This window comes from Mus caroli, unplaced genomic scaffold (genome assembly GCF_978045245.1).
Source record: "Mus caroli unplaced genomic scaffold, Mus_caroli_1 scaffold_9, whole genome shotgun sequence".
NCBI lineage: Eukaryota > Metazoa > Chordata > Mammalia > Rodentia > Muridae > Mus > Mus caroli.
The window spans coordinates 70866031-70938119 of record NW_028227264.1 but is presented as its reverse complement, the minus strand read 5'-3'; the positions used below and the strand labels follow the sequence as shown (position 1 = coordinate 70938119).

At 40.5% G+C, this 72089-nt stretch overlaps 1 protein-coding gene across 1 annotated transcript; it reads right to left on the bottom strand.

The window, feature by feature from the left end:
• Nucleotides 1-20649: 20649 nt before the first annotated feature.
• Nucleotides 20650-40835, bottom strand: Zwint (ZW10 interacting kinetochore protein). Its single transcript, XM_085842875.1, has 8 exons — nt 40707-40835; nt 39613-39703; nt 39317-39440; nt 38985-39151; nt 38808-38864; nt 38500-38639; nt 38297-38419; nt 20650-21653 (listed from the first exon to the last, which is right to left on the bottom strand). The coding sequence occupies exons 1-7, from the start codon at nt 40763-40765 to the stop codon at nt 38299-38301; spliced, it is 759 nt and encodes a 252-aa protein (XP_085699001.1). The 5' UTR covers nt 40766-40835; the 3' UTR covers nt 20650-21653; nt 38297-38298.
• Between the last annotated feature and the right edge of the window lie 31254 nt (nt 40836-72089).

Here is a 72089-nt window from a genome sequence, read left to right as displayed (position 1 = left end):
TTGCTTTATGAACAGATCATGCATCTGAACCACTTGGCATTTAAAGATCTACACATCAACTTCTTTCAAACCTATCATTCTGATAGTGAGTAGGACACAATCACAAACTGTTCTTCATATTGATGCGCTTTCTATCAGAAATATAGTGAGGATCAGGAAACAGCCTATGAAATAGAATTGAAAACTAAGGAAATTTGAAAGACGTGTTGTAGAAAAACCAGGATGAGCCATATAAATTGTTAGCTTTTTCATTCTTCAGGATTGTTGGCTATTCAAGACAACTCAAGCATCAGGGAATGATTTCCATGCCATGATTCCCTTTGTGAATATTGTAAACTTCGTAAACCCTTAAGGCATCAAGGCATTAAAGTGCCCCCTGACGCACAAACTTAAGGAGCTCCAGTTGCCAGGCACTACCCCCAAACTTCCTTAGCAGCCTTAATGGCTGTTTTCTAACCACTCTAAAGACCTTCCCAACCCTGAGTCCAGAGAGTCACCAGGCACAGCTTTTCAAGAAAAAAAGATCGTGCCAATCCCCAAGCTGGCACCAACAATCAGGCCACACAATCCCTCCAATTCCAGACTACACTAGAAAGCTCCACTCACTCCCAAAAAACATATATAAACCCTGAATTCTATCCACTCATCTGCTGCTTGATGATGGAAGAAAGGCAACCATCCTTATGGATCTTTCCCTCCCAATAAATCTCTTGTGTGAGGTTTGTAGCACAGTTGTAGGGATGTGACACTGTGGTATTCCTTCGCTCCTGACTATCCCCAGCTGGAACAGAGCTGTTACACTGACATTAGGAAACTTTCAGTTCATCTGGAGCAGGACTTCTGTAGAGGAAGCCTTCCCTTCAGAGCTGCAACACGTACAAGGCCTCCCCTCTCTATCATCTGCCCTGAAATCAGAAAGGTGGGCTCTTTCCAAACCCATCTCACGGTTTTCCAAATCCATCTCACCCAATCACAGTTTGAGTGTGGTAGTCATTTCTAACTAACAGAGTGTGTGATTGAACATCTGTCAGTGACTCCAATGTTGAGGAAACAGAAAATACAGTATTAATTGGATGCTATGACAGTCTTTAGTTGGTAAGCACTACTATCTTCCTTGGGGGACAAACCTAGAATCAGTCTACCTTGTGAGCAAGCAATTTGGTAATCCAAAGAACTGTGATTTCTTTTTCAGCATGATCTTTCCACATTAAACACTCTGTTGATTATAACCTTCAATACTATAGCAGTCCCATAATACATGTTTCTATAGATGGGGAAAGTATGTTTAGAGAGAGCAAGTAATTCCTCCAAAGACAGCTGTGACAACTGGAAGATGCGAGTTGGTACAACCTGGATGTGGTCCTTCTGTGGTGCCACATGTATATCCCACACATACTCTTACATTCTGAAGAGTGCTATGGGATAGTAACAGGCTTTATTTACCTCTGAAGTCTGTAATAAAGTCAAAAGCCTTAGAGAATGCTTCCTTTTCCAGTAAAGCTAAGTTTCTTCCTGATGTTACTTACATGAGAAATATCTTCTAAGAAAACACATAAAATAGATAGACTTAAAATTAATTTCCTTTTAATATATAAGACTCCATCATTGGCAAGGGGTGAACTGGAATTGGAGGATGATCATTAGCCATTCTTAAGTTCTGAGATAATGACTTTCGAGTTGAAGGATGTTTTGTTTAATATAATGAATTTGTGTTTCTGAATGAAACAGGTCTAAAACAGTTTCTAATACAGATCTCATTTTCCCATTTTCGATTGCAATACAGCTTTTCAATTTGTAGTCCTAATAATTGCCATTCTTGTTCAATGATTGATAGGAACTTTCTGTCAAGATTTTCTCAAATAAATGAGAAAAATAATGTCTTATAACCAATGTTTCTCCAGCTTTGTCTCTTCTTAAATGCATTGATACACAAATTGTGTGTGTGTGCATGTGCATTCACATGTGTGCGTGTGCATAAATCAAGATCAAGAAAACTATCTACCTATTTCTCAATATTTATACCACCTGTCCTTCCATTCTCTGAGAACCATGGGAACTTCAATGATTTCTAAAAACTCAAGGACGAAAAACATCAAGAAGAGAACTCCTGCCTTTCCCAGACAGCCATTCTGTAAGAGTAGAGTCTTCTGTGTTTTCTAAATGTGACAAATATAGTTCAGTTATACAAATCACACAGCTTTTTCATAATTTCAGATACATTTTTATCACGAGATTTAATGAATACTGGTTTTATGTTTATTACAGTTAATTCTTTAATTCTGAGTTCTATTATTTAGACTAGAAAAGAATCTTCTGTGAACATGGATGGCCATGCAGGTAAGTGCAAATTACAAGGTGATTCATTTGGTAGATAACAGATTTCAAAATAGCTTAAAGTGCATTTTCAAAGTATGAGAGTAAAAAATCCTACTAGAATTTGACTATAAAACAAAACATTGAGATGAATACAGAGGGGCAGACTTATTGTTCCTCTATAGAGAGAATATCTTGTATATTTTATGAATTTATCACCTGCCAATAAAACAGCCTATGGCCTAACGCTTAGGAAGGATATGGAAGTTTGGACATCCATTAGGCAGATGGAATTCTGGAGCAGGACTAAGTGAAGGATTAGCCTGGGAAGGTGTGAGGAGATAGATACATGGTACCTGAGCATAGGTAACCAGCCATGTGGCAGAATATAGGTTAAAATAAATGGGTTATCTTTAGCAATGATCTAATCAGAGTAGAGCCTAGTTATATGGCCAAGACATTTGTAAATATATTTTGAGTCCGAGTCTTATTTCTGAGAGCATAGGGCTGTGACCAATACCAGGCCTAACCTCTACATTTCTCATTTTTAGAATATTACATATTATATATATTATTATTTGCTTAGAGAAAGAAAGAGTATATATGTAAATATCAGTATTTGAAAGTGAAATTCATGTTTTCAGGAAGAAACATTCAAGACACATATCTACCTTTCACTAGAGGAGACTGAAAGTCTCAGTTAGAATAGCTTCTCCTATTGCCAACCTATGTCACTTCGATGTTCTAGAAAGAGTTTCCAGGGTGATGATCACAAGGATGGGGAAGGAGTACTGGTGCCTGTAGAAAAGCATCAGCATCAGCAACAAGAACAAATACATATCATTCACTTAGATGGAGCAGACCTCTGATAAGAAGATTGTACACAGGCTGGAGAGATGGCTCAGTGGTTAAGAGCACTGACTGCTCTTCCAGAGGACCTGAGTTCAATTCCCAGCAACCACATAGTGGCTCACAACCATCTGTAATGGGCATCTGATGTCCTCTTCTGGTGTGTCTGAAGACAGCAACAGGGTACTCATATGCATAAAATGAATAAATAAATCTTAAAAAAAAGAAAAGAAGAAGATTGTACACGTTTGTTTTTTATTCCTCACTATATAACAAAGAGCTAAAGATTATTGTCTTATGAATGAGCTGCTTGTTCACCAGGGTTTAAAAGATGTGTCTTTCTAATTTAAAGTAAAACACACAACATGAGAAAACTGTGTCAATGATTCGAACAAAGGATCATGCAGCTTGTGGAATTTTTTTTTCTCTTGAACTGTATTTATCACTTCTCATACCCTAAAGCTACTAGCTAATATATCCACTTTGTAGGCATTCTAGAAAGTCACATGATTGTGTAATTGAAATGGGTGAAAGAAAGGAGAGTGAGCCCTCCAGTCAGCACCAGCACCAAACCACCTTGGGCGCAGAGTTGGCAGACACCCACAAGGACCCCTAGAGGACTCTCCACGCGATCTTAGGACCACCAGTGAGTAGAACAGAACTTCTGTCCCATTCCAATCTATCAGGACCTGAGACAGCATTAGGGAAGCAGGAAACCCGACCTGACCAGGGTCACAAGTCCCTGCCAGTCAGCGTCAGCACTGGGTCACCTGGGCGCAGAGTCGGCAGACACCCCTAAGGTCCCTAGAAGGCAGCTTCTAAAACAGACCCAGTTTCGGGCTCCAGCCATCCAGGCACCTTCCCTGCCAGAGTAGAGGTGTCCACCCTGCCCAGGAGGGCTTTGTCAGAGCACCTGAGGGAGCCATCTTGGTTCCTGGATCCCTCTGAGACTAGTCTGCACAGGTGAGAGTATGGACTACAGAAGCTAACAGCTTCTGTGACAGGTCCTGTTTCAGGCCTTCATCTTCTGCCAGGAGGCAGGTCCGAACACCAGATATCTGTGCACCTTCCCTGTAAGAGCAGAGCTTGTCTGCAGAGAGTGCTCTGACGACTGAAACTCAGAGGAGAAAGCTAGTCTCCCAGGTCTGCTGATAGAGGGTAACAGAATCACCAGAGGAACAATCAATAAATAGAGACAACTATAACAACTAACTCCAGAGATTACCAGATGGCGAAAGGCAAACATAAGAATCTTACTAACAGAAACCAAGACCACTCACCATCATCAGAATGCAACACTCCCAACTCACCCAGTCCTGGGTAGCACAACACACCCGAAAAGCTAGACCCGGGTTTAAAGGCATATCTCATGACGATGGTAGAGGACATCAGGAAGGACTTTAATAACTCACTTAAAGAAATACAGGAGAATCATGTAGAAGAATGTGAATCGATCCATTCCTATCTCCTTGTACTGAGGTCAAATCTAAGTGGATCAAGGAACTTCACATAAAACCAGAGACACTGAAACTTATAGAGGAGAAAGTGGGCAAAAGCATTGAAGATATGGGCACAGGGGGAAAATTCCTGAATAGAACAGCAATGGCTTGTGCTGTAAGATGGAGAATTGACAAATGGGACCTCATGAAACTGCAAAGCTTCTGCAAGGCAAAAGACACCATCAATAAGATAAAAAAAACCACCAACAGATTGGAAAAGGATCTTTACCTATCCTAAATCAGATAGGGGACTAATATCCAATATATACAAAGAGCTCAAGAAGCTGGACTCCAGATAATCAAATAACCCCATTAAAAAATGGGGCTCAGAACTGAACAAAGAATTCTCAACTGAGGAATACCGAATGGCAGAGAAGCACCTGAAAAAATGTTCAACATCCTTAATCATCAGGGAAATGCAAATCAAAACAACCCTGAGATTCCATCTCACACCAGTCAGAATGGCTAAGATCAAAGATTCAGGTGACAGTAGATGCTGGCAAGGATGTGGAGAAAGAGGAGCGCTCCTCCATTGTTGGTGGGATTGCAAGATTGTACAACCACTCTGGAAATCAGTCTGGCGGTTCCTTAGAAAATTGGACATAGTAATACCGGAGGATCCAGCAATACCTCTCCTGGGCATATATCCAGAAGATGCCCAACCGGTAAGAAGGACACATGCTCCACTATGTTCATAGAAGCCTTATTTATAATAGCCAGAAGCTGGAAAGAACCCAGATGCCCCTCAACAGAGGAATGGATACAGACAATGTGGTACATTTACACAATGGAGTACTACTCAGCTATTAAAAAGAATGAATTTATGAAATTCCTAGGCAAATGGATGGACCTGGAGAGCATCATCCTGAGTGAGGTAACACAATCACAAAGGAACTCACACAATATGTACTCACTGATAAGTGGATATTAGCCCAAAACTTAGGATACCCAAGATATAAGATACAATTTGCTAAACGCATGAAACTCAAGAAGAATGAAGACCAAAGTGTGGACACTGTGCCCCTTCTTAGAATTGGGAACAAAACACCCATGGAAGGAGTTACAGAGACAAAGTTTGGAGCTGTGACAAAAGGATGGACCATCTAGAGACTGCCATATCCAGGGACCCATCCCATAATCAGCTTCCAAACGCTGACACCATTGCATACACTAGCAAGATTTTGCTGAAAGGACCCAGATAGAGCTGTCTCTTGTGAGACTATGCTGGGGCCTAGGAAACACAGAAGTAGATGCTCACAGTCAGCTATTGAATGGATCACAGGGCCCCCAGTGGAGGAGCTAGAGAAAGTACCCAAGGAGCTAAAGGGATCTGCAACCCTATAGGTGGAACAACATTATGAACTAACCAGTACCCCAGAGCTCTTGACTCTAGCTGCATATGTATCAAAAGATGGCCTAGTCGGCCATCACTGGAAAGAGAGGCCCATTGGACATGCAAACTATATATGCCCCAGTACAGGGGAACGCCAGGGCCAAAAAAAAGGGAATGGGTGTGTAGGGAAGTGGAGGGGAGGGTATGGGGGACTTTTGGGATAGCATTGGAAATGTAATTGAGGAAAATACGTAATAAAAAAAAATACAGGAGAACACTGCTGAAGAGTTACAAGTCCTTAAAGAAAAAGAGGAAAACACATCCAGGTAATGGAAATAAACAAAACCATACTAGACCTAAAAAGGGAAGTAGACACAAAAAAGAAAACAAAAGCGAGGCAACGCTGGAGATAGAAACCCTAGAAAATAAATCTGGAACCATAGACGAGAGCATCAGTAACAGAATACAAAAGATGGAAGGGAGAATCTCAGGTGCAGAAGATTCCATAGAGAACATCAGCACAACTATCAAAGACAATGCAAAATGCAAAAACATCCTAACTCAAAACAACCAGGAAATCCAGGACACAATGAGAAGACCAAACCTACGGATAATAGGAGTAGATGAGAATGAAGATTTTCAACTTAAAGGGACAGCAAATATCTTCAAAAAATTATAGAAGAAAACTTCCCAAACCTAAAGAATGACATGCCCATGAACATACAAGAAGCCTACAGAACTCCAAATAGACTGGACCAGAAAAAAATTCCTCCTGAAACATAATAATCAGAACAACAAATGCATTAAATAAAGATAGACTATTAAAAGCAATAAGGTAAAAAGGTCAACTAACATATAAAGGCAGGCCTATCAGAATTACACCAGACTTTTCACCAGGGACAATGAAAGCCAGAAGATCCTGGACAAATGTTATACAGACACTAAGAGAACACAAATGCCAGCCCAGGCTACAATACCCAGTCAAACTTTCAATTACCATAGATGGAGAAACCAAAGTATTTCACGAATAAACCAAATTCACACATTATCTTTCCACAAATCAAGCCCTTCAAAGGATAATAACAGAAGAAAAAAAAAAAAACAATACAAGGACAGAAACCATGCCCTAGAAAAAGCAAAAAAGTAATCTTTCAATAAACATAAAAGAAAACAGCCACAGGAACAGAATGCCAACTCTAACAACAAAAAAAATAGGAAGCAACAATTACTTTTCCTTAATATCCATTAATATCAATGGACTCAATTCCCCAATAAAAAGACATAGACTAACAGGCTGGCTACACAAACAGGACCCAACATTTTGCTGCTTACAGGAAACCCATATCAGGGAAAAAGACAGACACTACCTCAGAATGAAAGGCTTTGAAAATAATTTTCCAAGCAAATTTTCTGAAGAAACAAGCTAGAGTAGGCATTCTAATTTTGAATAAATTCGAATTCCAACCCAAAGTTATCAAAAATGACAAGGAGGGACACTTCATACTCTTCAAAGGTAAAATCTTCCAAAAGTAACTCTCAATGCTGACTATCTATGCTCCAAATGCAAGGGCAGCCACATTCATTAAAGACACTTTAGTAAAGCTCAATGTACACATTGCAGCTCACACAATAATAGTGGGAGACTTCAACACACCACTTTCATCAATGGACAAATCGTGGAAACAGAAAAGAAACAGGGAAACAGTGAAACTAACAGAAGTTATGAAACAAATGGATCTAACAGATATTTACAGAACATTTTATCCTAAAACAAAAGGATATACCTTCTTCTCAGCACCTCATGGTACCTTCTCCAAAATTGACAATATAATTGATCACAAAACCGGCCTCAACAGATACAAAAATATGGAAATTGTCCCAAGCATCCTATCAGATCACCATGGACTAAGGCTGATCTTCAATAACAACATAAATAATAGAAAGCCAATATTCACATGCAAACTGAACAACACTCTTCTCAATGATACCTTGGTCAAGGAAGGAATAAAGAAAGAAATTAAAGACTTTTTAGATTTTAATGAAAATGAAGCGACAACATACCCCAACTTATGGGACGTAATGAAAGCATGTCTAAGAGGAAAACTCATAGCTCTGAGTGCCACCAATGAGAAACTAGAGAAAGCACACACTAGCAGCTTGACAACACACCTAAAAGCTCTAGAACAAAAGGAAGCAAATTCACCCAAGAGGAGTAGATGGCAGGAAATAATCAAACTCAGGGGTGAAATCAACCAAGTGGAAACAAGAAGAACTATTCAAAGAGTCAACCAATCAAGGAGCTAGTTCTTTGAGAAAATCAACAAGATAGATAAACCCTTAGCCAGACTCACAAGAGGGCACAGGGAAAGCATCCTAATTAACAAAATCAGAAATGAAAAGGGAGACATAACAACAGATCCTGAAGTAATCCAAAACACCATCAGATCTTTCTACAAAATGCTATACTCAACAAAACTGGAAAACCTGAATGAAATGGATAATTTCGTAGACAGATACCAGGTACACAAAGTTAAATCAGGATCAGGTTAATGATCTAAAGCATCCTATGTCCCCTAAAGAAATACAAGCAGTCATTAACAGTCTCCCAACCAAAAAAAGCCCAGGACCAGATGGGTTTAGTGCAGAGTTCTATCAGACCTTCAAAGAAGACCTAGTTCCAGTTCTTCACAAACTATTCCACAAAATAGAAGCAGAAGGCACTCTATCCAATTCATTCTATGAAGGCACAATTACTCTGATACCTAAACCACAGAAAGACCCAACACAGATGCAGAACTTCAGACCAATTTCCCTTATGAATATCGATGCAAATATACTCAATAAAATTCTTGCTAACCGAATCCAAGAACACATCAAAACAATCATCCATCCTGACCAAGTGGGTTTCATTCCAGGGATTCAGGGATGGTTTAATATATGGAAATCCATCAATGTAATCCACTATATAAACAAACTCAAAGACAAAAACCACATGATCATCTCTTTAGATGCGGAGAAAGTATTTGACAAAATCCAACACCCATTCATGATAAAAGTCTTGGAAAGATCAGGAATTCAAGGCCCATACCTAAACATGATAAAAGCAATCTACAGCAAACAAGTAGCCAACATCAAAGTTAATGGGGAGAAGCTGGAAGCAATCCCACTAAAATCAGGAACTAGACAAGCCTGCCCACTTTCTCCATACCAATTCAACATAGTACTTGAAGTCCTAGCCAGAGCAATTCAACAACAAAAGGAGATCAAGGAGATACAAATTGGAATGGAAGAGTCAAAATATAACTTTTTGCAGATGATATGATAGTACATATAAGTGACCCTAAAAATTCCACCAAAGAACTCCTTAACCTGATAAACAGCTTCTGTAAAGTAGCTGGATATAAAATTAACTCAACCAAGTCAATGGCCTTTCTCTGCACAAAAGATTAAACAGGCTGAGAAAGAAATTAGGGAAACAATGTCCTTCACAATAGTCACAAATAATATAAAATACCTTGGCGTGACTCTAACTAAAGAAGTGAAAGATCTGTATGATAAGAACTTCAAGTCTTGAAGAAAGAAATTAAAGAAGATCTCAGAAGATGGAAAGATCTCCCATGCTCATGGATGGGCAGGATCAATATAGTAAAAATGGCTATCTTGCCAAAAGCAATCTACAGATTCAATGCAATCCCCATCAAAATTCCAACTCAATTCTTCAACGAATTAGAAGGGGCAATCTGCAAATTCATCTGGAATAACAAAAAACCTAGGATAGCAAAAACTCTTCTCAAGGATAAAAGAACCTCTGGTGGAATCACCATGCCTGACCTAAAGCTGCACTACAGAGCAATTGTGATAAAAAGTGCATGGTACTGGTATAGTGACAGACAAGTAGACCAAGGGAATAGAGTTGAAGACCCAGAAATGAACCCACACACCTATGGTCACTTGATCTTTGACAAGCAAGCAAAATCCATCCAGTGGAAAAAAGACAGCATTTTCAACAAATGGTGCTGGCACAACTGGCTGTTATCATGTAGAAGGATGGGAATTTATCCATTGCTATCTCCTTGTACTAAGGTCAAATCTAAGTGGATCAAGGAACTCCACATAAAACCAAAGACTTTAAAACTTATAGAGGAGAAAGTGGGGAAAAGCCTCAAAGATATGTGCACAGGGGAAAAATTCCTGAATAGAACAGCAATGGCTAGTGCTGTAAGATTGAGAATCAACAAATGGGACCTCAAAATTGCAAAGCTTCTGTAAGGCAAAAGACACTGTCAATAAGACAAAAAGGCCACCAACAGATTGGGAAAGGAACTTTACCTATCCTAAATCAGATAGGGGACTAATATCCAATATATACAAAGAGCTCAAGAAGCTGGACTCCAGAAAATCAAATAACCCCATTAAAAATGGGGCTCAGAGCTAAACAAAGCATTCTCACCTGAGGAATACGGAATGGCTGAGAAGCACCTGAAAAAATGTTCAGCATCCTTAATCATCAGGGAAATGCAAATCAAAGCAACCCTGAGATTCCACCTCACACCTGTCAGAATGGCTAAGATCTAAAACTGAGGTGACAGCAGATGCTGGCGAGGATGTGGAGAAAGAGGAGCACTCCTCCAATGCAAGCTTGTACAACCACTCTGGAAACCAGTCTGGCTGTTCTTCAGAAAACTTGATATAGTATTAAAGGAGGATCCAGCAATACCTCTCCTGGGCATATATCCAGATGTTCCAAATGGTAAGAATGACACATGCTCCACTATGTTCATAGCAGTCTTATTTATAATAGCCAGAAGCTGGAAAAAAAACAGATGTCCCTCAAGAGGAATGGATACAGAAAATGTGGTACATTTGCACAATGGAGTACTTCTCAGCTATTAAAAAGAATGAATTTATGAAATTCCTAGGCAAATGGATGGACCTGGAGGGCATCATCCTGAGTGAGGTAACCCAGTAACAAAAGAACTCACATGATATGCACTCACTGATAAGTGGATATTAGCCCAGAGACTTAGAATACCCAATATACAAGATACAATCTGCAAAACTCATGAAACTTAAGAAGAACGAAGACCAAAATGTGGACACTTTGCCCCTTCTTAGATTTAGTGACAAAACACCCATGGAAGGAGTTACAGAGACAAAGTTTGGAGCTCAGAGGAAAGGATGAACCATCTAGAGAGTGCCATACCCAGGGATCCATCCCATAATCAGCTTCCAAACGCTGACACCATTGCATACACTAGCAAGATTTTGCTGAAAGGACCCAGATATAGCTGCCTCTTTTGAGGCTTTGTCAGGGCCTAGTAAACACAGAAGTGGATGCTCACAGTCAGCTATTGGATGGATCACAGGGCCCCCAATGGAGGAGCTAGAGAAAGTACCCAAGGAGCTCTAGGGAACTGCAACCCTATAGGTGGAACAACAGTATGAACTAACCACTACTCCTCCCCCCCCCCCCAGTTCCTGTTTGTAGCTGCATATGTATCAGAAGATGGCCTAGTCGGCCATCATTGGAAAGAGAGGTCCATTGGTCTTGCAAACTTTATATGCCTCAGTACAGCAGAACGCCAGGACCAAGAAGTGGGAGTAGTGAGGGGTGGGGGGGGGGCGTTTGGGATAGCATTGGAAATGTAAATGAAGAAAATACCTAAGTTAAAAAAAAATTAAATAAAAAAAAGAAAGGAGAGTGAGCAAGAGAGAGGAAGGAAAGAAGGAAAGAAGGAAGGAAGGGAGGGAGGGAGGGAGGGAGGGAGGGAGGGAGGGAGGGAGGGAGGGAGGGAGGGAGGGAGGGGGAGAGGGAGATGGGAAGGGAGGTGGGAGAGACAGAGAGACAGAGAGGGACAGACAGACAACAGACAGAGACAGAGAGAGACAGAGACAGAGAGATAAAGAAGCCAAAAGGAAAATAGTCCTTCCTTTGGACAGGTCATCTTCAATCAGCATAAGTAGCTTGGATTAGTTCTCCAGTCTGGTCTGAGCTTCATGCTACTACAGGGAACCTTTAAGCAACAGCTGTATTTCAGACTTCTATGTTTTGCTGCTTTGTAAAGATCCCCATCTAAATTTTAAAGTCTCATGTAGAACATACCAGCTCCCTCTATCTTTGGTCCTCACCACCCGTGCTATTTCTTCATATAAAGCACTTTCCAGGTCAGACACAAGGACATCTACCACCAAAATAAAATCTGGGGTTGCAGGTGTGGGAGTGGGGGTTTCCTGTGGCAAGAAAAAAGCAAGACAGAACAAAGTAAGACTAATTTATGTTGGCTTTATATTGTTCTAAATGTTTTCCTTTGAAACAACTTGTGCATTGCAATAGGGAGTCGGGAAAAATAACCAAAACTCTCAAAAAATCCATGAAGGTTGGGGGCCCTGACTCACACCTTGAAAGAGACAAAAGTCTAGTAAAGTTAATGATATCCCAGGGCACAGGTAATGCACTGTGTCAGAAAAGCAGACTAGTTAGGGAATAGAAATGTAAATTCTATTTTATTAGGCATGTACCCAGGACATATTGGGAGATAAGGGTAGAAACTAGGTGAATTTGGGTCATGATATATAATGCCTTTTTTGGAACCAGTAGGGAAATCTATAATTAATTATGAGGAAAGGAGTCAGGGAAATTACTTTGCATATTTTGAGGACTAATTAAATCTCTGGTTAAGAGCATAAATCTTTTTTCAGCACCCAAAAATTAGACTTCCCAATATCTAACCTCCCAAATGTACCTCCCAGTAAGAATATTGCAAATTATGTCTATCACACAAATTTAAAAAAAATAATCATGTGCCCCATTAGTCTCATTAATAAATTATAAGCATCCTTGGCAAGTGTATTCATTACCTTTGTCCCAAATCATCTGAATGTTTCCTGCAGTAAAGATGAACTATACTGAGTACACTCTGTGGTTTGCTAGCCCTCAGAACACTGGCACCCAGCGGAGCTCACCTAACTCTGAAAGTAACCCATCAGTTTGTGCCCCTCTCCCCTTGAAATTATACAAGGCTCATTCAGGTCTTGTAGTCATCTGGATCATTAGAGGTCACTAGAGGTCAGATTCCCTCTTTGGAATTTTATAAACATGTCTATATGATTTTCCTGTCTTTCCTTCTTGGTACAGGTAGTGCTCACTAACAATGTGAGCCCAGCACCACTGAGACTCAAATCTAGGCTTACTGTATTCTGATTCCTCCAGTCATACCACACTTACAGTGCACTTAAGACTCTTTTGTGCCTTCATGATGTTACTAAACAGTCCCAAGTGTTTCCTATGAGATGTATCCATTTGTCTGCTATTGAGGAAACAGCTCCTAGGCTGCTTATTTCTCTAACCCCTACAGATATTTTTTTCTTCCATATCTACCTTTGGGAGCTGATATACTATTTTATCAGCAAGTTGCCATTTCTGCTTTATAGAGGTGATCATGACTGTCTTCCCAAAATTACTGTCCTACATGATACAAGAATGAAAGCAGCAGGAAACATCTACACACAACCAGGTCAAATCAGCCACTTGATAACTTCAAATAAAGCCTAGCTATAAAACACCGAGAAGGTTTATGTACTTGTATGTAATTGCCCAAGTGCTGCCTCATCAACTTCCTTCATTAACGTGAGTGCTGCTAGCACCAAATTAAATATTTATAAACACAAATTTCCTGAGCACTTTTACTGTGTAAAACACATTCTTGGGCAGTTTAGAAGAAGAAATAAAAAATTTAGATATGACTACTGTGTTATAATTAAATATTATTTTCAAATGGTCAATATTCTGTTTATAACCTTTTCCCCCTCAGCTTCATAGTATCTCTAACGAAAGCCAGGTATTTGAGAACTCAGTTTAGGTTATTCCAGATGTGAAGTAGAAAAGGAAGTTCCCTAGCAGACTTTTTATTTCCATGCCTCTTATCCATTACCTCTCCAGCACTGTATTAAGGATTCTGCTAAGGAAATATGATGTGCAGAAAACTAACCAGGCCTGGGAGACACAATAAAAGTAGATGAAGTTATTCCTACCCTCGAGGTTCCTGTGCTTAATCGGACTTTTACTCTTTGGGTCTAGAAGAGAGCTCTTAGTTGAGTTAAATTATTACTTACTTCAATATGTGCTTTTTGACCTAATATCTTCATTTTATATAAAATAAAATGTTCCCTCAGAAGAGAGGGGGGAAAATGGAAGTTTAACTAATAGCTAAGTGAAACTACTTAGACATTAAGATAGTTAGTTGCCTGAAACCTAGATCTCGGTTGTCTTTCCATATGCTATATCTACTAAGTGTCAGCTTAGATGAAATCAGAGGCAGTGGATGTCCTTAAGCTCAACGTACCCAGATAGAAGTGTGGTGGATAGCCTGGGGCTAACTATATTTTATGTTAACTCCATTCTCCTGTGAGGGGTTATGAACAAGGAATGAGTCAGCACTCAGGTGATTTCCTGTAAACCTGCTTCCCACCTTAATTTGTAAAATAAAGGAGAGCTGATGATTGGGCAGAAAAAAAGAGAAGGTGGAGCAGAAGGTGGGAGAGAGAAGGAAAAAATGAAAGAGGGAGAGGACACAGAGGAGGAGGAAGGAGAAAAGCAGAGCAGAAGCACATGGCCTGGAGAAACCGCAAGTTCTAAGGGGTCTCATAGATGTGGAAGATGGTAGTGTAGTGGTAGACCTGCCCAATCCAGGCCCACAGAATATAATCATATTAACTGTGTTGTGTTTTCATTGCTAGGGCATATTTGGGAGGAGATTTATTGCAACATAGAAGACATTGGAGGTGAGGGAGACTAAGGCAGAAAACACACATACATTCATCCCATGACCCCTGTCACCTCCATTTTTGACAAAGTTGAAATGAAACAACTTCAGAAACATCAAAATCAACTTATGGTTTTAGAGTCTTTATTGCTGTTAGAAAACACCAGGACCAAAAGCAATTTGAAGTGCATAGGGTTTATTTCATCTTACAGATAGTAGTCCATCATCTAGACAAGCCTGGGCAGGACCTCAGCAGGACCCTGGAGGCAGGAACCGATGCATAGGCCATGGAGGGGTGATGCTTACTCACTTGCTCCTCGTGGCTGGTTCAGCTTTTCTTATAGCACCCAAGACCACGTGCTCATGGTATGACACCTACCACACTAAACCACTTACCCATGGGTGGCCCCTGCATATCAATCTTCGATTTAAAACAATGCGCTATAGGCTTGCTGACAAGCCAATCTATTCGGGAACTCATTCTCCACTGAAGTTATCTTTTCCAAAATGACTCTACCTTGTTGAAACTAACCATCAGACTTGGTCCCTTGTCAATTTGGCACACAAATAGATTGTCGCTGGTCCTCCAAGCTGCGACACGAACGACACGGACACCAAGGCGGGTTCATGCAGCAACTTCAGTTCCGTCTTTTTCCTTTACAGCTCTCTTCCCCATCAGCTTCTTCCTTACTCCATCCTTCTCTTCTTGCAGCAAGCTATATCCCTAACTCCCAGCAACAACTTCTCTTACCACTACTTCTACTCATGGCAAGGGCTAAAACAAAACCTATTACAACAGCTTCTCTTACTACTACTTCTTTTACTCTAGGCAAGGGCTAAAATTATACTCACCGACTAACCTCATCTAGCTCCACCCCACCTCATCCAATCAGAATTCACACACACACTCCAGGCAGGAACTCAGGTAGGTCACCTATAGGCTGACAGGTCCGGATCACAAGAAACGGTCCAGCCTGGCAGGCAGCCCAGGCAGGCAGCCTCACTGCACATGCTCAGGCAAGGCAGTAAACAAGTAGGTTTCACGGGGCCTGTGGCAACACCGTTTCCAGCAATAGATTACTACTAAACTATAATCTTTTCTTTCTTGTTGATCTTAAGATGTCGTATGAGTAAATATTACAAAAGAAAACACACTGTAAATGTGAAAGTCCCACAGTCTTTAAAAATGGAAACCATTTAAAATGTCAGCCTCTTTAAACTATCCAAAGCTCAGGCTATCCTAGTCTCTGAAAAAATCCCAAAGCTCTTTAAAAGTTCAAAGTTTCTTAACTTTGGGATCCTAGCAAAATCAAAATAGGTTGAATTCTTTCTTCTTTCAATAGAGAAGATCCAGGGAATAGTCACAATGAAATCAAAGAAGGAGGCTGGAGAGATGGCTCAGTGGTTAAGAGCGCTGACTGCTCGTCCGAAGGTCCTGAGTTCAAATCCCAGCAACCACATGGTGGCTCACAACCATCCATAATGAGATCTGACTCCCTCTTCTGGGGTCTCTGAAGACAGCTACAGTGTACTTACATATAATAAATAAATATTTTTTTAAAAAAAAGAAATCAAAGAAGATACAAAGCCCAACAGTAGGAAGCTCAGAGTCCGACTTCTGAGATTCATTCATGGTCTTTTGGGTTTCTCTAACTAGTTTGGGTCACTTCTCTGGCTCTATCCTCCACAGCACACATACAGCATTCCCTAGGCTCAGACCAGCTCCATTGCTTGGGTGTTGCACACCTTGGCAGTAGTTCCACCACACTGGTATCTTTATAATGCTCTGGTTTCCATTGCAGTTTCACCAACAGTTCTTCCTAGGCTCTCGCCAGGGACTGTAACCCGGCCACATGATACCAAGCCTCAGCCTCTCTCTCTATGATTCTTTCCATCCTAGGTCTTTTACTGTAACTTGGGATGCACATTCTCTAATGACTTCTCTTCAGGGACTTCAATTCAACCCTATAAGAATAGTGTCAAGCCTCAGCTTCTCTCAATGAAGCCTTCATGCCTCCCTTCATAAGCAGTACCAAGTGGATGACTCTTAGCCTACCACATTTGGCTGCCAGCACAAGGTACAGCCTTCTCAGTCTTTGGATCACAGCTTCCATGCACTGACTCTGAGAAAACACTTCCCAGAAGATTCTGCCTCAGTGACACTGGTCTCTTCTTAATCACAATGGGTTCCTCTAGTCTCAGTGGACCAGTATCTATTGTCCCAGCAAAGCAAAGGTTTTACTTCAGTGACACTGGGGTCTTCTTTTTTCTTTCTTTAAATTTATTTATTTATTTATTTATTTATTTATTTATTTATTTAATGTATGTGAGTACATTGTCACTGTCGCTGTCTTCAGACTCACCAGAAGAGGGCATCAGATCTCATTACAGATGCTCCTGAGGCATCCTTTGTGGTTGCTAGGAATTGAACTCAGGACCTCTGGAAGAACAGTATGTGCTCCTAACCACTGAGCCATCTCTCCAGACCAACACTGAGGTCTTCTTAGTCAGAGATGATTCTTCAGCTCCAATTGACCAGATGCCACATATTCTTTTTACTCTTTTTTTTATTAGTTATTTTATTAATTTACATTTCAAATACTAACCCCCTTCCCGATTTCCTCTGCAAACGCCCTATCTTATCCCCCCCTACACCTGCTTCTATGAGGGTGCTCCCCCACTTACCCACTCACTCCAGCCTCAGTGACCTAGCATTCCCCTATGCTGGGGCATTAAGCCTCCTCAAGACTAAGGGCCTCCCTTCTCATTAATACCAGATAAGGCCATTCTTTGCTACATATGCAGCTCGAGCCATGAGTCCCTCCATGTGTATTCTTTGGTTGGTAGTTCAGTCCCTGGGAGCTCGGGGGGGGGGGGGCGGGGGGCATGTTGATTTTGTTGTTCTTCTTATGGGGTTGCAAATCCCTTCAGCTCCTTCAGTCCTTCCCCCAATTCTTCCATTGGGGTTCCCGTGCTCAAGTCTGATGGTTGGTTTTGAGCAATACAGATTGGTCAGGCCCTGGAGAAGCCTCTCAGGGGTCAGTTATACATCAGGCTCCTGTCAGCAAGCTCTTTTTGGGATCAGCAATAGTCTCTGGGTTTGGTGTCTGTAGATAGGATGGATCCCTAGGTGGAGCAGTCTCTAGATGGCCTTTCCTTCACTCTCTGCTCTACTCTTTGTCCCTGCATTACCTTTAGACAGGAGCAATTCTAGGTTAATACTTTTGAGATGGGTGGGTGGCCCCATCCCTCATCTGGAGGACGTGCCTAACCACTGGGTATGGTCTCTACAGGTTCTCTCTCCCCTTTGTTGGGTATTTCAGCTAATGTCATCCCCATTGCGTCCTGGAAACCTCTTGCTTCTCTGACATCTGGGACTTTCTAGTGGCTACCCCCAGATCCCCATCCCCAATGCTACAATCCTCTGTTCAATTTCCTGACCTTCTGTATTTCTACAGTCTCCTCCCACAGAATCCTGCCCTCTTTCCCCTCCCCCTCCTCTTTCCCTCCCAAATCCTTCCCTCCCCCTACCTCCTGTAATTATTTAGTTCCCCCTTCTAAGTAGGACTGAAGCATCCACACTTTGGTCTTCCTTCTTCTTGAGCTTCATATGGTATTTGAGTTTTATCCTGGGTATTCTGAGCTTTTTGCTTAGTATCTGCTTATCAGTGAGTACATACCACATGTGTTCTTTTGGGTCTGGGTTATCTCACTCAGGATGATATTTTCTAGTTCCATCCATTTGTCAGTGAATTTCATGAAGTCATTATTTTTAATTGCCAAGTAAGTACGGGGACACCTGGGTTGTTTTCAGCTTCTGGCTATTATAAATAAAGCTGCTATGAACATAGTGGAGCGTGTGTCCTTGTTATATGTTGGAACATCTTTTGAGTATATGCCCAGAAGTGAAATATCACAAGAGTCTTTAAGGGACTCTAAGAAAACTTCCTTCTGAAAATGATGAGCTTCCATCATCTCACTACTCTCAATATTCTAATCTACCACAAAATAGCTCACTGAGCTCTGAGCACCCAATGGATTTTCCAGTCTAAATGTTTCAAAACACTTCCACAATCCTGCTCACAATATGTTCTTCTCTATCAGAACAACACTTCAATCTCTGGTACCTTTTTGTTGTTGTTGTTCTGGTGGGGTTTCTACTGCAGTAATAAAACACCATAACTAAAAGCAACTCGAGGAGGAAAGGGCTTATCTCACCTTACCGCTTGTAGTTCATCATCCTGGTGAGTCAAAGCTCAAAGCAGGAACTGAGAGAGGCCATGGAGGAGTGCAGCTTACTGGCTTGTTCCTTATCACTTGTTCAGCCTGATTTCTTAAAGCACTTAGATCATGGGGAGGGGCATGGACCATTATGAGCAGAGTTCTCTCATATCAATCTTCACTTAAAAACATACACACACACACACACACAAAACCCCCAAACCACAAGGGTTTGCCACAAGCCCAACTAGAAGGAGCATTTTGTTACCTGAAGTTCCCCTTCCAAAACAATTCTTACTTGTATCACCTTGACCTCAAGCTAGCCAGCACACCTGTGTGACAGAAAGGCTACTGATAATGTAGCAAAGACTGAAATATGTGAAATGCAGTCTCTTGTCCATAGGACCCGTGGTTTTCTAGCAGCCATGATGATATGCTTGAGACTCGTGAGTCTATGTGGCAGTTCCTTTAAGCTTAATGAAAAGAGACTTCTTGAACAAAGTGTCCTGTCGTGTCTAGAAGCCCATCGGGTGACACAGTGGTAACTGCAGGTAGAGTAGCTGTTAAGAGGGTTTTGTGTGGCTGAGTTAAGGCAGTGCCATCATCTGCTTCTGACCCCATTTGTGTCTCAAGCTGCCAAGGGAAGATTTGCATCTAACCACAGGAAGCATTGGCCCACCAGATTTCTTGGAGTTGTTATGCACACCCACCATAACCAGTTAGAAAGGACCTGAGTCCGTTCAGCCTTCGCTGCTGCAGTGTTTCAGAATAGATTATGACTTTATGTCTTTATACAAATATTGTCTATGTATCTCTAAACACATGTAGATCTGTGTTTCATTTTGAGTCATTCTACTGTGAATATAACTATTTTGTATTTAATCTTATAGGAAAGTTACCATAGTTTAAATCAAATAGAGACTACTGTGTATGAATGCTCACCTAAAAGTAGGCATCCAAAGGCTAAGGATAGAGCTAGGTGGTAGGGGAATTACCTAATATGTAGAAGACCCTGAGCTCAAGCTCCAGCAGCGGTATACTAATTATTAATCAACAGCACATATTCAGTTTCTCAATTTAGGAGTAATAACTTCATTGGCAGTTGTGGCTTTTACATAACTAATAATTTAATTTCAAATGTAACAACTTCTAATTTCTTTGAACGGAGACTACATTACTGTAGATCCTTGACATTTTCAAAGACTAGATCCTACTACTGTATTCTGCACTTTTTGCTAACCATTTGGGTAATAGCATGATAATATAGTAATATATGCTCTAAGACCTAATTCCATAAATAACAATTAGAGAAAACAGTATAGCGTGGTCTGTGTCTGTGAGCCCATCCAACCTTGTTCCCACCACTGCCTCTTCCTTTATGTATTAGTCTTGTTTGCAACTTGTGTTTTAGCAAAATGCTAAATCATCACACAATATTGATTTACAAACAATCAACTCCACAAATGTTTACACGAGAGGAAGTATTCTGGCTGTTTCTAGATTCTTCTACAACTTTTTCTTTTCCAGAGGGTTGGAGTTGCAAGGACATGCCTCACTGCTGAACTTGCACATCAGTAAACATGCTGCACACTGAGCCTTTTTGGGAGAGGCATTGGTTGATTCCAGTATTCTAAATACTTTAAAGAATACAAAATGCGACAAGGACACTGGATAATCTTATAGTTATATGTTTATTTATTATCTACACAGCATTTTTCTGTTCTATCAATGAGCAATTACCAAGTATTTACTTGGAGAGTTCCTAAAACTTTTACACAATACTGAAGAGAGTGAGGTCACAGTCACAAAGGCATGGATTCACATTCTGGATTCAATAGACTCAAGTTCGGAATGCAGTATTCAGTGACTACAACTGAAATGTTAAGTGCCATGTTTGAAATTGCCAGTCTAATTGAGGGGCAAAGTGATGAATCAGAGAGAGATTTGACAGCACGACTCAGGAGGACAGCACAGGAAAGAGAGGCTACTTAAGAGCAGTACAGGAGAGAGAACCAATGAATTTGGTGTAGTTGAGTTCAGTTGAGTCAGGGCAGTCAGTACAGTTCTGTTCCTGGAGTTCATCAGACTTTCCAAGCAGAGCAGTTCAGTGAGAAGCCAAGAGAGGCCCCTTTGAATCAGTCAACCTGAAGTCAGGTTATGAACCAGTACAGCTGAGTTGACCCAGCCAGCCAGAGTTTAATAACTACAAAGGGTGAACTTACGCAGCAGTAATCCTCTGAGGCAACAATTACATCAGGTGCATAAAGTTGCTTTCACATCTGGTAGGGAGAGAAGACAAAGAAAAAGAGAGGACAAGAGGAGAGACTACTGAAGATCAGCGAGAGAAAAGGGTGGTTGTGGCATGCGTGCCTGTGTGCGTGCGTGCATGCGTGTGACAGTTTCACTGGTACACTTTTACAGAGACAGGTTGCAGGGACAGTAAGTTAGACACAGGTGAAGACAGAACAAGCCAGAATATACTGTCAAAGTTAGCATGAGACAAAACACAACAGTTCACTGAAAAGCCAAGAGATGCCAGATTGAATCAGCTTGGAGAATTGGATTGTACAGAGGCAACAAAGTTCCAGGCTTTGGCCTAGAGATACAACAGTGAAGGAACCGCTCTGGTCTCAGCCCAAGCAGGGTATGAATACGGCTCTCTTCTTATCCTTTCATCTGAGGAAATAAAGGTGAAATTTACAATGAGCTCTGTGAACTATTATCCTCTAGCCAACATTTTCAATCTAGTATTTCAAATTGTAGCAATTTCAGAAGAATATCTTAAAACGTATTAGTAAAGGATTCTGATCATGCCATATTTTATCATTTATCATGTGTTTAGAAAATACCAGGAACAGCAACACAGCACCATCACCATTATTTTAGCCTAGTAATTTGCCAGTGGTAACCTTACATTGGAAGAGATCTCAATTTAAAAAAGAAAAGATTTGGGCTGTTTTAACTTTCTTCTGCATAGCAGTTTAATTCTAGTACTTATAGAGGCCCTATATGTACTTTGCAGTCAATATTAATCCAAAAGCCTCCTGCTGTATAGAATTCCATCACTGGCAACTTTCCACCCACCCTCCTTTGCCAAGGTTTGCAATTATAAACTTTATATTTTGTTGTCTTCTGCATTGCTTTTTTGAGATAGGGTCTTGCTCTGTACTCCAAATGGCTTGGAACTCAGAGATCCTCTTGCCTTGGCCTCCTGAACATAAAAAACACAGGGTCTAGGTGGGCATATTTCCTTGCTTACGCCCGCCCTCCCTCAAACCCCAGGCTGCCATCAGATTCTCAGTGATCACAGAACCCTACTGGGAAACAGAGATATTGAAATTTGCACTCGAGGAGGCTGCCCATCTAGAGCTTAATTACATAACATATAGAATTCCTGTGTGATATATTTAATCCTTCCTTGATTCATAAGCAGGTTCCTCAGTGAGTTTTGTAAGTACCAACAATTTTAAAGTGGACTGGACATTTGGTATAAATTGTTATCCAGAGGGAGACTACAAGTCACTTCAAATCTAGAAATGGTAAATTAGAAAATAATCAAATTATCAAATCAGAACTTAATTTATACTGGCATTGATTACCATTACAATATGGCTGATACATTAAAATCTTAACAAATACTGCTAACTAGGAACAGACATCATTGTACACAATAGGTACCAAGAGGGAAAAAAAATGGTAGCGCATTCATATATTTTTAATAAACTCCAGATTAAACATTCCCCATGGGAAGCTGTGCAGTGGCTCACACCTAAATCCCAGTTCCTCTGAGGTTCGGAGGGAGGAGGATTAGAACTTCTAAGTGCTTAGCTCGAGTCAATGTGTTAAGAGTCCTAGCCTGGGACTTTTGAGATGCTGTCTCAAGAACAATTTTACACTTCAAAATGATAGTCAACTAAATCAGAATGCATTTACTTATTTTACGTATGTTATTTATGTTTTTTCTGCAAAAGTTGTTTACTCTCAAAGCAGTGGATGCCTTTCGTTTTTTCTCACACCCGAGGAACTCCCCATACTGACTATAGATAGTATCATTGCAGTCATAACCTGGCCTTGGGAGAGCTACAGGTGTCTGTATTTCACTGCTACTTTTGTGACTACAGAACATTTACAATACATACTGGATGCTCCATGGTCTTGGAAGTCAAGTAAACCTGGCCAAGTGCCAGTTGAGACAGTCATTAAATGTGTATTTAGAAAAGGCACTGGGGCCGGGCGTGGTGGGGCACGCCTTTAATCCCGGCACTTGGGAGGCAGAGGCAGGCGGATTTCTGAGTTCGAGGCCAGCCTGGTCTACAAAGTGAGTTCTAGGACAGCCAGGGCTACACAGAGAAACCCTGTCTCAGAAAACCAAAAAAAAAAAAAAAAAAAAGAAAGAAAAGAAAAGAAAAGGCATTGGTCCGGATTAGAACCTGGGGTGCTTTCAAAACCCTAGGGCACGGTTGCTTCCACTAATAAGTTAACTGAAGTTTGTGTGGATAACCCAGCTCCCTCGTAGGCCCCAATCCCTGCCTAATGCATCACCACAATGAGTTGTCATCTTCTCTTCAATCTACTTTCACTCTCAGTTTGTGGCTAGCTGCATTCTACTTCCCATATACCTCACAAGCTGATATTACTATGGTGTAAACCACCTGCTAAGAACCATGATTGCCAATCCAATCACAGTACGAAAATGAAACCTCAGCCTTTGTAACTCATTAAACAATCTGTCTTATTTTTCCACAACATGAGAAACACTTGTAAACTCAATGGGTTGTTTTAATTGCTACATTTTACCACAATGTCAATCAGAGTGTAAAATTATGATTGCCCATAATTATGCATTATTACATGAATGAATGCTGGACAATCCCTACATCAAGTCCAGGCTCCTTATATCCCTAGTTTCCCCAAGCCCAAAGTAACTTAGCAACTGAATCTAGTTTTCCTTAGGCCTCGCTGTACTTACTTACAGCTTACTCTATTTTACTCATACTTATTTGCAGAACTTCCCACAACACTCGACAGTCATGTATCTCAATTAAGCCGGGCACCTGCATCTTCGCGAGCATGCTGCAATTCCAGCAGCATGGTGGATGATTCACAGGTTGTGCGGCATGCCTAGGGTGGCCTGACTGTAGGACAATACTCACACAATTCTAAACATTGTGTTAGTGCCTGTAACAAACTGATATTATTTTTTTTAATAATTTCTTTTTAATTTTTGAGATTTCTTTTTCCCTCCAATCCTCTACTGTCCTTACTCTTTTCCAAATTCATGGCCTTCCTTCTCTCTCTCTCTCTCTGTGTGTGTGTGTGTGAATGCAACCTACTTTGCCCCACATTTGTGTGTTCTCCCCTGGGGAAGACAATGTTTTTCCAACTCACAGAATTCCCCACTTTGTCGATGGTTGAGGAGCCCTGAGTTTCCCATGTCTGCGTTACTATGTCTCTTGGTATTATCTAGAAGCTACACCTTAATTTCAAGTTTAAATTATACACAAGCTTTGGGATATTCTGTCAACGAATGCTAAAACATTCACCTTCACTGAGAATAATGTTCTGTCCTCGTGTAGCTGACTGAATCCAAAACCCAGAGTTCCTAAAGTCACCCTGAAACACGTAGAGAAATGATACCCTCCATGTATCTTTGATGGTTCTTTGATCAGGATTACAGTAAAATATCTGAATTATTTGAGCCTTTTCCCCACAACTGCCTGGATTCTGGGAGACGCGGGACATCCTTTAATCAATTTCATGCTCCTCTCTGACAGGATGCTTGATTGGGGTCATTGATCATAAGCTGTCAGGTGTTCTTCCAAATCCAAGCTGTACTGACAAGGAAAAATTTGAAATTAAATGCAGAGTGGAGTTCCTTTGTTCCTCCTGGAGGCCATGTTTTCATCAGCGTATTTCAGGTGCACTAATTAGGTTATCAATCTAGGATTACAGGCCGAGACTGGGATGATAATACAATTTAAACCCAAAGGTATCCAAAGTGATGAAACCAACTGTCTAATGCATATTTTCACATGTCTTTTTCTCCCACAGCTAAGTTTCACATTACAAATTACAAAAACAGGGAATTATTTATCTATAGCACTAAGCAAGATCATAATAAAATTTCGCTACTTTATGAGCTAGTGTCAACATATAATCGTTTCAAGGCTATTTTGATCAATGTGCATCACCTACACTGAAGCTTGTATACAAGTCCACTCAAGTATTGAGATATAACGTACACTTGTATTTGATACCAATTTCATTATATTAACTTGCTATGGCATGATTTTGATATTAGTATCAATTTTCCTAATTGCAGGATGACACATGACAACAAAGGATTTGGGGCCTAAGAATGGAATCACAAGCTATATTGACAAAGTTGTTACACAGACAGTATCAATGTAACTATGACACAGTTAATGCAGTATTCTCTGGGAAATGTCAGGTGGTAAGTATAGTGGTTTGAATGAGAATGGCCCCACAGGCTTATATGTTTGAATGTTTGCTCCCTAGGGTTTTTCTGTTTTGTTTTGGGTTTTTTGTTTGTTTGTTTGTTTTGTTTTGTTTTGTTCTGGAACTGTTTGCAAAGTATTAGGAGGTGTGGCCTTGTTGAAGGAAGGGTGTCTCTCAGTGGTGGGCTTTGAGGTTTCAAACACCGTGCCAGGCACAGTCTCACTATGCCTGAGTGCAGGCTGTGGAACAGGATATGAAGCTCTCAGCTACTGCTTCCATGGCTGCCTGCTTCCTGCCATGATGATCATGAACTAATGACCCTATCAAACTGTTAGCAAGCCCCCTTTAAATACTTTCTTTTACAAGTTGCCTTGGTCATAGTGCTTACACACACAGCAATAAAATAGCAACTAAACAAGTAAGTTTCAGAATATTCTTTTATAACTCTTAGATAAGTATTTATACATCTTATACATGTAGCATACTTTTTTACTGTTTAATAGTTACAAATCTTTGTGACTTTGTTTGGAAATGAGGCTTTATAACAATAGTCAAGTTAAAATGAGAGCACAGAATAAGACCCAGTTAAGTATCACTGGTGTCCTCAGGCTCAAAATTAGACAAAGACATCAGCTGATGTTAACTAACCTATCCGAAGATTTACTATGAGCACTTTCAAACTAGAAATGTAGGGCACATATCTTCAGATAAATGGAAGTAAATAAATTGTACTTTTAAAACAGACTATTTGAGGAGAAGTTTGGGGGCTCAGATAATTAGCACAGAAATGTAATAAAGGCTTATGGTTTTTTCTAAATAAAACTAAAACCTGGCATACTTCAGCATCTATCTTCACTACTCCTCCCACCTATTTTATGATCACAGTGTGTCTTGGCTCAATTCCAACTTTTCACCATCTAGCCCTCACAATCCTTGGCAGCTAACTCTCACATGCTAACATTTTCCACCTTGTTCTTTCTTATCTCAAGCACTATTTGTATGATCTTTATCTTAAATCAGGCAGAATAAGGTAGATTGTGCTATAACAACATCAACAACAAAGAAAATTGAGGTATTTAATGAAAGATTCCTATTCCCATAAATGTTTCCAACAATCTAAGGTTTCCCAGAAAGTCCATATCCATGCAATGGGTCAACAATCCAGGCCACAAAGTCTTGTTGTAGGTTCTTCAGGCAAAGTACCGGTTTGCTGCATCTCACTACGTCCATCCTGAAGATCTCCTAACAGGCTTCACAACCAGCTTTCAATCTTAACTAAATTTCTTTCAGTCCCTTCTGCTTAGCTCTTGAAGACATCATTAAACCATCTCACTTGTCAAGCTATAAGTACATCATGCCACTTCTCATTCTCAGTAGAAAAGGTGCTTCAGGCCAAACCAGTGCTCTTCTTTGTCCCTTTCAAAATACAAACATGAGTAATATAACACGTGTCGAAGCTGATGATGTCAGCCTATCTCTAGTTGTTGCCATACGTTTGTGTTCTTAGCCATCTCAGCCCTAGATGGAGTGAAGCTGCATAATTCCCATCTGCTCAATGGTCCTTAGACACATGAATGCAGTGGTCAAGTGTGCCACTTGGACAAATCTCAATTGTACACCTAGTACAACTACCATAAGCTATTTCTTGGTTAAGGTCCAGCCCTGTCAATTCTTTATGTCAGCACAGAACTGGATCCTACCAGTTCAGAATAAAGAAACTTTGGAATTCCCCCAATATATAGTTCAAACACTTAACGTCCAATCAATGGTATAAGTAAAACAGCCTCAATCTATCCAATAACCACAAGATTTACCACGTTTCTACCAACAATACCTAACCCAGATCTTAGTCATCTTTCAACCTTGTTAATACAACCATAAATTCTAAATAACTGTATTTCACACCTATCATCCCTAGTCTAATCTGTATAGAGAAGTCAATGTGGTCCTTGTAAATGTATCAGTTTATAGACTCAAAGCTTCTCACTGACATGTCTCCCTCAGAGAGGCTCATATCCAGTGTCCTGTTAGCTGGGCTCAGTCCTCACGCTATGGCTTTTTGTTTTATCTTAGTGCAGAATTATTTTCCTTTACTTATGCATTTTCATAACCACCACTACCCCATGGCAACTGCCACTTCCCCTGGAATGTTCTTCCTTCCCTGCTGTCTTCTCACTCAACACTCTCTTTGCAGGACAGCTGTACAGTAGGTGGATTTAACTTTGCGGTTTACAAAGCTGCTTCGTCTCCTCCTTCACTGAGTGGCTTGGAAGCACTCATTTCTTTTTCAAGATGATCCATAAATTCGGTGCAAAAAGGCAAATTTCACCCATCAATGTTTTCACCCTTATAAAGGAAAATATTTGAAATTGTGACAGGAAATTCCCTCCCAGATTGCACAACAGAGGGGAGCCATTTCCAGTTCTGACATATTACATCTTAGACTTCAGATTTCAGAACTCTGGGGCAGTTCAAGGAAGTGCTTGTGGTCAAGCCAGCCTTTCTGAGCCAGGTATCCCAGGAGCTTTTTGTTTTACAGTATGTAGTGCATGTGCACATGTGTGCACGTGTGTGCGTGTGTGTGTGTACACTAACATTTGAGAAAAGATCTCACTCCATATCTAGGTTCATCTGGTACTTACTATATAGTGCTCAGGGAAAACATTAACTAATAGCGATTCTCATGCCTCGGCCTTCCAAGGATAACGATTATGAGTATGCACCACCACATCTATTAATTCAAAGAGACTTCACAGCACTTAAGAGTGGGCACTTGTTTCTCCTAACACAATCATGAGTGCTGGGAAAACTATGAGAAGAAAAAACAGGCCTGATTTCACAAAATAAGATCTGATGAGAGCTTTGGGAAAGCTGTACTCCTCTTAGTTAGCTTACTAAATGATTGCAAATACTCAGTTTTACAAACAGAATCCTTCACTGCAGTCAGCTGACACAGGAAGCTGCATCAGAGCTTTGCATCTAAATCCAGCATCATTACTTACCTAGTCATGCTAAAGAGATTACTCAATACCTGAGTGCCAGTTCAGCTATCTTTAATATAAACTACTATAAGTTTTGACTTATAATGCTAAAATGCTATACTGCAAAAATGCATGTAATGCCTTGGCACAGTATTTCATAGGAATTGGTATCTGAGAAAGCTACTATTCACATTAACTACACTAAAGATTCTCACTGTAACTTGTGCTAACTATATATATATATATATATATATATATATATACACACACATATATATACACACACATAAATGTATATATACATATGAATGTATATAAAGAGAATATATGTGTATACATGATACATACATTCTATATAATATACACATATAATATATAATATGCATATATCTTAAATAATACATATATGTTTAAAGAAAGTGAAGAATAAAATATAGAAGTATTTTTCAGAACCATAACCGAACCAAGAAGCCTGCCTGTGTCAAAGTCAATACAAAATTCCAAAAACAATTCCATCTGCTATGTGAAAGATGGGGTCCAAAGCTTGCTGCTTAAGAGTTCTTGCTGGGGCTGGTGAGATGGCTCAGTGGGTAAGAGCAGCCGACTGCTCTTCCGAAGGTCCAGAGTTCTAATCCCAGCAACCACATGGTGGCTCACAACCATCCGTAACGAGATCTGGCGCCCTCTTCTGGAGTGTCTGAAGACAGCTACAGTGTACTTACATGTAATAAATAAATCTTTAAAAAAAAAAAAAAAAAAGAGTTCTTGCTGCTTTTGTAAAGGAGCAGAGTTTGTTTCTAGCACCCACTCAAGTGGCTCACAAATGTCCTTTAACTCCATCTCCAGGAATGTCACACACTCTTCTGGTCTCTGCAGATACCTGTAACTCATGTGCCCAGACCCACATAAAGACAGATGCACATGCAAATGCACAAGTGTGTATACACACACACACACAAACCAAAAGATGTTTCTAAAAAAGATGGAATTCAGTGATCAAGGTTCTTAAACTCTTGCTTCATTATATCTTCCTAAATCAGATTAAGTCTTAAAATAACAGACCATCAATGGCTCTGACGGTGTGACTGCTCTCCAAGTGTCTCTGCCCAGTGTCCACCAAAAGATTACATTTGATATTTATTGACATACTAGGGTTATTTTTATTTTTAATAAAATAACCTTTAAACTATTTCTCTGCAAATCCTAGGATTTTCTGGTTCTAAGCAATAGAACTGCTGAGTACCAAGGACAAACATCCCTTTGAGGAGTCTAGCATGTCAGGGAGAGCAGCTGCCTGCACACTGAGGAATGCAGATGTGGGGAGATGGCCTCCATCTGGAGGTTCAGCAGGGCATCTCCCCGACAGAGCCCCAGCTACATGCTTGTCTGCTTGCATTTCCCACTAATGTCCTGTGGCAAACTTGAACACCAAGGTCAAGCAAAGACACAGGTATCACTACTCCCTCAAAGTCTTCTGTCAGCAACCAAGACAAGAGGATTTCTAGAAAAGGAAGAAAGGCAGCTTGACAGCAGCAGTTTGCAGCTCTCCCCGGCTACAGCAACATCTTACTTAGGAGACTATGGTATTTCCTGCTGTTAGCTTTTATTCCATCATAGTTTCTCTTTGGACACAAGGCACAGTGTCTTAAGAGGTGTGAGAGGCCAGTAAGACCCTGCCTAGATAAATTTTGTCCAATCAGACAAGGCTTTGCTGACTTTCAATTCGCCATACAATATTGATAGCGCTGTTTTCCCATCAGAAATTCAGAAAGTGCACACTTGTTAGCTCTTCTTACATCTATCCACATCTTACTGTCTATCACTCCTCCCAAAAGCACTACCGTGATTCAAACAATCACCTTTTGCCTCATAAAACTTTTTTTTATCCACGTAGCAGCTTTAAGTTCTTTTAAATCACATACACACAGTTGTCTCGTTAAAATTCCTTGCTAGCTTCTTAGCACAGAATAAAACCTAAACTGCCAAGCGCAGTCCAAAAAGCCTACCCTGACCCAGCTGTAAGCACTTCAGGCAGTATTTCATGTTCCTCATCTCCTTATTCTGCTCTCACCCTTAGCCTTCTAACTGGTCCCAAAGGTACAAAGTGCTCTCCTGTCTCAAGGCTACTGCTTTCATATCTCCTTCTTCCTTTCTGGATGCTATGTTGGCATCATTAACTGCAGTTCTACCATATTTTACCCAGTCTATTTTCAAATAACACTGCACCCGTGCTATGCACCTACCTAATACAAGTCATAAGAGTTGGCTGGCCTCTGCTTGTGCACACAAGTGTTCCTGAATCTGTGAGTGAGCTCGAGGGGAGAGAGAGAGAGACAGACAGACAGACAGACAGACACACACACACACACACACACACACACACACACAAACACAAACACACAATGATAATGCCTTTAGAAACAGATGCAGTACAGACTTCTCATACTAAGTTTTTCCTGCATTTCACTTAGAAAGTATTTCTATGGCAAATCAATTACCTGGAGATATGCAGAAACTACAGTTAAAAAAAAAATCTACGTTTCCAGTTTAATTATTAATCACACCTTTAGCAGATATTACACTTGGGATGTTCATGGGTAAATAAAATCTTCCAGATGATTGAGGTCAGGGTCACAAATGAGAAAACCTTTCTGTAAACATTACCCGGCATACTTCTCAATTTAGCAGGAGCTAAGGAGGAGGAAGAGAGATGACAGATGGAGCTGAAACAGAGAATCTTCACAAACCAAACCAAAGCCTAAGGGGCTAGAGAGACCACCAGCAGTCAAGGGCATTGGCTGCTCTGGTAGAAGACCCAGGTTTGGTTCTCAGCGCCCATTTGGGGGCCTCATTAAGTATCTCTAACTCCAGTTCCAAGAGATTCAATGATCTCTTCGGGATTCCTTATATAGAGGTGCATACAATGGAGCACATACATACATATAAGGGAACATAAACAAACACTCATATACACATACAATAAATAAATCTTTAAGGACAATTAAAACAGCCAATAATAAAAGCATTTAAAAATCCATGTGGTTTTGAAAAATCACAAAGTAGACAAAAGGAAACCATTTCAACCGTAAAACACTTTCCACTGGGGGCTAGACAGAAGGCTCAGCAGCTAAGGGCATTGGTTGTTCTTCCAAAGGACTCGGGTTCAATACCCAATACGCAATACCTACATGGCTGCTAAAAGTCCTCTATAAGTATAGTTAGGAGATTCAACACCCTCTTCTAGTTTCCTTGGGTATAACACACACATGGCACACAGGCATATATGCATGCAAAAACAAAAATCATATACATTTAAATAAATCTTTAAAAAAGAAATTTTCCACTGAGGTATGAAATCTTTGAGAGGAGAATACAAAAATGTATTCAGTCTTGATTCATGCTGCTCATTCTCTCCTGCTCCTCCAGGCTGTATGAGTCACAGAGGCCGAAGATACAGTTAAGTAAGTGTAGCAGGACAGGTTAGGGAGCCGAGCCTGCATGGATGTGCATAAGCGACTCACTAAGACAGACCAACTGAGGGAACAGTTTCCTCAGAGGCTAGAATATCTCAAAATCAGAAGCATCATGTCAACGATTTCCCTCCTTTACGAGCTTTGATACAAGCATGTATCAGGTCAGCAAAAGCATTCATTAGTACCGTCATATTCCCTGTGTGCGAGGGAGCGTGTAACCTTAGTACATCTTCCCAAGTATAACCCAACGGATTCAATACTGTGTTCAGTATTTCTGAAAACATGGTGGTATTTTATGACTTACGAGATATTTTAAGGCACAAACAGTTCAGTAATGATTTCCTCAAAACACATATGGAGGTTGAGTCTATTACTGTCAAGGTAGGAACAATGGCAAGGTCTAGGCAGGCATGGTGCAGAATGAGTTGAGAGTTCTACATGTTGTTCTGAAGGCAAACAGGAGTAGAATGGCTAATGGGCAAGAGGATGGTCTTAAAGCCCTACAGTAGCACACTTCCTCCAACAAGACCACACCTCCTAATAGTGCCACTCCCCAAGCCAGGTATATTCAAACCACCACACCCAATAAAAAAGAATATAGTAAATTTTGACAACAGACAAGACTGCAACAAAGTTAGACAAGATTCCTATAGTTTCCAAGTTTATGACTGAAATGAGTCTTTAAAAAAATAAGGCAGAATAGCCTAAGAGGAAAAAAAACCCAACAACTGACAGTTCACAAATACAATGCATATGAATACATGCAGAATATATAATTTTATATACATATGAAATTCTTTCATATTAGCCACTAAGCACCTAGAGAAAAAAATGAACCAGCTTTATAAACTAAACTTACAAAGTAATATTAAATAAAAAACATATTTAATGTGTTTCTAACTTATGGAAAAGTAATGCTTTGGACATATGAAACCTCACTGTTTATCCTTCCTCAAAAGATACACTATCAATAGTGATTGTTATGCATTATATATGAAATAGGTCATAAAAGGGCTCGTGTGCTAAAGGCCTAAGACCTAATTGCTGATGGAGAGGCGACTAGATCAGGAGGGCTGAATGGATTGGGAGGTGGATCCTATGTGGAGGAAATGGGTGACTAGGAGCAAGTCTTAAGAGGGTATATCTGTGTTTGCACATAAGCAGGCATACACAGATATGCATGCACCCTCCGTCTCTTGATTTCTAGGAGGTAAGACACTCCCTTGCATCACACTCTTCTGCAATGATAAACAGCATCAGCAATCCCAGAAATGCTCTCACATTCCCAAAAACAAGGAAACAACTGACTGGGATCTGAAGCTTCTGAAGCCATGAACACAGATTTGGGTTCCGTCAATTTGTTTATCTGAGGCACCATAGCAACAAAATCCTGACAATGATGCTTGGTAAGAATCACCTATGTACCACCCTTTCCTTGCTGTGACACATTTTTTCTAGTAACTGTCACTCTTTCAATCAAAACACCCATACCAATGGAGCTTAATTTAGGGAGTAAATTAGTTCCTAAATAGATCAGTGATTGTGAAAAAGGTAATAAAAAGAAAACCTCTAATGGTATCAAGTGTTGCCATAAGTACTTTGTATACATGTGGATGTGTGTGGATTTCAAAGGACAGCCTTTGGTGTCATTCCTCAGGTGGTGTCCACCTTGTTTTGAAGAGATAGGAGTGTCACACTGAACCTGCAGCTTGCTGATTCAGAGCACCAGGGACGTGCCTGGCTTGACCTCTCCAGCACTGGGATCACAAGGAGCTTTCGTCAGCAGTCTCGCTTGTTTGAAATAGTTGAGAGGCACTGCACTCTGATCTTCACACTTGCACATAAAGCATATTGCCAAATGGCCCATCTCCTTAACTCCACTGAATAAAATTTTTGACTAATTTCTCAAAATAACTAAAGTAGCCTATCTCGAGTACCACTCATGTCAGAGGCACTTGATATGTCCTCTTAGCTTTAAATTTAAGGAATCCAAGAATATTGTTGAACCTAAGTGTTAAAGTCATTAGACAGACTGACAAACCACACACACACACACACACACACTGTCTAAACAGTATGTAAACACAGCCCTTGGCTATGTTTGTATACAGATGGGGGTTCTTTTCCTCAGACATTCAATTACCTCCTACATCCATGATAGGTAGATTATTATTACTCAGACACAAGAAATGATTTTGCATCACTCAAACTGCTTCCAAACATTCATAAACCCTTGGTTACTATTACCATGAAGGATCTACTATAAAATATGTGATTCCATATTTTTCAGAGGCATCTTTTATTTTTTAAATTGGTAACTACCACCATCTAGGAATACAAGAGACATTCGACTGCTTTAGTCATTATCCATGAGTGTAATATGCTGGCAGTTCAGTTACACTGTATTCTTTTAAAGTAGGCTTTTCAACATAGCAACATTGCAAAGAAGAGGCTCCATCTTGTTACCACTCCAACACTGCTTTCATGTAGTATCTAATTGCCTGAAGTGGATTTCAGAGTTTCTGCTACTGGCATTACAGCCTCAAAAGCAATAGGATGGAAGCACATAGTTTGTTTTTTTCTAATGAACATTTTACCAAGAACCGAAATACTGGTGGTGTGACTTTCTGGAGTTAAAATGCAACCGAAGATTTTGTGTCAAAGAAACTTCTTCAGTGGGTTCTGTGTGTTCTGGATGAAGACTACTACTCTATATAGCAATGAGGGTACAAGCTCTTAGATTCACCACTTCCTCTGCTGTATTATAACCTCCCTGGTACAGGACTCCTGTCTTCCTACTACTTCTGCCTGTTCTCATTTGAATCTCCTGTATTCCATTTCACACTCTAATATTTCAAAGCTTATGCATAAAAAAAGACGCAAAAAAAAGGCTCAACAAGGAGACATTTTAATGCAAGTTACATTAATTCTGTAATTTAGGGATGAAATGCATTCATCTCAGAAATGGTAGAGGACTAACAGTGAAACAAGAATTCCCATTTTCAAAGATAGTAGGAATTTCTAATGCTATGATTGATAATTTAGTGTACTTTTGGGTACCTAAGTTTGGAAGAAAAAATTTATAAAATAACAATCCCTTGATAAAACATATGACCCTATACAGTAACGAAAAGGCATATATTTTTTACCTACAAAATATTGCCTATAATTTCAAATATTAAAATATATGCCAAAGGAAAGGAAATAACAAATAATGAAAAAAAAAAAAAAAAGAGCAGTGAAAAGGGCCAAACTCTGAGGTATTCTGTCATTTCTCTTATTACTTTCTGGAGCTATGAATTAGATGTAGAGCCTTACAGCATCATCTGTACCCATAGCCTAAAGCTAGAGCTTGGAAAGACAAACAAAACAAAAGCCTTCTGGGAAATACTAATGAGAAGAGAAAAAAATCATCCAGACAACAAAAATATCAACTAGGATAGCATACAGATATAAGGAATGCCAAAAATGCATACTTTAAATGTTTTACAAGTTACACACTGGTTTATACAAGATACCATGAGCCACTAGCCCAGTCCTTTCAACTGTGTATGAAGCAAAACATATTGCCAAAAACAAAGGTAGGGTTACTCAAACATAAACAAATGGGACCATGCAAAAAGGCAGTGTGTCAATGAGCTGAAGTTGCAAACTAGTAACCTAGCCAACAAAGACCACAAAACTGCTGTGAGCATCACTTGTTAGACAGAAAAACAAGTAAATGCACGATACTGGGCTCCAATATAATATCTTAAAATGGAACTTAAAATTCCAAAGTCAAGAAACAGATGAATGACTGAATCATGGATAGCAACATACAATTACGACAGTTAAGAAAACTAAAATTTAGGCTGGAGAGATGGATGGCTCAGAGGTTAAGAGCACTGACTGCTCTTCCAGAGGTCCTGAGTTCAATTCCCAGCAACCACAAGGTGGCTCACAACCATCTGTCATGGGATCCAATGCCCTCTTCTAGTGTGTCAGCCACAGTGTACTAATATACATAAAATAAATAAATATTTAAAAAAAGAAAACTAAAATTCCAAGTAGACGGAATACAACTTTAAAAAAAAATGTTTAAATAGGTAACTGATCAGATTGCTCCTTTAGAATAACCCAACAGTGTGGACGTTAAAGACAAGGCTGAGAATATTCTAGAATTGTTGATAAAAGCATATTCTCAACTATTTACAACATAATAAAACGACAGAATGGAAAAAAGGATTGTGAGCAGCCAGGGAGAGTAGGAACCTATGGGTGAGTTCTGGCAGTCTACTGTATAGCGCAGGCACCAGGACACGTTGGTTTACTGTATCTAAAACCTGCTGAGTGCATCTTTCGTACTCTCAGTGCAGGAGAGTATGTGAAGAAACACATTATTACGCTTAATTTAATCATTTCATAGCATATTCATATATCAAAATATGTTGTATACCTTAATACTATATCCTGTTTTTTCTATTTTACTTTCATAAAGCTAGAAAACAGAAAAGTATACTACAGAAAGAGCTGTGAAATGTATAGCTGACTTCTCAGAGGAAACAATGAGAGTCAGAAATGCACCTTGAGGATGAAACAAAAGTATTTTCATCCTATAAAGTCTTTTGTACTCTGGTGATTTGAATGGGAATGGGCCCCACTGGCTCACATATTTGAATGTCTGGTCTCTACTTGGTGGCACTGTTTTGGAAGGATTGGGTGTGGCCTTCTGGAGGTGTGACACTGGGTAGGGTATGAGGTTTCAAAGCCAGGCTAGTTGCCCCAGTCTCTCCTCTCTGTGCCTGCTGCATGTGGGCTAGATGTAAGCCCTCATTATTGCTCAGTGCCATGCCTGCCTGCCTGCTTGCTCTCATGCTCCCTGCCATAAATACTGTGCATGAACTCACCCTCCAAAACCTTACCAAGCCCTACCTTAAATGCTTTTTTGTTTTATAAGTTGCTTTGATCATGGAGTCTCTTCACACTAATAGAAAAGTAATAAAGACAAATTTCTAAAGGAAATTATGAAACATTTCCTAATGATGAAGTTACTTTATAGGAAAGCAATGCAATGTAAAATCCAGAGAGGGGAATTTCAAAATCCATATTCAGATATGGATATAGCATTGAATGGCTAAAATTTTAATATGTGAGAATATAAAGGATAGAAGTAGTAGAATGAACAACTGTATTAGCTAAAGGTAGGGTGCTGTATCCATGGTAATGCCTTCCAGGGTTCATTCTGTGCTTAAGAAAAGGATCAATATCCTTCACATATAACTTTAGGCTAATAATAGCTGAACTTACAGAGAAGACCTTCTAAGGAATGAAAAGGATGAAAGAAATACCAACCAAACAACACATTAAAGCGAAGGCACTAAGAATACCAAAAAATAGAAATTACAGTATAATGGCACAAACATCAAATCCTTTTCATTACAGACATGAGAATATGAAATCTTAAAGATTCCTTAAAGTATTACTGAACCCAATTTGTAAACCGTGGCCCTACACATGCATACAACTGACAGACATAGGACTGAGTAAGACTAAAACTCAAGGTTGAAATCAAGGCAAAGGTAAGCAAGGGAACTGCAGAGGTTATATTAATATTAAAAATGCTGTATTTCCAGTCAAAGGCATTTCTGTGGAGATAAAGTGGCCAACAGAACCATGAGTACATTAAGGGCCACAGCTGAAAACTTGAACCCACTTCTCTCAGACCTCAACAAAACAAGTACATTAAAGACATAAGTGGAAAAAAGGAACAATCACAATCCAATGGAAAACAAATAAAAAATGTTTAACAAAGACTACATTGAGGCTACAACTATTTTCCCTGTCTAATTAAAAATAGATAGTCCAGCAATCAAAGGCTCCCTTTGGCTTATCTAATTAAGATATCCAATCAAAATATACAACCACCACCCCCACCACCCCCACATCCTAACCCATTTTAACCCAAACCAACCCCTCACTTTTCTCTTCTTAAAAACTATACCTGTGAGGTCATTTGCTGCTGTTTTTCTGCCTGTGTCAGAAAGCAGACACTAATGTTCTTCCCTGCTTAATAAAGAATCTTGGTGACAACACGTGTTTGGGTGTGGTTTGTACCTAATCTGGGGTCTGAAAATCTTAACCATCCTGTTCTTTCCACCTTTTCACTTCCTCAGATCTAGAGTTCAGAGGGCGAGGATTTCCATCTTGGCAGTTCAAGCACACCACATTCTGAGTTGGCTTCTATCTGTTGCAGGATCTTGTGCACACAGCTATCACCCAGAGAGCTATCAATGGAGGGTGTCGGCAGGGAGTAAGATCAAGTTCCCGGCTCCTCTTTCAATCTTGTCAAGTCGACACTGCTATCTCCCATGTTTCCCTGTTCTTCCATGCTTGGGGACAAGGGAGGGTGGTTAGGAAACGGGCTTACCTTTAAGGAGATTTGGACTTGGCTGTAAGGGCTCGCCCTTTGACATCTTTCTCCTCAGCCTTGCCCTCAGAGATGACCAGCTTATTCTGCAGGGAACACAGCAGCTGGAGGTAGCTCTGGTTCCTAGAGGGACAGAGTTTGTGGGAAGTGACACGAGTCTTGGGTACACTGCCTGAGGCTTCAACCCAGGATTCCAACCTCACCTCTGCAGCTTCTCCTGTTCCTGTCCCGCTTGCTGCTTCAAGGTTTCCAGTTCCTGATGGGATCCGTCAAGCTTCTCCAGAGCCCTCTTCCGGCGCCTCTTGACCTCTGCAGAAATCTTTGTCAGATTCTGCAGACGCTTCTGAAGGGGTGAGAATGCAGGGCCGTGACTCACCTCATGCTCCTCTCAGCCCCTGCCATATCTCCCATCTCCCCTGCTTAGCCAGAGCTTGAGGCTCAGACTCACTGACAGGCAGAGATACCTTGTCACTTCAAGACAGAGAAGAGCCTAGAGAGAGTCAGAGCCCACCTGTTGCAGTACCCACTGCTTCTGAGCCAGCTGAAGTTTCTCCTCAAGGACCCGCTTCTGCAGGGAGAGAAAGGACATTCCTTCTTAGGGTTGATCTGTGGAGAGAGCATCGAGGTCCAACCCAGCTTACCCTCTCCTTCCTCCAGGCCTGCGTCCCCTCAAGTTCTCTAGGTATACCTTAGCCTCGAGTTGCTCAAAAGCCTTCTGAAGCTCTGTGTACTTCCTGTGAGCCTCTTTAACCTGGGGTAAGGCCTCAGACAGGGCACATTTTATGACATCCACGTGATCCATGTATGTGGCCTTCATGTCCTTCCACTGCTCCTTAGTTTCAGTTGCCTTTTGCCCTAAGGTGGGCCACAAAGAACAAGAACACGAGTGAGTCATGCCTGCGGCCAGCCTTCTACAGCTCTCGATCACAGCCTTCCCGTGAGCCAGACACAGGCATAGCTCACATCTTCCCCCTTCAACCATTCAGACCACACCCTGCCTACAAACGGAAGCCTACTCACGACTTGCATCTTCAGAAGCCAAAGCATCTGCGTTCTGGTCAGTATCCTCCTGAGCCAGAAAAGCCTGTAAGAAGTTCACTACTTGAAGCTGGCTACAAAGCAGTTTGTCTTTCTTCCGCGAGTTCTGTTTACAGTGGGGACAGAAGCAGGGATTAGTCTTGCCTTCTGGTACTAGAGGCCAGCCATTTTGTTCTTCCCCATTGCTGCCCACTATTTCAAGAGGCTATCCCAGGACCAGCCCCCCTCCCCCACCCCCAGTCTTCTGAAACGCTGGGTCCCACTTTGTACATACATACCCTCATAAACTCCTCCATGATTTTGGCAGGCAGCTCTGCTTCTTCCTGCAAGCCTACAGGTTCTAGAATGGCTGCTGCCTCAGCTAGAACCCTGTAAGGCATGAGTAAGATTGTGCTAGGGTACCACACGAGTGCGAAGGAACATATGCACTGGCATCTATGTCAGGAGGGTGCCAATGCTCAGAGGCTACCCAAGGGTCTTAAGGGACTTTAGGCTGAGATCAGAAACACCATGTACCTGGACAACATACAGTAGCAACTAAGAGCCATGAGGAAATCACCTGAAATACTGGAGGATAGGGACTGTGCAGACATGACTACGTGTTTAAATAGGGGGTGTCACAATGGGTAAAAACTGGAAGAATCAGTCTGAAAGCAGCAGGGCCATATATACAGAAACAGAGAAAAGCCAAAGCTCAGGCAAGCCTTGGAAGACATGCTAGTAATGGCTGTGCTCAGAATGTATGATGTGTAACCCACCCAGCCTTTCCAGATTGGCTGGAACAATCCACTAGAGGACAGAGATATAGATAAAAAATACTAAAGAAGAAGGTTATGACAGAAGGTCCTAGAATGGTAAAGGGTTGGTTACGACATCTGTAATGGAACTGGCTTTTTTAGAATACTACGCCACAGGGCTCAGGGTGGGTGAGGTAATGTCCCTCAAAGGCAGCATCCGACATAAGGTGACCTACGTCAGCCATCCAGACGTATCACTCCGCATACAGAAAGAAGTCCCTGCTTAGTCATACCCCTGCAGCAGAATGTCACAAAGACCCTAATAGGCATCACTCCAAAATAGAGACATTGCCACACAGTCAAATTCTGCACTCCTGAATTGAGGCGACATCAACGCTCAAAGGCCGCACTCATTGAGTAGGATGACAGTCTTTTCAAGCTGCATCATCTTTTCTAATTGAAACTGCTCCTGGGGCCTACACTCCAGAATCCCGGTGACATCCTCTCTCGGGGGCCGCACTCCTCAGCTAGGGTGACAAGATCCCTCAGAAGTCGCACTCCTGAACTAGGGCGCCACTGTCCCTCCGCCGCCACTGCCCGAGCCGCCGCCCCAGGCCCTCGCCTTCCACACTCACTCTTTCGTCGCAACAGCGTTGTTTTTCTCCGCAACAGCGTTTTTCTCCGCGTCCGCCATGGTTCTGTCGCCCACCACGCCTTTGGATTCTCCTGGACTGCCCGCCTAGGTCGAGATTGGTTTCTGGGTAAGTGGGCAGGACTCTAAATGACGTCACCTCTTTTCATTGGCCGGAGTCGATTCCGGTCCCGCCCCCCTACGCACGCGTAGGCGTTTTTCGGCTCTGGGGGCTGGCTGGAGGTTCTGAGCCTGCGCAGTAGGAAGCACTGGTAGCTGAAGGCCAGACAGTGAGAAAGCAAAATTTGGTGGATGTAGACACCGGAAAAAGGCTATTATCTGTTCCAGTAGTCACGCTTTCCCATTAAATGTACTGCTGCGGAAGAAAGGAAGTGGGCCTCTCCTCCACGACGCTGAAGAATACTGATCTTATAAGTAAATACTATATGAGTTCAAAACATTGTGCTTTTAAAGATCTTACTCAGAGATTCCAGCTGGTTCTCCTGTGTGGACAAGTCCCAGCTGAAAGTGAGGGTGGGCGTTGGTTGCCAGAATGCAGAAGGGGGAGAAAGAAGGCTGCACCTAGAGAACCCGGGGCCAGCAGCTTTCTGAAATACTCTGCTGAATCCTGAGCTGTATCTGAGGAAATTTCCCAAAGGGATTTCTAAAGATGCTTTGGAGATTAAAGCAGAGTCGATATTAGATACCATTTTCACAGATTGGTATTGAAGAATGCCTACTCTATGGTGAGCAGATACACCACTGAGAAGTGTCGCCTTGCGACTGGCAATAAATAACCCTACGTTGAGCACTGCTGTGGCACCATCTAACAGATTAAAGGAATGAGGCCTTAACAATCCCTTAAATGTGAGACCGACTAGACTGCAATCATGAAGATGAGGTTACAAAAAAAAAAATCACCAAGCAATAGGTTCGGCTTACAATTCCTGATCTTTGCTTAGTCATTCCCAGGCGTGACTAAAAGAAAATTCATTATTAGATGAATAAGTCACTGTTTAGAACAGAAGTGGATGTTAAGACAGCAGACAAGCAGAACATCTTTGTGTTCCAGAGAAGGAGTCAACAGAAACCAAGATGTGCTACAGATGTGGGCAAGAGGAACTCTCATGTTACTGCTGGGAATATAAACTCACATATGTGTTTTGAAAACAATGTTTCCTCAAAGGGTTAAACATAGAATTCCTGGATGATCCATAATTTTCCAAGTATAATTACAAAGGAAGTCAACATATAAACACAAAAATGCACACAATACACGAAATCTGTAAGAGCCAAAAGTAGAACAAACCTGTCATGACACAAGGAATGAGAAGAACTACTGTAAATGGAATACAAATTTATAATAACAAAAATGGGGTATTATTGTATGGGAATCTAGCAGTGAACCTTGAAAAACTGAAGCCAGGTAAACAAAATTGCAGATTTGATTCTTTCTTTCTTTTTCTTTAACTTTCTTTTCTTTTCTTTTTTTTTTTTTTTTCTTGTGTTTTTCGAGACAGGGTTTCTCTGTGTAGCCCTGGCTGTCCTGGAACTCACTCCGTGGACCAGGCTGGCCTCAAACTCAGAAATCTGCCTGCCTCTGCCTCCTGAGTGCTGGGATTAAAGGCGTGCTCCACCACGCCCAGCCTGATTATTTCTTTTATGTAAAATATACAAATAAGGCAAATCAATGAAAGCAAAGAGTGAATTAATACTTGACCCATAGATAGGAGAGGGAAGAGAAAGTAAGGTAAGGAGAAATCATTGAGAGGAACTGTAAAGGAATAGTTTCTTTTAAAGGGTTTAATAGAAATGTTCTAAAATTAGATTACGGTGAATGTTGAACAAGATATATAAAAGGTGATTTTTATGCTAGAAACAAATGTCCATAAAGCTGTTATTTACAGATGTGAAACTAGACAAAGACCTGCCAACCTTATCAAGGTGGACATTGTACTATGTGAAATTCGATGGCCTCGGTGGCAGATTAAACATGGAAATCAAATTAATAAGTTTTAAAGCATAGGAACCACACAAAATGAGCATCTTTTTAAACAAATGAAACGACTTAGGACCAACACTAGTAAACTGAGACACAAGTTCTTACAGCTTAATATCCTTTTAAATAAAGTTCCTGAGTGCAAGACAATGAGGTAAGGAAAAAAAAAAAAAAAGCAAAGAAACAATGCAACAACCCCCACATGGAAATTTAATTATAAATCTAAAACTACCAAAACACCTCAAATCACTTTGTTGCGATTTCATCACTGGATTTTGCAACTGTCATGGATCATAATGTAAATATTTGTGGTTTCGATGAATCTTCGGCAATCTCCATGAAGGGGTCATTTTGAAACCCCCGAAAGAGTTGCGACCCACAGGTTGAGAACCACTGCCCTAACACAAGAGCCATGAATGAAACTGTCACGGCATACCATAATTACTTAACTTAATCCAAGACCATTAATAAAAGAAAATACCATAAGCAGCTGTCAAAAGAAGGAAAACAGCTGCATGTAGAAAAACAAAATAATAAATATAGGAAGCATTTTGTTAGATATACTCCAGTAAATAAGGGGAGGGAAAAGAACTTCAAAGAAAAAGCAAATTGACCTTGGTTTCTATATGCAGCAAACAGTCTTCAAAACTGACAGGTAACTAGAGGCATTTTTAGCCTGGAAGTAGAAGTGATTTTTTTTTCCAGATTCACCTCTATAAGAAAGATAAAATGCATTAGGTATATGGAAAAGTGACATCTGCAAATGTGAATATGTACAGAAGAGTAGAAAGTACCAGGTATGGTAGCTATGTGAGGAAATATGTCTTTTCTTAATATTAAACATTTATAAAATATTAATGGATAGGTTCAGACAAGGAACAGATGTGGTAATACGCACAGATTCCTAAAATATGCTCTAGTCTTAAGACCCAGCACTTAAAATGCCCAGCACTTTAGTTATCTTAATGTTATCTAAGTATATCCTTTAGTCAAAGCCCAATATTAGTTAAGAGAGGCATCTCTCATCAAAGAGTGTGATTTTTTCCCATTACAGAAGATTTTAATTAGCTTGTTTGTCACATGATTCATACCAATGCAAAAGAACATGCTCGGGAATAATAGAAAATCAATTCCAGCTTGGGTTAGACCATCTAGTACAGGGATGACCTTGAATAATTTACTTAATCGAGAATTTCATTTTGTCATTTACTAAGGGGACTAAGGCTGAGAACATTTCTTTATAATAATTATGAGAAATTTTCCTATGGGAAACCATAGAAGGTATTTAAACATCTCTCACTTTTGTCTGTTATAGGCGTACTAACACTTGAATTCCTATGTCTGTCAGTTTCCGGTAGGAGTCATGGGTACATGAAAGCAGAATTAGTTAAAACAGCAGAAACTTCTTGGGAAGCATCCTTTTCCGTAATAACTTAGAGGATGCTATAAGGAGTAAAACATGAATTAGACTAATTTCTTAATAAACTGCTCTATTCCGGTTGCGGGAACATCTTCGGGTTGTAACATCTTCCGGTTGCGGTAACATCTTCTGGTTAAGGGGACATTTCCTGTGAGTAATGATACTGCCCTTTTGAGGTTTGTTGTTACTCGTTTTTCACTCTCAATTTAATCAATACGCTTAAAGCTCTAATTGTGACTTTCACCGAAGTCACAATTAAATAACAGCCCAGATGCTTAACGTTTATCTCAGAAACAATATCACAGCTCTTCCATGAACCGCTACTCTGAAAGCTGGTGTTAGCATAACGTTAGCTACAACTGCTCTTTCTGGAATTTCCAGACCAAGGTATTCCATTACGGTTTAGGGGGGAGCTCCTTGTTTAGCATATAAATTGCAGCTCCTAAGGGGATTCTTGTCTTGGGTTGCTGGTTCCAGATGAATAGATTCTGCCTCACACATTGTTCAATTCCCTGTTCAGCCTGTCATCCCTCTTGCTATGCTCAGCATCTATGCAATTTGGACACGGACCACCTGACCTGAATTGCAAGCTCTTGTGAGAAAGGATGACTCACCAAAAGCAAATCCCTTCTTCAAACCCATCGAATCCTTCCTAATCAGTCTAGCCCTCCAGCTTTTTACTCAATGTTTCCTGGCAGAAATGAGCCAAAGCACTATTAGGGAAGCTTGAAAATCAAAGGAATCATTTTTATGTCCCAAACTCAATGTGGTATACATTATAATGATTATCCATTCAGTTTTGTTCTGGTTGCTTTCCACCTACTTTTAAAGGGATATGTATTGCCTTATCTTCACAAATCTTTGAATTCACTTTGAAAAGAACTATCTTACCCTCTATCATTTAGGTAAGTGCTAAGTTGATTTGACATCACCACTCAATGGCGAATCACAGAAGAAATAGCAGCTCAGATGCTTAACATTTATCTCAGACACAATTATCACTGCTCTTCCCTGAACAGCTACTCAGAAAGTCAGTGTTAGCATAACGTTAGCTACAAATGCTTTATGAGATCTAAATGTAATGACAAGCGTAGTGAGACACTGTCTCAAAAACAAACAAACAAAAAAGTTAAGCCTGAATAGATAAACACACAGTTCCTACTTTTGATAACTTGTTATTTTTAATATTAAAATAATGTAAACATTTCTCTTAACACATTTAACTTGGAAGAAGGTGACTCAAAGTAGGTCTAGAAAATGATGTTCAGAGGAGTAACCCATCAAGAGAGACCCATAGACTGAAAGAACAAGGAGAGAATCCAGTATCCCTATCCTATCACATTCATGTCTGTCTCTGCTTTGGCATTGTAATATTCGTGTATATACCTGATATACCTAATCCCCCTGGGGAATTTTTATGTAATCATGAGAGGCCCATTGGACACACAAACTTTATATGCCCCAGTACAGGGGAACGCCAGGGCCAAAAAACTGGGAATGGGTGGGTAGGGAAGTGGGAGGGGGAGGGTATGGGGGACTTTTGGGATAGCATTGGAAATGTAATTGAGGAAAATACGTAATAAAAAATATTAAAAATTAAAAAAAGAGAAATAAGCCATGAGTTCTTGGGCAAGCTGAGAGTCCTATTCATTTTAAAAGTATATAAAAATGCAAGGTCATTCCGTGTGATTTTCCCCTTTCTTTGTCTCTGTTTATCATTTAAGTACTTGATGTTCCAGAGCAGTATCGTTTGGACAGTTGTGCTCATTTTCCAGGCAAGTGAAACTCAAAGAAAGCTGTACTTGTTATTTTATTATAATAATATACTGGGATACTATAAAAGTAAAGTCCTGCTGGATATTCCTGTTCATTCTTTGGATAGTTTTAAATTTGCATAGGATTTGAAACTGTGTCTCCGAGTGTTGCTTAAGCTTCCCCAGATTTCTGAGCTCCCATAATCCTTATGCCTTGACTTTCTAGATGTCTGCACCACATTCTTATGAGACTATATCTGTCTCATCTTGCCAATGGTATCCCTCCAAGGAAATTAATGTGAAATAGGTCTTAACCCAATATATCATCGTTTTATTGTATGACACCTATGTCCACATATTTAGTTTTAATATGACCCTACAAGCAGGGCATAAATATTTTTCTCAGCTGTTGAGACCAAAAAGTTTGCATTTCCTACACCTGGAGGTAGAGCCATGATGCCCAGTAAGTAAGATTTGGGGTGTGAATGTGAGTAAGCGTTGAGGTTAGGACTGACTCATGCTGCTAGCCACGTGGTTTAGCACCTTTGGTGGAATTTTTGCCCTTCACCTGTGAATTGCCTTAGCATTTTAGTGCAAAATGAAATGGGAACTGTATCTCTAGGGTTCTAGACCTGGGCTTGCTAATAGTGTACCTATTTTATGCCAGTTGCAACTTAATTACGATTACATTGCCTTAATGTGTATTTGCATTAATAATTAAAGGGGGTCTGTATGTATCTTTAGGATACATTTATTTTACAATATTGGAGATAGTTAGGGTTCTTGAATTTTCATTCAAGGTGTATAATTGAGTTTCTGCAACAGACTTCCTCAAACTTGTACTATGCTTTCTTCAATCTGCACAGAAAAGTTCTGGGAATGGCCTTCTTACCAATAATGAGCCATGGGATTGATTTAGGGACATAATCTTACAACTGTGAATGTAGTTTTGGGCCTATTTTTTCCATCTATTGCAATAGGAAGTTTATCTGATGATAACTGAGCAAGACACTGATTTATGACTTCAGTAGAGTGCCATTAGGAGTCATTCTATTGCTAAGTTCCTTTAACACAACAGTAGTAAATGGTTGTTTCCTAGGTCCATGGTCTCTCTAATCTAAGATCTTTGGCCACCTAGATAGTATCTGGCATAAGTTCCATCTCAAGTGTAGACCTTAAATTCAGTCAGGTAGTAAGTAGTTGGTCATTCCCACAATTTTTGGGCCATTATTCCACCAGTGAATCTTTCAGATGGATCAGCATTATTAGAATACTTACTTCGAAATTTTTGTCAGAAAACTAATATATGAGATTTCTTTCTATATTGGCATTTGATGATTGTGTTCCTCAGTTGAGACCTGCTGGATTTCCGTATAATAATGTTAATTGTTTCTCAGGCATTTTCGTTATTTTCTTGGGCTATTTTTTTTCTAAGTCTTATATTTTAGCAGCAGCTACAGTGCCCAACTGTAACCTGTGATTTCCAATCTTGTGTGAAGTGTTAACTCATTCTCATGAACTTTCAATGTGCTGATCTTGCCTGCTCTCGGAGCTCCTATTTAGCCCAATGGGAGCCATTTTGGGGGACAGAGGGCAACCTTTAGATCTTTTCTCTTTCTGACATCAGGTGGAAACCAGGAGACAAGTCTTGATTCCTCTGCCGCTGTGTGCAGATGAAGCACTTCTGCTTCCTGTTCTGCCATGGTAGAGGGCTTTGCTTCCGCTGCAGTGAAGGGCATGGAGTAGAGCCAGCATGAATGGCAGATAGGCTGAGCAGAAGCTGGTAGAGAGGTAGACCACAGCCTCACTGTGAGGTTTCCAGAGCTTCATAATGTGTGCTGGGCTGGTAAGATAGGGTGCTTTTATTTTGATTTGTTTTATTTCCCTTTTCCTTCCATCTCTGTTGAGGGTTCACTGCTATAGGTCCCTTCAGCACCTGTACTATTTGAGAGGTAAAAAGAAAAGCCAGGAAAATCACCACATTATGATGTACAAGAGTTTTTCAATCTTGTACTCTCAGAGTGTCAGCCTTCCTTGAAAGGGGCTCAGAGTTCTCAGGTTGTCTGTTAAATTCCGGCATGGAATTATGCCTGCCTGAAGAGGAGTTACGTGAAAAAGTGAATTGATTCCATTTTGTTTCTGAATGCTCAGCTACTGATTGTTATAGGTATGATTTTGATAAAGTTTTCAACACAGAGACTTGCTATATAGACCGGAGTAGAGTTGAGCTTGTGGTACCTATGCTGTTGGCATTATAAGCATTACCACACCAGACTGTAATATGTTTACTTTATGAAAACTTAGCAGTGATTGTAGAACATGCTAAGCATAAGAAATGAAGAGTGTATTAAAAATGAATTAAGAAGTGACTACATAGGGGGAGGGCGGGAATGAGGAACAGAAAAGGAGGAGGAAGAAAATAGAGAAAGTAAAGAAAGAGAGAAGGTAGGAAGGGAAATGATGGGATGTGGTTACTATCAACAGAGAACATTTGCATCATGTGATAGAAGGAACACAATTTGTCTTAATAAAAAACAATATGAAAATTTCATCAATAAATATCAATTCTATCACCATATTTTCTTATTTTTCAATGAAATGGCTTTGCTTAAAATTTATGATTCTCGCTATCTGTGTGCACTCTGGATCTTAAGCAAATACTATAATGATGCTCTTCTTAAATGTTATGGGAAAACTTACAGCTATAGCTCTAAAGATGGAATTCAAGTTTGAGCACAGTGTCATAGCAGTTAGGAGGCTAAAGCAAGACAGGGACACCCTGTTATGAAACAGCAGGATTCCCTGGTTCTTTTCGTTTCTTCTTCTTCTTTTTTTTTTTTTTAATTTATTTACACTTCAAGTGTTATCCCCTTACCTGGTTTCCCCACCTGCTGGAAACCCAATATCCCCTCCCCCTCCCCCTGCTTCTATGAGGGTGTTCCTCCATCAACTCACCCACTCACTCTCACCTCCCTGCCCTCAATTCCCCTACACTGGGGCATCTATTGAGCCTTCATAGGACCAAGGACCTCTCCTCCCACTGATACCTGACAAGACTATCTTCTGCTGCACATGCAACTGGAGCCATGTGTACTCCTTGGTTGGTGGCTTAGTCCTTGGGAGCTCTGGGGAGTCTAGTTGTTTGATATTGTTGTTCTTCCTATGGGGTTGCAAACCCTTTCAGCTCCTTCAGTTCTTTCTCTAACTCCTCCATTGGGGACCACCCTCCCCCCCCCCCAGACTCAGTGCAGTGGTTGGCTGTGAGGATGGTTCTTTTTTTTTATTATTACATCTTTTCCTCAATTACATTTCCAATGCTATCCCAAAAGTCCCCCATACCTTCCCCCCTACTTCCCTACCCACCCATTCCCATTTTTATGGCCCTGGCAGTCCCCTGTACTGGGGCATATAAAGTTTGCATGTCCAATGGGCCTCTCTTTCCAGTGATGGCCGACTAGGCCATCTTTTGATACATATGCAGCTAGAGTCAAGAGCTCCGGGGTACTGGTTAGTTCATAATGTTGTTCCACCCATAGGATTGCAGATCCCTTCAGCTCCTTCGGTACTTTCTCCAGCTCCTCCATTAGGGGCCCTGTGATCCATCCACTAGCTGAATGTGAGCATCCACTTCTGTGTTTGCCAGGCCCCAGCATAGTCTCACAAGAGACAGCTATATCTGGGTCCTTTCAGCAAAATCTTGCTAGTGAATGCAATGGTGTCAGCGTTTGGAAGCTAATCATGGGATGGATCCCTGGATATGGCAGTCTCTAGATGGTCCATCCTTTCATCACAGCTCCAAACTTTGTCTCTGTAACTCCTTCCATGGGTGTTCTGTTCCCAATTCTAAGGAGGGGCCTAGTGTCCACACTTCAGTCTTCATTCTTCTTGAGTTTCATGTGTTTTAGCAAACTGTATCTTATATCTTGGGTATCCTAAGTTTCTGGGCTAATATCCACTTATCAGTGAGTACATATTGTGTGAGTTCCTTTGTGATTGTGTTACCTCACTCAGGATGATGCCCTTCAGGTCCATCCATTTGCCCAAGAATTTCATAAATTCATTCTTTTTAATAGCTGAGTAGTACTCCATTGTGTAAATGTACCACATTTTCTGTATCCATTCCTCTGTTGAGGGGCATCTGGGTTCTTTACAGCTTCTGGCTATTATAAATAAGGCTGCTATGAACATAGTGGAGCATGTGTCCTTCTTACCGGTTGGGACATCTTCTGGATATATGCCCAGGAGAGGTATTGCTGGATCCTCCGGTAGTACTATATCCAATTTTCTAAGGAAACGCCAGACTGATTTCCAGAGTGGTTGTACAAGCTTGCAATCCCACCAACAATGTAGGAGTGTTCCTCTTTCTTCACATCCTCGCCAGCATCTGCTGTCACCTGGATTTTTGATCTTAGCCATTTTGACTGGTGTGAGGTGGAATCTCAGGGTTGTTTTGATTTGCATTTACTTGATGATTAAGGATGTTGAACATTTTTTCCAGTGCTTCCCTGCCATTTGGTATTCCTCAGGTGAGAATTCTTTGTTCAGTTCTGAGCCCCATTTTTTAATGGGGTTATTTGATTTTCTGGAGTCCACTTTCTTGAGTTCTTTATATATATTGGATATTAGTCCCCTATCTGATTTAAGATAGGTAAAGATCCTTTCCCAATCTGTTGGTGTTCTTTTTGTCTTATTGACGGTGTGTCTTTTGCCTTGCAGAAGCTTTGCAGTTTCATGAGGTCCCATTTGTCAATTCTCGATCTTACAGCACAAGCCATTGCTGTTCTATTCAGGAATCTTTCCCCTGTGCCCATATCGTCAATGCTTTTCCCCACTTTCTCCTCTATAAGTTTCAGTGTCTCTGGTTTTATGTGAAGTTCCTTGATCCACTTAGATTTGACCTTAGTACAAGGAGATAGGAATGGATCCATTCGCATTCTTCTACATGATAACAACCAGTTGTGCCAGTACCATTTGTTGAAAATGCTGTCTTTCTTCCACTGGATGGTTTTAGCTCCCTTGTCGAAGATCAAGTGACCATAGGTGTGTGGGTTCATTTCTGGGTCTTCAATTCTATTCCATCGGTCAACTTGTCTGTCACTATACCAGTACCATGCAGTTTTTATCACAATTGCTCTGTAGTAAAGCTTTAGGTCAGGCATGGTGATTCCACCAGAGGTTCTTTTATCCTTGAGAAGAGTTTTTGCTATCCTAGGTTTTTTGTTATTCCAGATGAATTTGCAGATTGCTCTTTCTAATTCGTTGAAGAATTGAGTTGGAATTTTGATGGGGATTGCATTGAATCTGTAGATTGCTGTGAGGATGGTTCTTAAAAGCCAGAGTGTGTGAGCTGAAGGGAAAGGAGTTTCCAAACTTGAAGGGCAGAAGTTTGCTTGTGAGCAGATGGTCACACTTGCTTCGGGATTTCAAAATACAAGTATATTTTGAGGGAAATCTCCTCAATGGCTATTACCTTTGAGCACCAAGGACAAGTATGTCACAGTTAATGCCTGTCCAACTGTTACTGCAGTCTGTGCCCTTGTTTGGGACTTGTGCTCCAAGTCTACAAAGGCTCCCTTGTATCCCATTGCTACTCTCTGCCTTGATGACTTGTAGAGTAGATCACTTCAGGTGCCATTAGCCCTTAAGCTTTTTTACGTGTGAAGTGATTGGGGTAATGCTGAAGTCTCATGTCTGATCTCTATTTCTAAACTCACTAGGGACCAGATAGGAAGAGCATCAAATAACTACAACAACAAAAAAATGATCTTACAACTGAGAGTAGATCTTACAACTGAAAGAAAGTATATAAATGTCTAGCTAAAATGGTATTCAAGCTAGTATCATAAAGAAATTCTATTAACTCAAATACTATATAGCATGACACTTAGCCAGTATGTAAAATAACACACGAACAAACATGACAATGTGGCTGTTCTTAAATACAAATAAGAAGACTGTGCATGATTAATATGAGCCTTTGAAAATCCTTTTCCCACACGTAAGTTGGGATTTTAAAAATTCAAATCTTATCATGTATTTCAATTTGTTGATGATGATGACGATGACGACCATGATGACAACAATGACAACGATGATGATTGCTGGGCAAGGCACTGCTGATGTCAGAGGAGAACATTGTGGGGTTGGCTGTCCTGTGACAGCCTGTGCTGCTTGTCTTTTTGTTTTTTCCCCAGAGTAAAAATAAAATATTTATTTTATGAATGGTTAAACAACTTGAAACTGGCAATTTATTTTTTATTAATTGTCTCTTTTATTTATTTACATTTCCATGCTCCCTTGCCCATCTCCTCTCCACAAACTTCCCATAACATCCTCCTCCCCTTTGCCACTAAGAGGGTGCTCCCCCACCATCCACCCACTCCTCTCTCATCCCTCTAGCATCCTCCTATGCTGAGACATAGGACCAAACCTCCACAGGACCAAGGGCCTCCCCTTCCACTGAAGCCAGATAAGGCCATCCCCTGCTAAACATATATCTGGGGCTATGAGTCCCTTCATGTATGCTCTTTGGTTGGTGGTTTAGTCCCTGGGAGCTCAGGGGGGTCTGGTTAGTTGATAATGTTCTTCCTATGGGGTTGCAATCCCCTTCAGCTCTTTCAGTACTTCCCCTAACTCTTCCACTGGAGTCCCCAGGCTCAGTCTGATGATTGCCTGGGAGTACCTGCATCTATCTTAGTCAGATGCTGGCAGAGCCTCTCAGAGGACAGTCATTCTAGGCTCCTGTCTGGGAGACTTCTTGGCAACAGCAGTAGTATAGAGGTTTGGTGTCTGCAAATGGGATGGATCACAAGGTGGGACAGTCTCTGGATAGCCCTTTTTTCAGTCTCTGCTCCATATTTTGTCCCTATATTTCCTTTAGACAGGAACAATTCTGATTTAAAATTTTTGAGATGGATGGGTGGCCCCATCTCTCAACTGCGGGCCATGACTATCTACTAGAGGTGGTCTCTTCAGGTTCTATCCAGGACCTAATGTGGACCCATTAGCTGCTCGTCTTTTAGTGATTATTTTGAACAAATGCATGTGTGCTGTTCTTACCTAGCAAAGACTTTTTTTTTTTCACTTTCAACATTCCTTAATTACCTACAGTACTTTGTCTAAGGTTGGGAACCCATGAGCTGTCCTCCTTGCATATTAACTTGTCTGTTGGTGGTGTCCTTGTTCGGGCCTTGTTCAGACAGCCATGTTGTGCTTTGTGGGTGTAACTTCTCTGACAATCTCACAGAAGACACCCAGTTCTACTGGCTCTCTGAGTCTTTCTGTTTCTTGTTTTGAGACATTCCCTGAGTCACTGGCTCTCAGAGTCTTTCTGTTTCTTGTTTTGAGACATTCCCTGAGTCTTAATGGCAGTAGTTGTTTTGAGACATTCCCTGAGTCACTGGCTCTCAGAGTCTTTCTGTTTCTTGTTTTGAGACATTCCCTGAGTCTTAATGGCAGTAGTTGTGCTGGGGATGAGCACCAAAAAATTTACTTATTTGCAGTATTTTTACTGGTTGTGGTTTTCTGTAATGATCTCCTGCTGGGGCCAGCCCCAGCAGGGTCTTCTCTCTTCTGTTCTTCCTGAGACAGCAGAGGGGGACAGGGAAGAGCATTGGCTTGCTAGTCAGAAGTCTCAGGAAAAGAAAGGAACAAACACTTTGAGAAATGATTATAGAATTTATTACTAAGTTGTAAAAAGTTTCCTATGAAAACTACCTAAGGGGAAAAGTAGAAAGACCCTAAGCAGGGAAAGGGAAAAATTCTTCTTTTCATCTCCTTGTCCTCGGTACTTATACATCTTTCAGAATAGAGTATCACATGTTAAAAAGTTCATAACAGGTTCACATATAAAATCAAATCATACATTGAAATAGAAGTTTACAACAGAGACTGTTTATGTGCATTTCATTAGGAGTGATTATCTGGTTAAACATCCATCCCCTGCCACAACTTCACAGGTTGAAAGTTGAAAACCATAACTAAGTTATTAGTGAAGTTTTGTATAGATAAACCCAATCAATATTTTATCTTCTGTCCTAGCACCTATAACAAATTGTTAATTCCCTTTTTATGACCTTTGGTTAATTGTTTTATAACCCTTGGAGTGTGCTCTCAGTAGGAGAAAGTTGGTTACTATCTAAAAGGCAATTAACTGGTGGCACATTGGAGCCTGACAGAGTTCTCATTGCAGTTTTGACTATCAGAAAAGGATCTAGTAGCAGTCCCATTATAAAAGAGCTTAATAATGACTAATATAATTTTAGGAATTCTTATAGGATCATCATTAAAACCTAAGAAGTCATCTATTTGTCTATATAAAATCATTCAAGATAGTACATCTTTGTGGATCTGCAAAGATCTGCTCCAAAGGGATGTGCTATTACTTAGTGATTGTTATATATGTTTAATAATAACAGGAAAAGCATATTAGTAGCAGGAATCTTTCCTAAAATTAATTCTATTGGGCTTTGCCTATAGGACAAAACTGTCGCAGATTATAATCCAAAGCAGACTATCTCTGGAAGATCACCTGCTAGTTATTAGCTTGTCCTATTATGGCTCCTGACCATCTTCATCTGTTTCAAACAGAAGTTAATTTTATCCCCTTCTTTGACATAAATATTGCAAGCCTTTTTCTGTTGATTCTGGTAGCACAGCCTTTAGCCAGGTTGTTGGTCCTGCACCAGCCTGGTTGTACTGCCTCATTATATTTTGGAACAGTATCATATGGTTAGGATTCATAGCCTTCAAGGAATAAAGCTATCTTTCACAGCACTTTTCTTTGTTAATTGTAGTAAAAACATAGCAATTGAAACCTCACTCTTAGCCAAGGTCTGAGCTAAGTTTCTGCAAACTCCCTGTTCATTGTTGCATGGCGAATGTCTTGAAGTTTCTCATCTTTTGTAATTGACCACAGCTACTAAATAACAACTTCCCTTTTCCCATTCCTTCAGCCCCTAGCAACAACCATTCCACATCCTATTTCTAAATGTGTAATACTTTTAATGTACCCATATAAATGTGATCATAAAATATTTTTCCTTCCTATGATGATTGTACTTCACTTATTATAGTGACATCATGTGGTAGGACACAGAGTTCCCTCCTTAGCCTGAAAGTCACATGTCTACCTGGGTAGTACTTGATTACTCTTCTTAGAATCACTTGAGTATTCTGTCCTGCTTGTTCTTGGTTAATGAAGTGGCATTACTTGTTTTATTAGGAAATGCAATTTCATTATCTAATTTATTTTATTTTAACAGGAAAATGCATTATTGAAGAGCCCTAAAATCAAACACTAATACACAGATAAAAATTAGTCCCAGAGACTTGGGATATGAGAGGCTCCCAGGATGCAATGTGGGAAATGCCCAACAGTGGGGAGATGGGACCTAAAGAGACCACCTCCAATAGATAGACAGGGCCCCCAGTGGATGGTGACACCAACCCACCTTCAAAATTTTTGACCCAGAATTGTTCCTGTTTAAAAGAAATGCAGGGAAAAAAATGGAGCAGACTGAAGGAAAGGCCAACCAGTGACCAGCCCAACTTGGGATCCATCCCATGAATGGACACCAACCAAACTCTAACACTATTACTGATGCCATTGCTTGCAGAAAGTAGCCTAGCATGACTGTCCTCTGAGAGGCTCTATCAGCAACTGATTGAGACAGATGGAGACACAACCAAGTGTTGGACTGAGGTCAGGGACCCCTATGAAAGATGTAGGGGAAGAACTAAAAGAACTGAAGGGGATGACAACTTCAAAGAAGACAAACAGTGTCAACTAACATGGACCCCTGGTAGCTCCTAGAGATTAAGCCACTAACCAAAGAGCATACCAGGCCTGGTCCAAGGCCTTGGCCCACTCCTCTCTGGCACATAAGCAGCAGAGGACTGCATGATCTGGTCTCAGTAGGAAAGGATGTGCCTAATTCTTTAGAGACTTGATGTCCCAGGTAAGGTGCACCCTCTCAGAGGTGAAGGGGAGGGTGTAGGGGGTAGAGAACTCTTGAATAGGGGACTGAAAGGAGGGCAGCATTTAGGATGTAAATAAATAAAATAATTAATTATTTTTAATGATTTAATAACATTAAAAAAAGACTGAAGGTCAAATGCTTCTGTGTGTCAGGAAACAAATTCACAAACTCAAACGACTTCTTGATGAGAAAGAAGAAAGGCCAGGATGCTATGTGTTTCTGCAAGTTGGCCATGTAAACTAGAAAAAAATAATAGGGAAGTGGTGACCATATTTAAAATTTCAATGTAACAACACATAATGAGATGTCACTTACTAAATTATGCTATGTTTTTAATGAAAGAACTACACAAAATGAATGTCACAGCCCCTAAATGAATAGCAAGGGGAATAGGAAATGCATATATTTCTCCTAAAAAAAATTAATCCAAATTCAAACTTGACCTTATTGAATCATTTCCTCGAAGCAAAGAAACCTAAGCTTGCCTTTGCTGTCTTGTATTTGGCAATCACATAGTTACTCATCACACTGATAAGTTTTTAGATTTGTGGAAACGCATCAAGAACAGGAGCAGAAGGGGATACTCAAGCCTTATAGATGAGGAAGAAGAAGCGGAGCCAGGGATGTGCAGGGATGCCTTTGATTACATCACTGCTTTGCTACATTAACCTTGGCCTTGACACTGTAAGGAGGTAATGCTAAGTCTGAGAGAGAGAGAGAGAGAGAGAGAGAGAGAGAGAGAGAGAGAGAGAGAGAGAGAGAGAGAGAGAACACCATGAATTACCAAAAGACCAGAACGCAGCATCCACTCAGATGCATTACTTGAATAGGCTGAAATGGTTTAAGGGTAAGATCAAGGAAACAACCTCACTGACCTTTACAGCATCCTAAACAACTGATAGGATCTGTATTTGTTGTTGTTGTTTTTGTTGTTGTTGTTGTTGTTTATGTAATACTAACATTTTCACTTCAAAATATCAGAGTAGAACCTAGTGAGAAACATACTCTGAAATTCTGGGACATGAAGGTAGAGCTTGAAGCAGAGAGATTAACCATCTGCTACTAAGCTTGCCTCCAGCCAAGGGCAGCCAAGGACACTCCCCAGCCCCTATAATGTTCAATGTCTCATGAAATATTTTTTCTACGTGTGCTTAAATATTTATTTAAGCAGGAAAGCTAGTGGCTGGCACATCATTTATAATCATTCAGATTTTAAAAAAATTTACCCACTCAAAAGACAAAGGATAACAAGTAATGTGTGGCAGGGATGGCAAACGCTAACCACAGACACTTTCAGGATAAACAAACAAACAAATAAACAAATGCATGCTCACCACAAAAGATGTCTCCCCTCTTCTTCATTCTCCTTCATTAACCTTCTTCTTCTCTGCCTTTCCCTCTTCCTCTCTGATTTTCTTTCCTATCCCCGTGTCTCCTAAATTTCCTCAAAGGAAAATTAAAGTCCAAATTAAACAGGATCTTACATTCTATCTTTACTTATAGTTTTTCATAAGTTCTTGCCTAACATTGAGTTTACATCAATAGTTACCTCCCCCAAGACCTGATCAATGAGATCAAATGTGAAACTTATCCATTAGTTATCATTTTCCCACACTGGGCTGTCGGAATTGTCTCTAGAGGACCTAGGGCCAATACAACCTCCTTGTGAGAAGCAACAATACTGTATTCAGGAATAGAAATTTTTTTCTTGTGTATTTGTGCAAGTTTTTACTTATTAATAACTGAACATGTCCCTTGGATGAGGGGAAGAAAATATTGCCTTTATTCCTTTTGAGGAGATTGAAGACACACTTCAAAAATTATGTACTGCATGATATATTGATATGGTCAGTCTACATGGATGTGGTTGGTCTACATCCATCAATGTAATTCTATTATATCGAAGTGATCCCTGTGTCTGATGTGGTCACTCTACCACTCTCCATTGATGTAATAAATCTACACTGACATGGTCACTCCAGATGGATGTGCCTTGTTCATTTAATTCAGTGGATGAAGAGTGAGATGGTAAATAGGAATTGTAGGCTCTAAGCAATGATATAGCAGTTCACTGATGTCAGTCACCATCTTGTCTCTGAATAGGGACTCACAGATCTTTGTTAAATTAAAGACAGCAGATCCTGGATACCCTTGGGACAACAAGTGAGTTTGAGAGATAGGAGTTGCAAACAAATGATGACTCAACATGTCAATTGGAGAAGTTCCTTTTGGTGCTTCATCTGTGTGGCATGCTAAATTTGAACACTGAAAATATGGAGTGAGCATTTCAGGAGATAATTCTTTACAAAGAACATAATTACTATTTTACCCAAAGACACCATTTTCCAGATCTTTCCTATCCACAATGAACTTTTAATTCTAAGCCATAAAATCTTAAATGTTACTTACATATTAAGAATGATGCTATTTATGGAAATATTTACTTTAGTTTTGAGTGTTAAAAGTGTATCCATCTGGGTATATATATATATATATATATATATATATATATATGAATTCATATATTGTGTATCATTCTCTCTGGTAATAAACGCCAGAGTAGCCTTTTACAAGATTTGATCAACTCTAGGTTTAGGTGAACACAAGTTCCTAGTTATTTGATAACTACAAATAAACTGACTAAATCATATCAAATGAATGTGAAATTGCCCTGACACCATAATTTAAAAAGCACCATCTATTTTAATAATATACTACAACAGCAATAATAATAGTGAGAGACACTTCATCCTGTTATTCCATTGTACTAATTAAATTATGAAGCCATTTTGCAACCTTATTTTCTGTAAGAATATATTATTTGGAAATCAATATACTTTCCACTAAACAAATATTTATGGAGTGCAAACTATCTGACAGTTGAGATAGATGTTTCTACCAACAGCAGGCTGTATGCACTATTCTCGCTTGCATGTGGTTTAGGATATATATCTTATACAGTAATAGGGTTTCTATTCCTGCACAAACATCATGACCAAGAAGCAAGTTGGGGAGGAAAGGGTTTATTCAGCTTACACTTCCACAATGCTGTTCATCACCAAAGGAAGTCAGGACTGGGACTCAAGCAGGTCAAGAAGCAGGAGCTGATGCAGAGGCCATGGAGGGATGTTCCTTACTGGCTTCCTCCCCCTGGCTTGCTTAGCTTAATCTCTTATAGAACCCAAAACCCAGGGATGGCACCACCCACAATGGGTCCTCCCACCCTTGATCACTAATTGAGAAAATGCCTTACAGTTGGATCTCATGGAGGCCTTTCCTCAAGGGAGGCTCCTTTCTCTGTGATAACTCCAGCTTTGGTCAAGTTGACAAACAAAACCAGCCAGCACAAGATAGTAATAGATTTCAAGTAAGTAGATAGGTACATGTAGACATACAGGTTATAAAGACACCAATAAAATTCTATAAAAGTCAGTGCCAAGAGAAGCGCCTTTATATCAGCCAGTCAGGGAAGGCTTCTTTGTGGTAGAATTTAAGTATAAATTCTAGAAGTATAAGAAAATTTCAGACAGGTGAATAATGAGAGGTACTTTTGAGGGCCAGAACATGGTAGGTATGAAACAGAATAATATTAAGAAGAGGAGGAGGAGGGGAGGAGGAGGAGGAGGAGGAGGAGGGTGGTCTGGCATATTTCCAGTGTCTTTGAGCATGTGCAGAGAGGGTAGTGAAAACATTTTTTAAGTGAAAAGCTGGATCATATGGAGTTAATAGGCCATAAGCAAGGCAGAGTTCATCAAGAAAGGACACATTTCCTTAAATAATTTTAAATTAAAATTAGCTGCCAGGCTACTCCATGAAGAAAGATAGTAACTGTGATTCATATATGCCATCCTTTACTTATGGCAGGGCTGAAAGAGATGATAAATAAATGCTGGGAGAGTTGTGAGTCTGACTGACCTATCTTCCTGTCCTAGACCCACTCAAACCACTAAGGTCAAAGGTTACGAGTTTGAGTGTTAATCTATTCCCACCACTGCACGATTTAATACAGGGATGCTTCTTCCAAATACTAGGAAGACGCAAACTTCAGTTATAGATAAATGCTAAATCTAATTCCCGAAGAGTATGTAATAATTCCTCAGAGACACAAAATGCACCTAAATGGACAGAAAAGTGAATCCTAGAGACTAAGAAGCAGGAATTTTGAGGCTGAGGGACAAGCCAAGAGCCCTCCAACCCAGCCTTTTGAGCTTGGATGAGGAGAGTTTGTAAAGTCCCTCAGCATATTTTCCTGAGTTCGCCTTAGTCAGTGCTGGCTAAAGCTTTTATTGTGGAATTAGTCAAATCCATTTTGTATTTACCAGACTAGAACCAGTCTGTGGCTGTGACAAGCAGGTCTTTGTCTCAATTTTCACCACAATATTAGTCACATAGTTTTTGCATACAAGAGGTCAAAATCATAAAATTGATCTCGATGGTCTTGAAAATGCTGCTGTGGTCATAATTTCATCAACTGACCTTAAGTTGCAACTGGAGATGACGCCTCCTACAAGTGGGTAATCCTGTCAGTAAATGAATCGTCCTTTCCTTGGGGTGCTACCAGCTAAAACTCTCTTTTGTTACATTTACTTATTTATTTATTATTTATTTTACATCCTGATCCCAGGTCCCCTCCTCTCAGATCCCCCACCACACACATAGCCCCATTCCCCTCTTTTCTTCTCCTCTGATGAGTGGGAGCTGACACCTGGGTACCAACCCATCATGCCACATCAAGTCACTCACTACAGGACTAGGCACATCCTCCCCCACTGAGGCCAGACATGGCAGCCCACTTAGGGGACCAGGATCTTCATGCAGGCAAAAGAGACAAATTCCTCACTACAGTTGTTAGGGGGACCCTCATGAAGACAAGCTGCACATCTGCTATATATGTGCAGGGGGCCTAGGTCTAGCCCATATATGCTATTTGGTTGGTGGTTCGGTCTCTGGGAGCCCCGAAGGGTCCAGGTTAGTTGACTCTGTTGGTTTGCCTATGGACTCCCTAACCCCTCCGGGTCCCTCAATCCTCTTTCACAAGACTTCCTGAGCTCAGTCTAATATTTGGCTGTGGGTCTCTGCATCTGTTTTGGTCAGCTGCTAGGAAGAACATCTCAGAGGATAGCTATGCTAGGCTCCTGCCTACAAGCACAACAGAGTATCATTCATAGAATCAGGAATTCGTTCTTGCCCATGGGATGAATCTCAAGTTGGGTCAGTCATTGGTTGGCCATTCATTCAGTCTCTGCTCCCTCTTTGTCCCTGCTCTTCTTGTAGGAGGGTAAATTTTGAGTCAAAGATTTTGTGGAGCTACAACTTTCTTTAAAAGACAAATGCGTGTAGAAATATTGATTGTTTACATGAGAGTTCTCTCTCTCTTTCATTTTTTATTTCTCTCTTCTTAGAAAATATTTTCTTTTTTTCCCTTATTAAGACTTTATTTTTCAGTTAAATATTTTTCCCAAAATATACTTAGCTATATAGTTTTTATCACAAAGCAGAAAACTTTTACTATCAATTTTCAGATATGAGAACCTATCAATCAAGAACCTATCAATAGCAACCAGATCATCCCAGCTATAGCCTTAATGTTATATTGCTCCCCCCAACCAAAAAAAACCCTCATAGATTGAAGTCCTAACCCCAATGCAATAGTATTAGGTGAGGGGATCATTGTGAGAGATATGGTTGATGAAGTCATGAGAGTGAGTCCTCATGATGAAGTTGGTGTAGAAAATATTTTCATCTTTCTCCAAGAGGGAAACTGTTATGTAATGAGTCAGACAGCTTTAGAACCTCAAACACTTCTTCATGGTTTTAAGTAGTTTTATGAAAAGTCTAACAGTTTTCATTAATGCGGAGTACACTTCTTAAGAAAAAATAACAAAATAAATAGGACTCCTGCAGATGTTCCTGGAGTCAGTTTTCTGAATGACCACATCCTCATGTCTCTTTATCTTTTCAGTCTTTCTACACTTATATGTCTGACTCTTATGTGAAGTTCTGTGACAAACATGCCAAGGAAGTAAAAATTAAGGGAGAGTTGTAAACACCCCACTGTCTCTCATTTTCACACATAAACACATGCAATATTGCTCATTGCACTGGATCACTATCGTAACCAAGATGCAACAGAGAACACAAGAGGCCTGCAATAAGATAGTTGATTCTTTTGTACTTTTCTAGACTTAATAGAAAATATTTTAAAGATTTATTATTAATAATAATATCACATACACACTTGTGTGTGTCTACCACATGTGTGAGAGTACCTGAGGACCACAAAAGATGTCAGGTTCTTTTGAAGTTTCAGGTGGCAGCTATGTGTAGCCAAACCTGGGTGCTTAGAACCACAGTTGAGTCCTCTGAAAGAGCATCAAGCACTCTTTACTAATGAGCCATCTCTCCAGACCAAATAGAAGATATTTTAAAACTATCCTAAAGTTTATGTGGTAAGGAAAATCTGTCATCCCGGCACTGGAGAGATCAATACAGAGGGATCATCCTCTTTTTTGTTTTCTGTTGTTCTTTTGAGCTTTTATCAGTGGTTCATTGGCAATTTGTACCAAGACTTGCAGTACAGTTTCAGAAATGGCAAGTCTCAACTGCAGAAATAAGACATCCCAGGAAAATATGATCCGTCTAAATCACACCATCCTACTCTCGATCTTCTATGGATTTGTTCTGCCAGCGCTTAACCTGCCTAAAGGAATATGCTTAAGACCACACATTGCTTTTGTTTTCTCTCTCTTCGAAAAATTATTTGTGAGTGCAGCTAAGACTGTCTTCCTGGGTTCACAGTCAACAAAAGCCAGAAGTGGACTTACTGTATTGATTGGCATTTTAGAATGAGTGCATTATTAATACACAGAGAACAGAGCGCACCAAAAGCTTCTGCCATTGGCTTTCTTCTTCCTTAAATACATTGTGATTGGAAGATAGTCATAAAGCAAAAGTGTGTGGCTTCACGTGAAGGTACATGTATGTGTATCTATGTGTGCATGCGGTTTGCCATGTACACAGCATCATTTTATAAACAGTGCCTCTGCTTTATTTTTTATGCATCATGTAGAAATGCATAACTGTTTGGTCAGTACTTGATAGAGAGTAATCATAACTGTAGGTTGACATTTGGGTGATGAGCTTGATACTCTTTTTTTTTAAACAATTAATTTACCTTTTCACTTTTCAAGCCAATCACCCTCTTCCCCATCTCTTTCTTCCCAGTCTGTCCTTACAAATCCCTCCCCCTTCCCACCCTCTCCTTCTTCTCCCAGAGAAGGGGAAGTTCCACCCCCTTTGCTTACCTCCCCAACCCAGGACATTAGCCACAGTAGAACTAAGTTTATTCTTTCCCACCAAGACCGAACCAGTTAGGGGAAGGGGATGCAATGGCAGGCAACAGAGACAGTCTCCATTCCAACTGTTAGGGGACCCACATGAAGACCATCCATCATCTTGATACTCTTAGGAAGAAAGCTTTGTCAGAAACAACCCCTTCACCAGGACTCTCATATGCCTCCGCTCTTAGAAGGATGTGAAGTGGCAGGATAAGTAACATTGTTTTAAGACAAATGTGAGTGTATATTTTAAAATAATAGGTGAGAAGGATGTCCACAGCACAATGCTTACAACCTGATAGATACAATTAAGTATCATACCTGAAATGCCCCCACAGGGCAACTTCCTTGGCATTTATAAACACAGTAAAGATATTCTCCTGTCTCATGACCCAGCCATATGTGAAAAGCCTCCAGTTAATAACAAAGTCCCAGTGGCTCTGAGGTCTCAGTAAATGGGTTTCATAGAACACAGTCATTGTAAAACAAAGCCCTAGTCAGATTTTAGTAGTCACCTGGAAAGCCATAATACCCAAATTATAAACCACTAACTCCCCCATCTACACACCTACTTTCTATCACAAGAACTAGTCCACAACTTGACAACCAAAAGGTAACAGGCACTCACTCATTCATTATTCACTACATTTGTAAGCCCAGACTAGATGTGGGTGAGTCTTGTATATAAATAAGCATAAGTAACATAAAACCCAACTATGGACCCTGCTTCAGATGCAGGGCAGAGGAACGTGACCCATTATAGGACTCTGAGGACAGCCATGGCTGAGACAGCTATGAGATCAGGCTCCTGTTTTCCACAGGATGAAGTTTGTGAGGAAGTTCAAGAAAGGTTACCTTCAGAAGACACTGTAATTCAAGTAAGAGCACCCGAAGGCTCTAGTGAGCCCTAAGCCTCATTCATCACTGCTGGAGGGAATGAGTCAGCTCCAAGTCAGCTCACAGATAAACTAATTCTGAGCATTGGCTGCAGTTGGTCTGGTTTCTGTGCATTGGTGACTTCACTGTAGCCTGGGGCAGCTTCTCCAGCAGATTGCAGGCAAACTGGTAAAACAAGAAAGTGAAATCCTATTCTTTCCTGGGATTGGGAAGATATCTTGGTACCTTTTCTGGTGTCTCCTCAAGATGCCTGCAAAATGACTCAGTCTTATGATAGAGGCTGACTTCCAAATGGCAGACATGATGATACTCTGGTCAGATTTGTATTGTCAGCTTGACTGACCGAGAGTCAAAGCTTCAGCTTGGAGCCCTTGTCTCTGACATTTCTTAATGTTGGGATGTGACCTGGAAGTACAAGCCAAATAAACCGCATCTTATACAAGTCTTCTCATCAAAACAGAAAAAGCGCATGATGGTTTAAAACTTATTTTCTCTACCTTCTATCATTCCTAGGAATTTTGAAGTAAATTATGGAAATAATAATGTTTAATAATTTTATAAGGACAAATACACACACATACACACACATATGTAAAACTTGTTTCATGTACCCTTAAGAATTATCAACTCCAAGCCAGCCCCATTTTCTCCCTATCTTTTGTACTTAAAACTTATCTCAGCTCCCATATTATTTACTTTACAAAATATAAATGTGTCCGTAAAATAGAAAATACATATAATGTATAACAACAATACCCTTAAATATCTAAAACTGTAAAAGCTGATTTATTTTCAGTAAGCTTCTTAGTAGACCTCTCAAAGTCTCTAACGGTAACAACTTTGTTAGGTGCTCAGCATGCTACGTTGACTCTAAGATGTCTGTGTGGAGAAGGAAGGAGATTTCATAGTCAGATACATTTCCCTTCTTGGATGGTGTGGATGAATTATACTGACTGTCAACTTTGTCACCTTAGAGATAAATCTCTGAGGGGTTTTCTAGATTAGTTTAGTCAAAGTGAGAAAGACCCACTGTAACTATCAGACAGGAAGGAGAAAGCTAACTCAATACTAGCATTCAACACCTTCTACCCCTCGAGCTTTATTTGGTGCTGGGTCACACCCAGAGCCCCTAGGGCCTGTTAGGAAGCCTGGCCTTCACTGACAGCAGGTTCCTTGATGGTGGACATCCTGGGCAAGCACTCTGCCAAGAGCTACATCCTCAGCCCCCAAGAGACTGGCTTGACCAGTGAAGATGGTTTCCTCACAGGAGAGGTGAAAGCAAAGAACAGGAATAATGTCCAGATTAGCCCTCTAAACAGCAAGACTTCAGAGAGACTGGAAGAAACAAAGGAGCAGCATCCTACACCAGGCTTCCCCAGACCTGGTGCCACAGCCTTGAATCACCACAAAAATCAAAAGCTTGTCTAAGACTATTGGGATCTAATTTGCTTCGTGGACTGTAGACTTACTAGCTCAGCTGTGTCGAATATGATCAGATGTGAGTGGAAATTTGAGGAGAGTGATTTTGTTGTAGCCAAGGGGAAAAGTCAGAGAAAACTATTTCTTATTCAAAAATATAACTGCAACTAGAATTATTTTTCCCCATTTGGATTTTAGTTTTGTTTAGGGCCCAAAGTTAAAAGAATGCTCCTGTGGTCTGAAGAGAGTATGTGGCCCGTGAGTGTGTGGGAAGGAGTTAAAAGAAGAGAATAGCAGGCATCCTTGCATCCTTGGAGAAGCAAGGGAAGTTGGGCAGAACTAGAAAGTGTTCAGCCAAGAGAAAGCAGTCATTGGCTTTTTCTTTGTGGCACTGACAGGATGCTGTTAAACTCTTCCTTGAAAATCAAAGCTCTGGGACTGACAGGATCTGCCTCTGGTGGAAGGTTTGGGTGGGGGTGGGGACCTGAGAACTCTGTGCTTTCAAAGACCAGCAGGAATGCAGTCTGCAGTTTGGGACTGGAACATCTTCAGGCTGGCCTTAGCTGGAGTTAGGGTCGTAGTGACGTCATCTCATCAAAGAGCCTTGAGAACTTTACCTCCAAAAAAGGCTCTTTGAAGGTAAATGGACTCTGTAGCTCCGGAAGCCAGGGGTGGGGGTGGGGGTGGAGGGTGGGGCGGTGGCAGGGAAGTTAAATAGTCAGTGGAAGGTCTATTTGACCTGTCTCAAGGAGAGCATATGGGGATGGTCTAGAGAATAAATATCTCAATAAAAGAATGAGCCTGTGTGTCTATCAACATATTAAGGTGTAATGAAAATGTGGCCTACGTACTTTCATTCAGAGAAAAAAAAAAAAAAAAAAGAAATGCCCTTTCCAGGGGAGGCTGCTGTTGGAGTCCATCAGATTAGGAAAAGAGTCAGACGCTGACAGACAAATGTGGTACGTTTTCCCTCATTTGTGGTTTTTAAATGTTAGCAGAAGCATAAAATCATCGATGTACATAGGGCACGGAAGTACAAGCGAGACCAGGTCGGTGAAGGTGAGTAACAGACCCGCAGGAGAGAAGAAAGGAGGAATAAGGTCACAGCATGAGAGGTAGCTGTGGGAAAATGACCAGAGGCAGGAAACTCTCAGGCCTTTTCCATACTTGGTGTTCCCTGTTCCCTTTGCACTCTGGGAGCCAGAGGCAACGCAGGCAGAGGCAGAGGTGAGGGCAGTTGTAAGAGGAGGAGCCCTGCAGGTAGGTTTATGAGCCACAGACAAGGCCCAGACAGGGCTGATTTTAGGGTTCTGAGGGCAGGGCGGGATGCAGGGATTTTGAAATATAGTAGTTTCAACCTCTCCCCCTCCCCCTAACCCTTCTCCTCTCTCCCTGTCGTCCTCCCTCCCTACTTCCTGGTCTTCCTTTCCCTCTCTCTTCTGTCTGTCTGTGGTCTGTCTATCCTTCTTCTTAATGGAAATTTCCACACTGGTTGAAGCATTTACCATCCCAGCCACAAACCGACCTTTGTGATACTCTGGACGTTTTAGCCAGTGATTAATGGCTCCTGATTCCACACCTGGTTTTAGCTGTGCTCCAGTATTATTATAGTGCAGACTGTAATAATAATAATAATAATAACAATTTATAAATGATCAGGATGGGGTTAGTTAATAAACAGTTTACCCAGTCTGGAAATATGTGAAATATGTGAAATTGCCTGGTATGGTAGTGAAAATGAGATGTACTTTGATGATAATTATGTTGGTAATTATACTTTTTTTTTTTGATAGTCTTACCAGCATAGTGGTACACACTTGTGCTTTTAGCACTCAAGTAGCTGAGGCAGGAAAATGGTAGGTTTCAGGTTAACTTATGTTACATAGCAAGCATCTCTCTCCATGTTTTTTTTAACTGTTCTGCATGGTTATCATACACTTTTAGTCATCAGATAAGGTTCTGGGAGCTCTTTCTTGAAGTAAACACCATGAAAATCGTCCTGTAGTTGAGGAAACCAGAAAAGAGAAAAGTAACTTCCCAAGTTAGCAGAAACAATAACTCACAGAGCTCAATTATTACACTAATGGTCTCCATACCTCATCTTGACCTTGCAATGTCCCCGACTTAGGTACCCATGTGGTCTTTTTTTTTTTTCTTTCTTGCTTTTTGTTTTGTTTTGTTTTGTTTTTGTTTTTTGTTTTGTTTTGTTTTGTTTTTGTTTTTTGTTTTGTTTTGTTTGTTTTGTTTTTTTGAGACAGGGTTTCTCTGTGTAGCCCTGGCTGTCCTGGAACTCACTCTGTAGACCAGGCTTTTTCTTTTTAATATTCATAGTGACATCCTGCATTTAGCAGAGAATAAAAAGCCGAGAGCCACTCTCAAAAACTGCTGTATGAGGCCTAGAGATCTTCACTCTGAGCTATCTACATCACAGAGTAAACTTGGAGTATATTCTCCTATGGTTAGTCATAGCTGTGAATTTTTTGTATTGGCGGGGACACTCTGGCTGTTTCCTTTGCTGTGTTTGTGAGAGTGTGTGATGTGGGTTCTTGTAGGTGTTTGCAGCTGTGCACAGGTATGTGTGCATGTGGATGTTAAGGCCAGAAGATAGCCTCTGGTGCCTTCCTTCAGCGTCATTCACAAAGCCTCTCAGTGACCTGGATCTCTCCAAGGAGACTATGCAGACTGAGCAGAAAGTCTCAGGGATCCACCTGGCTGTGCAGCCCCAGCACTGATAATATAAGCATATGCCACCACACCTAGTCTTTTTACCTGTACTCTGGACTGGAACTCAGGATCTATTGCTTGCAAAGTAAACACGTGACCACCTGAGCTATTTCCCAGGCATATTTTTTTAAATATACTACAATTCAAATATTTTTATGTACAGAATATAAAAAAATGTTTTATTTATATTCTACTATCTACTAAAATCTTCAGTTGTAATTATACTTTGATTGTTTATTCGCAAAGGAAATGAGTATTTAAAAAATAAACTCAGTAAATAAGTAATGCCGGATCATGGCAAATTGTAACAAAGACTTTACTTGCTTATCCTGGAGTAAAAATCCTATCATTTGAAGGTCAGAGAGCACATTTGGAAGGAACAAATATCAAGAACAAGACCGGGCAGTTGAAAATTAAAGCCCCATGCAACACTCAGTATGACATTTTAGAAGTCAAATGGAATACAATTTGGTTCAGACTGGACAGCTATTGTCAGCCTGGATCGCTGTTTGATCTGCAATTTATATTGAGTTGAAGCAGAAAGGATTTTTTTTTCTGCCTCAGCTTCTTGGCTTTTAACACAATGTTTCACAGATGTCTGACCTTTGGGTTTTAATGTGATAATGCGCTCCCAACTGACAAAAAGACCGAAAGCTGATTGTCAGAACAGAAGTTGTTTTTCAAGGAGAATGATCCCAAGTTGTGGACATAAATGACATCATGTATTTTTTTTTTCTTCCTTTTCAGAATGCCTAGGCACATCAAATGTCATCGTCCTGGGAGCATTTCAAGAATGGTAGGTAAATATAAAAGGCGGTGTGTGTTAAAGCACTAAATTTGTTGCACTTATTTACTTAAGAAAAAAAAAACCAAAAACGTTTTTCCTCCTTGGGAAGTGCTGTACGTCTCATCTTATGAGCCTTGTCCTATCTTCCTATCTTTTGGAGTTTTATTGTTTTGCTATACCAGGGCTGGATACTCTGCTTAGCCCTGCTCTCATCAACAAACAGTAGTTACCATTCTCACTAGCTATCTGCCCTAAACTCTGCTTACCTTCTCTCCAATACACACCACAGGCTCGTCTTGGCTGACATCATCTTCCAGCATTTTGTCATAGATTTCCAAATGGATAACAATGAGAACAAGGTCACCTCCATTTTCTGTGACCTTGACAGCTTTTCCTCTTGTAGACATGATGTTGTTTAGAAGCCATGTTTCTGGAGGAGCAGAACCATAGAATGTCTGTAAACAACAAAAAGGGAACTACTAACCCTTTTGTAGGATAGCATCTGAAGGGTGCGACATGGCTGTCTTTACACTGGAGAGTCTGAGGACTCAGTAGCATCAGTCCATAAGTCTGAAAGCTTCGACATTTTCAGTCTGCTGTTAAGTTAGTGGATGATCCTTGGGGAATTGCTGGTCTTAGAGGAAGGCCAAAGCAGCTGAGTTCTGATATGAGATGTCAGTGAAGGGTGGTTCCAGTGCCAGGATATGGTCACTCATCAATAGGACCTTAAGGGGAAGCAGTATTGCTTTCCCTTCTGATATCTTTATATCTGTACTGTATCCAGAAAATGCCATCCAGCTCTGAGGAGAAGACCTTACCCACTCAGTCATAGCTTCCTGAAAATGCCTTCACAGTCCCATATAGAGAGGCTGTCTTAGTTGATTCTAGATCCAATTAATTAACAATCGATATCAGCTTCCCCAGGAAGGTTTATGAGCTGCAAGCTTGGTACCCACTGGGTACCACTATTGAGCTATTAGAAACATCAGAAGAAAGAAATTTTGTTGCAAGGCATTTAGGCCACAGGACCTCTGCTTTAGAAGTTTGGACTGCTCAGCTTGTAAAGGGGGCATGTTGTCCGGTGAGTGTATTGTTCTTAAGAACGTCACATTCCAGAGTGAATCTGTCACAAGCATAGTCTCTTCAGCATGAGGCAGGCTTCATTTCTCAACTGAGCTGTCTCTCCATGATAGCCTCTCACTACTACGCAGAAGCATGGGTGTATGTATCCTCCAAATATAAGAATGGCGAGCCTGAATTTCAACTTACACAGCTTCAGGTATTATGCTACAGCCTCACAGCAAGCCACAACGATGTCAAATTGCCTCATATGGGAGCAGAAGGTTTTGAGAGTACTGTTGAAATCCTATGTAACAACATCTCAGGATTGCTGATGATGTATTTGGACATGTGTGTATTACATTTTGAGTGAGAGTCCATGATCTGTTCTTTGAACATCTTTTGGAGATTCAGAAAGTAAGAGCCACACGTCTTTGGACCATGCCTACTACTGTTTATCTGTCATTACAATTAGATAACTCTCTTCATTTTTGCTTTCTGTTCTGATATCTCAGGGATGTTTCCCTTTAATCCCATCACTATTTACTGTCCTAATTCCTTTTTCCTCTTTCAGTGGTGTCTTTCCTTGGTTCTAGAATGGCTTTCTCTATCTATAGAAGCCCTTTATCTCTCCCTTGGTCTTTGTTTTTCTCTCAGAAGCCCACATCCACTAATTATCCAAGTCACTTGCCCCAGCTGCTTTTTCTCACCTCTGTCCATGACCTTGAATTGTGAGTCTCCCTCTGACCACCCTTCCTTATTTTCCATTTCTTACCACTCTTTCCTTCTGTCTGAAATTTTAACTCCATTTTCCCTTATCCCTGTCTATAGGCTTAGATTTTTCAAAACCTGCATCTAATAAGGATACTTAAATGCTTTAACATCTCTTCTAGCCCACCACCCACAAGAGGTAGTGGAAAGGAAAGGTTAGTAGGGCAAAAGTTGGTATGGACCTCTTTAGAAATAGTTTTTTGGAACAAATCCAATCTGTGTTGTCAGAATTTCAGCAGTTCAGTTCACATGAATCAGCAACAGCAGCTCAAGCCAGAAGAAACCGCAAGGCTCTGCCAATCGCTTCGAGTTCATGGAAGCGACAATAAGCCAGAACACTAGAAGTTCTGGTAGAAGTTTTTTGGTGTGCTTTTTTCTATAAAGACAAGACTAATGATGACTAGCAAAGAATGGCAAAGCAAACCAATACCACACAGCTTCCTCAAAAAAGACCAGTGTCAGCGAAGACCACTGATGACTATCAGAAGTGGCAAAGGGAACCAACAACACATAGCACCATCCACTGTCTGTTGGGTTATATTTATATCCTTTCCAAATAACCTAAGTTCTCTCAAGCTTTCATTCTAGCAAAAACATCACATGGCCTTTTCTAGGCTGCTTCCAGAAAAATACCACATGTCTGTTTTCAGCAAAACATCCTCTCATGAGATAGTTTCCAGAAAAAATATCACATGACACAACTTAGTCTCTTAAGAAATTAGAAATTTCTACTTCCATGTACTAGTCAAGTAGCTTTGACCTTCACATGCCCCAGTACATTCTCAGGCATGAAAACCAAGTCTCAATATGCTCACGGGTGTATTCCTCCCTGCCAGTCCCAGAACCCAACTGTCATGGGCTACTAACCATTCTGTGTGCTATCTCAAGTCCTCTTGATTGGTGTTGACCTACAGTAATTTAGATATGAAAAATCCTCTTCCTTTTGATACATTCTTTTTGTATATTCCTCCATTAAACCTGTTTCCCCATTTTAATGGAAGCATCCCTTATCCTTAACGTTTTATCTGAATGAGCATCACTGCTCTCTCGGTTTCTGATGATATAGCATGCCTTCTCATCATCCTTCACCTCCTTCTTGAAACACTTCATCTCCACACCTTGAGGAGTTTCACATGACAACTAGAGAATCAGTATGTTTATGTTCCCAGTTATTTAATCTGTGTTTTATTAATATCTGATTCTAGCTGTTCCTCTATGTCCCTATTTCTACCTCACCCTC

Excerpts from the sequence above, each read along its gene's own strand:
- Zwint (XM_085842875.1), bottom strand. The coding sequence starts at position 40,765 with ATGGCGGACGCGGAGAAAAACGCTGTTGCGGAGAAAAACAACGCTGTT. Across the intron at positions 39,152-39,316 it reads GGCTTCTGAAGATGCAAGTC|GGCAAAAGGCAACTGAAACT; the intron begins GTGAGTAGGCTT and ends GGCCCACCTTAG. Across the intron at positions 38,420-38,499 it reads GAACAGGAGAAGCTGCAGAG|GAACCAGAGCTACCTCCAGC; the intron begins GTGAGGTTGGAA and ends CTGTCCCTCTAG.